Source organism: Lycium ferocissimum, chromosome 2, assembly GCF_029784015.1.
Source record: "Lycium ferocissimum isolate CSIRO_LF1 chromosome 2, AGI_CSIRO_Lferr_CH_V1, whole genome shotgun sequence".
Lineage (NCBI taxonomy): Eukaryota > Viridiplantae > Streptophyta > Magnoliopsida > Solanales > Solanaceae > Lycium > Lycium ferocissimum.
Window position 1 is genome coordinate 61194778 of NC_081343.1, and position 72089 is coordinate 61266866.

Sequence of the window (72089 nt, forward strand, 5' to 3'; positions counted from 1 at the left end):
TTTAGAAATATAATAATTTAATGCTAAAAATTTAAGATGTTGAATCCCTAAAATTTAAATTCTAGATCCGCCTCTGCTCTGATATACTAAAAATAAAGGGCATTAGGTGTACAACACGTCGAAATTTCCAACCGGTTGCAACTTGCGTGCTGAGTGATAAACGTTTCTTAACTCGTCATAATTAAGAGTTCTATGATAAAATCAGACTACTTTTCACAAGTCTAACATGATAGTATGGTGCCTACGGGAATACTTGGTGTTTAACAAATGAACAACTTAGAGCTAGAAGAACATCAACAAATTATTATCCTAATTTAGAATTCATAATTTGTCAGCAAAAGCAAATGTCTAAAAATAGTAAAACATGCTATTTAAAGTTCCCAACCATTCATGAGTCATGACTTATCAGTATAGTATAATACTAGGCCTTCAAGAAGCTAACTCAAGCATGGTTCTAGCCAGACAACCTCAGAATCGAAACATAATACACTAAATTTAACTTATCCGTTTGTTACAGCAGAAATTAACGAAGAAGACATTGTTGTCATTTGAGATTTTTCTTGACGTTTTTGTCAACACTCAGGTTAGTAGACGAATAATTCTGAAAAAACAGAACCTTTTAAAATCAATATCGACATTAATGTCAATATTGATGGCAATGTCAATGCCTGTGACATACCCACTTGTTTCAAAAAAAAAAAAAAAATGTCAATGCCTGTGGCTAATTCAGAGCTCTAAAACACAATTGAAGCGGTAAGCGGAAGTGGGCTGTTAATGGACTTCGGATTAATTTTACTGGGCCTGAATAAGTGTTTGTAAATTATTTTGACTTTAATTTGGGGTGGTAATCTTTAATTTTTGGCCCTTCAAATTTGTGGTCTTTAAGTTTTGGCCTTCGCCTAATACCCCGAGGTGAACACCAGCAAAAAAAAAAAATCGCAAGGCAGAATTTGCAGCGAAATTTTGAAGGACAAAAGTTAAAGACCACCATTTTGAGGGCCAAAAATTAAAGACCACCCCCAGCGAAGGGCAATCCTGCAAATTGCCTTGATTTTGACGGTTCACAACCGAAAGATAATGAAATTAGAGTTATTGACACTTTCTTAAGTACTAGTCTCTATGAACGTACTTTGTACGTTAATAATTGCACGTTAATGTTCAATCGATTAATAACTACACGTAAATATATAGGCAATCAATCAAGTGCATTGTAGATTCATGTTTTTATACTAATAATAATAATAACTACATAATTGTTTCGATTATTTAATGCTTCGCCGTAGGTGCTCCCCGTATTATCAAATTTTCTTTCCTTATTAATTTAGCACCACTATTCTATTTTAACATATTTGTGATGGTTATCTTAATTTATAATCTTTGTAACTTTATGGTTGGTCAGCTCTAATTTAAAAAGCTGTAATTTATTAACTATATGTCGGGGTATGAATCATTTGTTCCCTTAGTAAAATTGATGTTACTATACAACTTATTGTTGCTAACACTATCATACTTCTTGGTCAAACATTTTCTAGCAGTGTTTGATACATGAGCGTGTTTCTAGTTCATCCAAGTCCATCGATGTAGAACTGTCATACTTTACCCAAAGTTTACTTTTGCCCTATAGTCTTGCAAGCTTATTTTTGCCCATGATTAACTATCATTAATTGTCCATTGAAATATTGCACATGTATTTGAGTATTATGTTTTGTCAAAAACATATAAAATATTACGTAATTCTCCCCTTACCCCACCTAAAACCAAGTATATGTGCGTATTTCCATTTTTATTTCTTATATAAAGTGCATTCTATTAATTAGTGTTGCCACTGAGAGTAGTAAGATGACATCGTCTATTCACTTACTAAAATTGTGTCCCCTTATTTTTATCAAGTTTTCATTGAAAACTTGATGAATATCATAGGCTAATCAAGTCACTTAGTGAAACGACGTTGTTGTGGAAAATTTTGTGAACATGCAACTATTTCCATAATTATAAGTCCTAATGCGCACAGTGAGTTAAGTCCTAATAGGATTCAAACTTTTATCCTAAAAGTGTACCGTGAGTTAAGTCCTAATAGCATACAATTTTTAATTCTAATGTGTTATGTCCACTCCTTGTATGTTTTTATCCAAATTAATAGAATAGTTAAGGCTATAAAAGTCGTCCAATATTTAAAGGATATTTTGGTCAACCAACATTTATATTTATGCTTTTAAAATAGTATAGATATAGATTTGCAAAAGTAGCGACACTTTTTCAAGGCGGACATCCATTTGGCCACTAAAACAATCAGATATTGACGGCTTAACAAACTCAAACAAATAATGTGATAGATAAATTTCCATTACCAGCACAAGAATGACAAATGTAAAGGGATTTTTGACTGCTTTTATCGGTTCAACTTCAACAAGATTCAGAGTAAAATTCATGGATACCTTCAAAAGGGATTCCCGTCAGACTTCCTTTTTCCAATTGGGTTGGAGGTCCTGGATTCTATAAAAATAACAACTTTTTAACAAATTATATACACAAAACAAAAGAAACAGCTCCTCCCCACCCACTCCCAAATTTTCGTCTTGTTTAGTTCACCTTTTCTTTTGGGTCGTCTTCATTTTTTCTTTTTTAATGGGTGGAGAGGAAGGGGGTAGAAATTTAGTTTGTATCACACACAATTCACAAGTTGTGCGAGATTTTTTTTCGTTTCACATATTAGTGAACTAAAATCTTATATTTTTTGGTCCACAAACTTTGGGTTTACCGATTGGTGAAAAAAAAGAGAAGAAATTTCATAAAACTCGTGTCAATTGTATGAGACACAAAGTATAATTTCTTTCATTTTCGTCCTTTTTGTTGTGTGAGTATCAAGTAGTTTGATCGGAAATATTTATCCACACTCGATGTTTACATCAAACTGTATTAATTTATTACTGATCAATAGTAATAAATAAAAATGACGCTACATATATTTAACTATGATTATATGACTAAACATATGGGAAGACGGATCTAATGCATGCATTTATTTGTTTGATGTGCACTAGAGGCTCGTTTGGTTAGAAAACAAGATATCTCGGGATAACTAATCCCGGGATTGTTATTCCACCCTCAATGTGGGATAAAAATAACACTTAATCCCGGGATTTTATTCCAACCAAACGTGGGATAATGCGACACTAAATTTTTATCGTAGGACTATTTTTTGCTTATCCACCATACCAAACGACCCTAAATATTTCATAGTTCCAATGTGACAAACATACATATATTGGGGAATTACGTAATCAAGTATTTTAGCAAATGAACAATTTCTCCTATTAGTTCCGATTAGCATAGTTTCAATTAATGAGCTTATACCGCTAACCAGGATTAGTATACAAACTTAATTTATAGCTATGAACTGAATGGAACTGAATGAACATGAATAGCTACAAGTAACTGCATATAGAGCTAAATATAGATGAAGCTAAATGCATTTTTGAAACACTTCATTCTATCATCCTTGTCTGGAATCTTTGAAACCGTGCCCCAGCTTTCTCCAGAATTGTTGCTTTTTATTTTACTGGACTCATATAAACCATGTAAGGTGGCCTATCACATTTGGTTACTTTATTTGTCACACAGCACTTCAGAGATCTCCATATTCTTATCCTTTAGAACAAAATCACACAAAATCCTGTTCGATCCTCTATCACGATCAGCCTCACGACGTCATTGGCATATTGTGCTTTTCTCTAGATTCTAACAAAAGGACGATTTCATCTTTATGCTATTATTTATTCATACAATCAGAGGCGAATCTAGGATTTTTGAAATATGGGTTCACTACTTTAAAAAAAAAAAAAAAAAAAAAAAAAAAAAGAAGAAGAAGAAGAAAAAAATGTATTAAGTGGGACTTGATCCTAATCTGTAAATATAACTCAACCTTCAACCAAGTAGACCATTTAAGCTTTTTTAGCATGGATTCGTGAGATAGTATTATCTTAATTTTAGAAAATATATACATAAAAAAGCTTAGTATTACATTTATAAAAAAATAGCGTGTCACGTGCGTCTAATTTTAGCACCTAAAATCACCCCTGCATACAACCCCTCTAAATTTAGCACGTTTTTATTCAAATTTGCTTTAAACTATGTGTGATTCTAATTACTTCCAGTACTTGGCTTTTTATAATTGTTACTATCTCAAATCATAATTGGTCCTAATTACCCCCATGTACTTGCCTTTTCTATAATCCATGTGATATCAAAATGACGTTTGGTTCGTGAGAGTGTAAAATAACAGCCATGTCATATTAATCTGATGTGTGAAAATAATCTAAAATACCATTTCCTTTTATATTTAGTCATTCGAACGGCTATTTCCTTATCTCCTTCCATATATCTTCTCTATTCCTCCATTAAAATATAACTACCAATTTGTCCTTCTAATACCATATTTCTTTTGAGTGGGTAACAATCATAAAAAACCAAGTATAAGGGGGTAATTAGAACCATTATTGTTTGAGGGCATAGCGATCATAAAAAAGCGATAATAAATTAATGCGTTAAGCTTTCCCTTGCATCGCGCGCATAGCGTGAAACTGTGGTTATTGTGTTCGACCCTTTTATCGAAGAGCTGATGGTTAATTTTATAGCTACAAATTAACCAGATGGAGTTCATTAATTTACACGCAGGCAGTTGTTGGACTAATTTTTGCAGCAGATCCTGGCCGGGAAGTTACGCATTTTCCTGCCTAATGGAGATAAAGGAATCCCCTTTATTTTAACAGATTTATTTTTCCCACTTCTTTCTTAAAATATTAAAAAATAACTACTGAGACAAGCTTTCTTGAAAAAATCTCAGGTCCACCAGCATGCATTGTGATAAAATGCCTACTACGAAAGAACGATCTGAAAATGAAACTTTGGCCAGTGATAGATACAACATGATAAGGAATCCAAATATTTGAATCTGAAGGACCACCACTTATATCAGAATATCCATCCGCATTTCCCCAAGTCTCTCTCATCCTATGATTACACTCCCACTATATTTACCTCAATTCCCCGACATAGTACTAATTAACAGTGCGAAAGAATTTGTATACTATTAAATCCCTAAAAGATTATGAGTAATTAACCATTCATAAAAAGTACTGGCACTTATAAGTTTTGAGTAATTAACCATTCATAAAAAGTACTGGCACTTATAAGCTGAAAAAACTAAGGTAGGTTGCCAGCAAAACATGTTAAGTAAAATACAAATGTTAAAAAAAAAAGTTTGTTGGTATATACAAGTAAAATCCGAATTCATTCATTTGGTAAGACTCTCTCAACAAGAGGCTCTAAGATTCGATTTTATGCAGATCAAATCGTCTGGATGGCATGGGAGTACAATACAACGGTGTGTAAATGTGATATTGTAATTTTGGAGATACATAAAGAGTAATTGTGAAACATCAACCGTATTTGCCAGAGGTTAGGAAACAACAGATTTGGCACTTTGATGCTAATACTAGAGAGTGATTATTGACAATAAAAAGTAGGAAAAACATTGACCAACTGAAATCAGAGACTATTGACTATCAAACAGAGAGTAAGCATGAAATTATACTTTGTGAAGCATTAAACTTTTCAAAACATTCTTTTGCCTCATGCAATTAGGACGTGACCTAGTTCCACTAACAAAAAGGCCATGGTCCATTTTGTCAAATATGCTTAATAGATATAGGAGGTACCACAAGCTTGCTAAGATATTACATCGACTTGAAGAATAAACCAAAGAATCCAAGTACAGGCTGAAGAAATACCATCCACATGTTGCCAAAAAAAAGAAAGATATAACGACAAATATAAATACTTTTCCAATAGTATAAAATAATTACTTGATGATTTTTGGACTATATTGTACAATTCGTACATCTTACTCTCCACATAAACGAAGTCAAGATGCTCCTACTCTGACCCAATTCCATTACCTTCAATCTGTATCAATCTAAAGGCCTTTCAGCAATTATTATGTGCTAGAAATATACACGTATATAGAAATAATAACTGGGTAGCTGAGATGTATTCCGCTGGGAGGCAGCTCTATGCCCCTCCTTTCCGAAGCAAGATACGAACTCATTCTTATGTAGAAAATGAAATGGATAATTCGGGTAGTAAAACGATCAGTAACATCTGACCTATATTTGCGGTCTTGCGGATGCTGCTAGTTCTAGTGGTTTATTGATGATAAAGATTTATTAGAAGTTGAAAAAGGCTAGTAGGTTTCCGTACAGATCCTTCAAATGTACTAAGAAATGCAGTTTTGATCTACGCTTATCGTCCTTTTTGATTTCTTACTATATATTATTTCTTGTACCTTGAATATCTTAGCTTATCTTGTAGCCCATTACTATTGCTTTTTCTCGTGACCGCTTTATCGTGTTTTCTTTCGTTAGTTGCATTTTCATATTGCTTTGTTATTTGTCTATTCACCTTTTTCTAAATGCTTTTTTTCACATGGCGTCTTTCTGAAAACAGCCTCCCTATCTTTCGAGACAGGGAAGGTCCGCATACACTTACTTTCCTGACCTCTACATCGTCGATGTCATTAGGTGGGTAATGTTGTTGTTATTGTTGAAAAAGCTTTTGACAAGACAGTGAATCAATGATCTATGTTCAAGTTAGGGCCTAGGGGTGTCTAACTTAATCCATAAAAACATGACCCGTACAATGCGTAGTTTGAGCCCATTTTGATCCATCCAGTTCGGCCAACAAGATTGGGGTTGATATACCGTCCTAATTAACCCAGGGAAATTTTGTCAAAACATTTTAAAGAAGAGAATTTTTTTAATATGATATATATAGCAATAATTTTGGGTACTTAAAAAAATATAAAAGAACAAACGCAGAAGTTACATCTTAGTAAAAATTGGGCAGGTAGGTTATGACCTGCTTTTTGGCCTAACTCATTTTATTTCAACCCGCCCATTTATTCCTCAACTATTTTTATTTGACACTCAATGATTCCATCTATCAGCAACAACCACTGCCATCAGATTGGGGATATTATACCATAAAAATTACATTTGCCAAATGCAGACCCCCCCCCCCCCCCCTGCCCCCCAAGGTTACTGGTTGATTATTCCATACTAATCCATCTTCCCTTTCTACTAACTGCCAGCATTTAACTAACAAAAGGAATTGGACTTAATTATCGAATCTGATCCTGAAACTTGGTAGTTGCAATTTATCCAAGTGGCAGATCTTGAAAGTCAGCGACCACCTTAGCTTCATCTAAAGAAATGGCACATTTTGTATAAACCATGCGCTACATGATTAGCCTCCCTAAAGCTAACATCGTCATTAGCTTGGTGTAGAATCTGTTCAGTGTGTCCTTCACAGTGGTCCTCAGCTTATAGTGATTTAGGATAGAGACATGATTCATGAAGATAAAGTAATACTAGTACTTACTTAAACAGAACATAAAAGTCGATTATTAATGCAAACAAAGCTTAGGCCTTAGCCTATATCACTTTAGGTCAGTATAGGAAAACAAACTCGAGAAGGTTATTAAAGGTGCACTCCTCTGAGAAAATAAATTTATACTGACAAGACAAAAAGACCTATTGTCCGTTCTGTTAAATGGCAAAAACTATTCAAGCAACAGATTTGTAATGCCACGCAAAGATGTTGTTTATTCATATGATGCAATCATGCAACAATAAAAATTTATCTTAGTATGTAAGATCGCGCAATGAGTGTCAACTAGTTTATAGATAATCCTTTTAAATTCAACTATGAAAAATCATGGTTCTAACTTCTTTTATGCAAACCTGGATGCCATACCCTGTTATAGCAAAAGAGTTCTATCCAAGGGAAAGAACAGTCAACCTGATGATTCCTTTTAACAAGTGACAACACAATATTAACAAGAAATTAGATTGATGCATATATGGAAAAATGTAACGCCCCATCATTGACTTAGAATCTCTTGCAGTTTCAGGCAGTAAACTGCATCAGCTAGCCTGCCCAGACCATGAGTCCCTTTTAATCTGGAGTATCTTGTCATGGGAACTGCCAATTAGGAATGTCAATAGAAACAACCCAAGTGTAAAAGAAACTTCAAATTGGTGAATATAATAGTACGGACAGGAATAAATCCTTTTTTTTCACCCCCTTATCACCAATAAACAATCCAATTCGTCGAAAATTACCCGGTTCTATTTTCTTAATCCTCTTCTTCCCTTTATTGATTCCCTAGTTCATGAGTCCTATCAATGTTAAATACTAATATTCCAGTACAAATGTTATAGACCAAGAAAGCAAGAACTATTAACAATGACCGCCAGGCATGTAACTTATTCTTCTCCTTCATCATTTAATTTGTTCTACTTGTGGTTTCTAAAGGGACGAGTCACCCCTTTGATTATTCCATTTGCATAAGTTTTTATATTCCCCAACTGGCAAAGTACCCCACCCATGTTTTCCTCCTATTATAAAGAGCTCCGTCAACAACTTCTCAAAACAAACCTCACTCACTTCAGCAACTACCTTCACTTCCAATTTATTTCACAGTTTTCAGGATTTGCTCAAGTATACTTCAATTTCAGTTAGTCATTTTTATCATCAGCCAAAACAGACTTTCAGTATCAAACAATGGCATCAAACTCACTCACTGCTTGGACCCCAAGAGAAAACAAGAAATTTGAGCAGGCACTTGCTATCTATGATAAGGACACCCCTGATCGCTGGCAAAACATTGCTAATTACGTAGGTGGAAAATCAGTTGAAGAAGTTAAACAACACTATGCTATCCTTATTGAGGATCTCAAGCACATCGAGTCTGGTGGCGTCCCATTTCCAAAATACAAGTCTGGTGGAAAGTCTCGTTGAGCTAATCAACAAGCCAAATGCAGGTAACGATCATGTTATTTCGTAGATTGTGTGTACGTATGCGCGATAAATATTTAATATATGTACATATAATTAGATGGAATTCGCCTCTATCCCCATATATGCATAAACCAATTGGTTTGGTACATTAAAAAATAGCTTTAGGTCATGAATAATCCAAAAATTCTTGTGATCAAACTCCTTATCATTAGTATTAATATATAAAGGTAATTCCTGGCCATGCACATTCCATTCAACTTCTTATCCTGTCATTGAGCCCACATGAGTCTAATCCCCCTAGCTCTCTTGGATAAATAAAATTCCTAAGGTCCAATACTTCTAAATACAGGTGGGAGTTGAGAGACTACCTTTGTCTCCACTTAGATACTCCGTACCCAACCATTATCTAACTCAATATTTTACTCCTTACTATTGAAATCTTTGTCATTCTAAACATAGCATAAAGTTCGTCTTGACATGACATTTTCTCTTTTTTCATAAAGTCATGTAGTGAAGTGTTACTTTAATGAATCAACTGTCAATTCATGAGATGAGTCAAACTTTCAACTTTGAATCTACTATCCTTTTTTTCCAAAGTAATTGATCAAAGTTCCACTTTATGCAGGCATACGAGGTATAATTTATGCCGTATAAATACCACTCAAGTTGAAGACGTATGCGGACAAATTACAGAAAGGAATAATATTACTCTCTGAAGATGTATGCACTATTTTTTTTTTCTTGTAGTGGGATGTGTTACAATGGTATAACCATTAATATCCTTTTAAATTAATAAAAAGCATATTATATTTTATGGACGCTGAATAAAGATACGGTACTGTGCTCTGATTGATGCCAAAACGTCTCATCAAAATACTATAATTGCACAATTTTCATATTCATTTATTAATTAAACGCTGAAATGGACGATTAAGAGGAATTAAAACATCCAAGACATTAGAGGTGGCAATTTGATCCCATATTTAGAAAATTAGCCCATTTTACCCACATGTTAGTGAGTTCGGTCACTCATATTAAGAATTAGGTAAATATGAATACTCAATCTTATCTCTTTAACCTATAAAAATAATATAGGTAAAATATGAAAGATCCATATAACACACTAGATCCGATAACAACTCATTTTGAAAATGAAAAATTTCTTTCTTACTTTCCACCTCAACCCTTACCCCACCACCCACGCCGCCATGCCCCCCACCCCACACTTTTTTTTTATTTCATATATTTTATTTTTCTTGTATTAAAAGCTTATAAAAAAGGAGAATTTTTTTTTTTCTTACCTCCCACGCTAACCCTTACCCCACCACCCACCCCGCATGCCCCCACCCCCAAAAACTTTTTTTATTTCATATACTTTATTTTTCTTTTATAAAAAGCTTATAAAAAAGGAGAATTTTTTTTTCTTACCTCCCACTCCGATCCCTACGCCCACCCCCACCATACCCCCCTCCCCTAAAATTCAATTTCATATATTTTACCTTTATAAAATTTTATAAGAAATGGAAAAAAAATTTTACCCCCAACCCCCACGAACCCCCACCCCACCCCTCTCCAACCCCTCCCCCCCCACCCCAAAAAAAATCAATTTCAAATATTTTACTTTTATAAAAAAATTATAAAAAATGAAAAAAAAAAATCTTACCCCCACGCCACTCCCTCCACGACCCCCACCCCTCACCCATGAAATTTATATGAAAAAATTAATTTAACTTGACAAAAGGAAAAAATTATAAACATACACTTGAAATAATATTACACTTGTATAATATAAGTTAACCCATAACCAACCCAGCCATTTATCACCCAACCCATATTTATCCACATAAAATATGGGCGATTTGAAACCCAACCCATTTTTGTTCAAATCATTTTCAACCAAACCAAATCCAACCAAACCCACCCATTTGCCACCCCTAATTTAAGTACACATACTTGTGATGATACGAAGGCTTAAACTAACATAAAGGTTCAAAACAGAGTACTCCTAATATCATGTTCTACATGAGCTGAAATACGAAGCTTCTTAAACAGTTTGGTCACTGATGGATCTTTTGGGACGACATTCCTATGGTACATGAAATACGAATTCCATGGATTCAATTGAATCCAACAATTATTAAACAAAGTTTAGATACATATGCCAAAAATTATTAACATTCCAAGAAATATTAAATTGTGAACCTGTAATTCAAAAATGCAGAGCTAACTGATAAGAATTTAAAGATTCAACCCAATCAAGTTCAATCTTTGATCCGTCTTCAGTTAAGATTTATTTTGTTCACTTTATTATCAAATTGACACGTCTAACTCCACCGACACTTGCTGGTATTTTTTTCTAAGGATTAATATCAATTTACACTGTACAACAACAGCATACCCAGTGTGAATCCACAAGTGGGATCTCGAGGAAGGGTATAAATGTATCTTCTTAGACAAGAGAGAAAATTGCTTTCCGAAATTATCAATTTACACTGTATGCTCAAATAAATGAAAAAAAAGAAGCACAAAAAGGGGCGGATCCACCCTTTAGGGTGGGGGTGGCATGACACTCCCTAAATTGATAAAAAATTTATATACTTATGTTGTAATTTGCTTAAACTAGATTAAATATTTAATCCTGCCACCCCAGTTGCAAATTAGACAAAGGTGCCATGGCTGGTGTAGACACAAGTTTGAATATATCTTAAACATTTTCCGACTCCTGTTTTTCTTTGTGCTTTTTAGTTCCTTTGTACCAGTCATATCCCTTTTCGGCTCTCTCAATTTTCGATTTATCTTTTTATTATTTATAATTTTTTTCCTTTATTTTATTATTTTATCTGTGATCTCTAGCGAGAACACATAAAATAGAAACTTCAAAATCCCTTAAATTAAGCATTTCTCTTAATCTCAAATCTATGAGTCTCAATAAGAATTTTGGATTGAGATCAAAATTCAATTTTCTTATAATTTCTTTTGTTGGTTACTCCCTCCGTCCATATTTACTTGTCTATATTTGACTTGAGACACTTTTAATAAGCAATAAATAAAATGAGAAATGAATTGGAGTACTTAATAATAGGGTAAAATAGATATAAAATGGTAAATTATGTCTTGGGTTTTCAAACTATACAACTTACAAGTAAAAGTGAACATCTATTTTAGTATAGCAGATAAATAAAAATGGACGGAGGGAGTGTATTATAAAAATTCGTGCTTTTCTATAATTGTTAAATTCAATTTAAATCAATTTACTACTTAAATTGTGATGGAAATTTCGTAAGCATTGCTTAGAAAAAACATGAAATTTATGATTTATTTTTTAGAACTTATAGTTTATCTAATTCTACATTTACTTATGGGGTATAATTTACCTGTTGAAAAGTTTTTCTATAATTTTTCTTATTTTGATTGGTGTAATTTCCTTATTGAAGATGTTATTTTACTTGTGAAAGTTCGTTTTTTAATATACATAAAAGATGTAAGTTCTTTGGTGAAAATGTTAATTTTACTTATATTGTTAATGGGTGTGATTCCTTGTTTAAGATGCTAATTATGTTCGTTTCTTGATTTTAGAGATGTCATTTTCATATTTGCAAATAAAAAGCGACTTATTAAGTTGACCCGAAAACTCAAAAGAGATGGACCCGACCCAAATACACGTTTCTAACAAGATGTACATTGAAGAAAATTACGACACCCGCCACCTTCAAATCATAGATCTGTCGCTGAGCATAAACCTAAGTACATGTAAGGACTTACGCTTAGCTTGTATCTTTAACTTGTCAAAGCAGATTTTGGGCCTTCGAAGAATGATCTAAGTTGCTTAATCGGATATGTTAAAGGGAAAAGGACATATATGGCCGGTTGGCCATAAATAAACCCACCCTCTAGCCCAATTTTTCCCAAACCCAAATTATACTCACTAAACTAATCCCATCCATTAACCAAAACTTAAATAAGATAATTTTCAAATAAAAACCCAAACATAAAAATATTTGAGGTGATTTTTATATATAATATGTGTCATTTGTGTATAAAATATGTATCAGTACCTATCTGTAATGTATAGAAACTGTATAAAATATGAATCATTAAGGTATGTATCATTTTTGTATATAATATGTATCATTTATGTATATAATGTGTATCAAACACAGTCCGCCCGTATAGAATAGAAAATTGTATCATTTTTGTATATAATATGTATCATTTTTTGTATAGAAAGTGTATATATAATTCCAGCATATGTATATAAACTGTATCAATCTTGTATAAAAAGTGTACCATACGTATAAAAAAATGTATTATAGAAACCGTATCATTGTGGTATATAATATGTATCACTCTTGTATATGTTAAAAATAAATATCATATCATTATTGTATAATATGTGTATAATTAACTTATAATTTATGTATAATAAATGTATGATTAATTCTAGCATATGTATATAAAGTGTATATATAATTCTTGTATATAAAGTGTATATATAATTCCAACATATGTATAAATGTTGTAGCAGCCCTCGCCACAAAAAGTCTTTTTTTTTTTTTTTTTTTTTTTAATTCCAGCTGTTGTACAACAAAATCATTCTTGTATATAAATTATATATAATTCCGAGCATATAAAAATTTTTTTGGCATTAATTTGGGCGTATCGACTACTCAAATATATTAGGCCAAATGTTGGTCAAATATGACATTACTTTGGGATATTTATTGAACACAGCTTTAGTGGTGACTTTTCCCTATGTTATATTATTATCAGGGTCATCAAGAAACCTGAGCTAGGCCCAACAGGACTTGACCATTTGGGGTGGACATGACTGCACAGCCCAAGGAAGTAGATCAATGTCCAAAGTGCACCTCCAATGCATGGGTAAAATGAGAATTACCCATGATCAAATTAAGTGAAGCTTTTATCAACCTAACGAAGTCAAGGTTCAAGAATTTTTTGTCCCTACAACATAGAATGAGAACATTCTCTCTCTTTTTTTCTTTAATAATTTTGTTGGCCGTTTGTTATGATGATTTTTTCATGTACCCCTTATTAGTACTCCTTCTGTCCCAATTTATGTAGGGCCGGGCATAAATACCGAAAATTAAAAAATCGGACCGAACCGAATTAATTCGATTTTTTGGTTTGGTTCGGTTCGGTTTCAGTTTACGTTTTCAGAAATTTCGATGTTCGGTTTTTAGAGTTCGGTGTTTCGGTTTAAACCGAAATTTAATACATTACTCAAAAAAATTAAAATAGTCCCGGCCCATTAAGTTTAAGCAAAAAAAAAAAAAAACTGATTTGTAACAAGCCAAAAAAAATAAATTGTAATATCCTTAACAAAGGAAGGTGACTAGGATGTGTCTTTAGGATTAATGTATGTCCTTTATGTGTTTTCTTAATTATTTTCTCGTATGTACATAACACAAAAGTAATCCTATATCATGGTTATGGTTTTATAATCACTTGTGTATCCCTGTTTGTTTGATTTTGATTTCAATTTATCGAGTTTTATGTTTCTCGCTTTTAAGAATATGAATTAGTGTAAATGAAATCGCTTCTAATATCATATAAAAAAACGAATTGAAAAAATCAAAACCGAACCGAACTAGTTTGGTTCGGTATTCGGTGTCCACCTTCAAAAAATCGAAACCGAAATAACCGAATCGAAGTTTGAAAAAACCGAACCGAAGAACCGAACGCCCACCCCTAAATTTATGTGATACACTTTTTTTTTCAATTTGTACCAAAAAAGGATAATACATTTCTATATTAAGAAATAATCTAACTTAAAACTTCCCTTTTTACTCTTAATAAAATGATTTACAGCCACAAATATCTATGACTTATTTTAGACCACAAGTTTCAAAAATCTTCATTTCTTTTTTAAACTCTGTGCTTAGTCAAATTATATCACATAAATTGAGACGGGAGAGTACTAATTATTCGTCGATCTTTATCTCTAGTTAATTACATTACAACTTGATTTTAATAAAACAGTGTGGTAACTACTTCAGGGACATTTCAATCTATGTGAATAGAAATAGCTTCAAATGATTTATTCTCGAGACACTTGGAAAAACAAAAGAAAGACAGTAGAAATTTTTTCAAAAAAATTGCTAGAAATTTTGAGAAGTTGTCCGTTGGTTGAGAGCGAAATCAGCAAAGCTGTAATAAAATTACCCACCAAAACTATTCAACGGCAAAGACTTGGTCTTACCCATTTTTATTACGTGGCAGTAAAATAGTAGACCTCATTTCACATGCATCCACGTTGCTATTTTGCCTCTCTAAAGAACCGCTCTGTCCAACTTCCAACTTTAAACTGTCCCGTATATATATCTTCATGTTTCATCTCACCCTTTCGTAATTCAAAAAATTGATAATAATTCGTAGTTCGAGATTGATCGAGTTGGAAACTAGAAAACATTTTTAACACTAATTAGTAAAAAAAAAAAAAAAAATGGGGAAGAGGACGGCATTGTTTATGGTGATGGTGGTGGGGATGTTAAGTGTGAGTTGGTGTTGGGGAGAGGAAAAAGCGAATGTGGCGAAGGAAGAGATGAGTAACATAGCCCAGCAGGCTAAGCAAAGTGCTTCTGAAGCCATGGATGATGCTAAAGACAAAACCGCTTCTTGGGCTGATTGGGTCGCTGGCAAATTCTCACAGTAAGCAATTCCTATTTACTCCTCTCAATTTGTGTATTAAATATTTCTGACTTTTTTTAAACTACAAATTTAAAAGTTTCCTTTCCTAATTAAATTTCATGTTAACACTCACTCACACATAAATAGGGACGCACTAATACTCACTTTTTACAAATCCTCGACGAGTCTGTGACTCATTGAGGAAGTGGTTCTCTATACATATAGTACTAGTTTATATCTGCTGTGATATTAGTAGGCTCAGAGACTTTTTTTATTTTAAGCAAATTCACTAGACAAGGTGCCTAGGGCTAGTTTTTTATTTATATATAATAAAAGCCAAACTCGAAAGAAAAAGTACAATGTAATGGGAGCTAGTTCTTACCTTACTAATAGCCTGTTTGGCCAAGCTTATTTTTCTGCAAAAGTACTTATTTTTTTTCATAAAGTGCTTATTTTAAAAAAAAGTGAGGTATTTAGCCAAGTTTTTGGGAGAAAATAAGTACTTTTGGGAAGTATCGAAAAAGCTTTCGGAAAGTTTTAAAAAATACAGCTTTTTTCCTAGAAGCACTTTTTTGAAAAGCACTTCTGAGAAAAATATACTTAAACACTTTTTAAAAGCTCAAGAGTGTTTTTTTAATTAATTGACCAAACATAAACTGCTTCTCACAAAAAGTACGTTTCAAAATAAGCTGATTTTAAAAGCTTAGCCAAACATGCTATAATTCTAATCCTATTGAAACCTATACTAATTACGTGCGTGTACAAAATAAGAAGAAGAAATAACTAAATATTCCTCGATTATCATAGGCTTGGAGACTTAAAGTCACGGGGCAATTTGCCAGATTTCCCTTCGCTGGGGTGGTCTTTAATTTTTGTCCCTCAAAATGGTGGTCTTTAACTTTTTTTGGTTTAATTTGGACTTTACAAAGAATTTCAAATTTCTGCTTAAGGTAGAAGTCGCCCTGCGCCTTAAGCGCAGAAATTTGCAATTCTTAAAAAGTATGGGTAGAATTTGCATGGGCATAATTTTGTCTTGAGGCAGAATTTTGCAACTTCTGCCTTGCGAAATTCTGCCTTGTGAACTTTTTTTTTTTTTGAATGGAGCTGGGGTTCGAACCCACAACTTCGGAGTATTAGGCGAAGGGCAAAACTTAAAGACCACTAATTTGAAGGGCAAAAATTAAAGACCACCCCAAATGAAGGGCAATCCGCGCAAAAAAAAGAAGTCACGTAACATTTGGATTTAAACTAGACGACTTTTTAAAAGTTTGTCTCGCTAAACTTGGGTTCAAATAGTAGTACTATCCGTTGTATATTCTCTGGGTACTCTCTAAACATTGTCGATATAGAATTGCTTTTCAACACTTGTAAAAATTTATCCTTGATTTACATAGGTGCAAACAAGTAATGTCTCAATTGTCAACCTTTGAGATGGTAAAATTAATAGGCAATTAAGGGCCTTTTCGTTGTATTACAGATATTTATTTCTTTTCAAAAAAATCTGTTTTTCTAAGAGATCTAAAAATATTGAGACTGAGGGAGTTAATAAACAAATTTTTAAAATTTTAATTTCCCCTTTTTAATCAGACGAGTGTAGGTGTTATACAACTATTCAAAAAACCTGCGAAAGGACAAACTCAAATATTCGAAGCATTTTTTGGTGAAGGTTTGGAAATTTAATCTAAATTGATTAGGCAATGTTTTGTTACTTGTTAAGTACCAGTTTTACCAAGTGGACATTGTAGTAATTTGTTTGTTTCATTATCGGACGCTGCCTTCTGCTCGGATGGCCTATCATGTTTTCATGAAATAATGAACATAATTAGCAACTAGGTGCAATGAAAAATTAATCAATCATTTCAAAATTGGTCGGAGTCGCTCTCTATGTTAATCTAAACAACTATGGGATTACTTACTTCTTATTCACTCTCATTTTCAGGTACCAAGACGATGCAAAAGATGAAGCCCAAAGATTATCAGATAGAGCTAAGGATGCCGCATCAAATGCAAGAGATTCCATTAATTCTGCTTCACATGGTAATCTTTCCTAGACATCAAGTTTTAGTGAAACCGATAGACAACTAGTACATTGAAAGAATAACTAATAATCAGATGTTCTTTGCAGGAACCCAAAGGTATGGCTCTCAAAAGGCGAAGGAGATGGCTGACGTAGCATCTGACAAATTCGGTGATGCTAAAAATTTTGCATCCGAGAAAGCCAATCAAGCAATGGACACAGCCGCAGATACCACTAGTCATGCCAATGAAAGAGGAAAAGATAATGCGTATGACGCTTATGCCTATGCATCGGAGAAAACTGGCAAAGCCGCAAACACTGCTACCGATTTTGCCAAACAAAAGGCTGATGATGCTTATGCATATGCATCTGATAAGGCAGGTCATGCCACAGACACTGCTTCGGACATGGCGGCAAACGCCAAAGAAAGTGCCAAACATAAAGCTTATGATGCCAAACATTTTGCCAAAGAGAAAGCACATGATGCTTATGCTTCCGCTTCTGATAAGGCAGGTCAAGCCACTAATGCTGCTTCGGATATGGCGGCCGATGCAAAAGAAAGAGCCAAACATAAGGCTTATGATGCTTCTGATTTTACCAAAGAGAAGGCGCATGATGCTTATGCCTCCGCATCTGATAAGGCGAGTCAAGCTACTAACATTGCTTCGGACATGGCAGGTGATGCCACAGAAAAAGCTAAACACAAGGCTTATGATGCAAATAATTTTGCCAAAGAGAAAGCTCATGATGCTTATGCCTCCGCATCTGAAAAGGCAGGTCGAGCCACTAACATTGCTTCAGACATGGCCGCCGATGCCAAAGAAAGCGCCAAACATAAAGCTTATGGTGCCAGAGATTTTGCTTTTGAGAAGGCACATGATTCGGTGAATGCTGCTTCCGAGATGGGCAGCGCAGCTAAAGAGAAGGTTAAGGATAAAGCTAACGATGCCTATGCTTATGCCACAGATAAAGCAGGTGATGCCAAGGAAATAGGGAAAAACAAAGCGTATGATGCTTACGGATATGCATCTGACAAGATGAACCAAGCGAAGGACGAGGCTTCTAATATTGCTGGCGATTCAAAAGATACCATGAAGGACAAAGCATCAGATGCCTATGGTTATGCTACTGATAAAGTAAGCGATGCCAAAGAAATCGGGAAAGACAAAGTGTATGACGCTTATGGATTTGTATCTGACAAGTTGAACCGAGCAAGGGATGCGGCTTCAAACCTTGCTGGTAATTCAAAAGACACTATGAAAGATAAAGCCTCGGATGCCTATGACTTTGCCTCTGGTAAAGCAGATCAAACCATAAGAATGGCTACCGATAGAGCCCATGATGCGAGAGAGAAAGCTTATGATGACTACGAGGGGGCCAAATCAAAGGCGCATGAAACCTACAACACTGCCAAGAACACGATGAATGAACAAGCAAAGGATAAATATGAAGCAGCCAAAGAGAAGGCTTCGGCAGCTGCAGGTAACGTTGGAGCAAAAATGAGAAGTGCGAGTGGCAAAGAATTATGAGCAATTAGTAGTATAACAGCCCCTGAATGGAAATCTTGCTTGGAAAGAGGTTCCTCATTGAAATGATTTTCCATCCGGTGAGTGGCTTAGATTTTTACTATTATATTGTTTTTTCCTGTTGTTACGTATTCTTTTTGTAGGGCGGATGAAGTTCTTGATGAACTCAATTCTGTAAGGTCTTAGCTTAATTAATAAAGAGAATGACGACGCTTATTATGCATATTTTGTTTGACAACCAACTTCAGAAACATGCACCAAAAAGATTTTAGTGCGTTTGATCTCATATGTAGACACGTTCATCTAAATGGAAGCATCCACCACCAAAAAATTTGTACGTATCTGTTATTATTATGCTGTAGTAGATATAATGGGAAAAATATGCAAAATTAGAATTTTATATCCGCTACAATTGAATTGTTGCATCCCCTAGCCAATGCCAGTTTAACAAAGCTGCCAAAGTCCTTGTACCAACTGTTAAAAAATTATGTACCACCTTATTAAAAACACTGTTACTATTGTTGACTTAAAGTACTGCACGATAATCCATTATTTCAAATAAAGACTGGTGAATGATAAGACCCGGATACTGTTCCAAAGTCACGTTCATGTTTGATCTGGATGGTTGAATATGAGAGATGAAAGACACTATGCAAACCTCAAAAGGATCCTGACCTTCCTTTTCCTCTCTCCTCTTTTCTCTTCGTTAGATGTTAATTATAGTCCTATTTGCCTTTGTTTTACGACGCTCATCATCAAGAGTCTGTTTGAATACTTCGTGCTTATTTTGGCGGTGGAATTCGATGGCTAATATCTGAATGGGCCATAGACAATCTTTTTTTTTATTAATTTGGGAAGCTTCAAATTCAGAATATGTTTTGATTATACCAAAAATATCATGTGAGGTTCGTTAACTTTCCTCCTCATCAGTACGAGGTGCTTAAAATCTTCTTGTTCATACGATTAAGATTAAAGTACTACATTTGCGTGACACAGTCCAACTTCTACACATCATTGGCTGAGTTTCTATAATTGGCTTTTCAAGTTGGAAAATATAATCTCGGTATAACCTAATAGGACATTAGATTTTGGTTGTAAAACTCCATGTATGTCATTGATGCATTTTTTGTTTCGGAAAATATATAATTGTATTTTAAAAAGGGCGTGAACTAGAAATATGATTGTATCTTACAGTAATCATTCTTTCTAACTTTAATTTAAGATTCATTGATAAAAATGCTAATTTGGAGGATAATATCTTGATATTAGTGTCATTCTTGCATAACAATCACATATAATTATTCATTTAATAATAACATCTGTATTATAATCCTGTTTAACTATTTCGCGTTTTGCTGTATAATTTGACTTGATCTAATAAGTTATTTATCTCTTTATCGTGTTAACTGTTCATATATGTGTAATGTTAATATTAACTAAGGTCGCGGTTTAATAGGTCATATTTCAAGTTGCCATTTTCAGTTTATCACAGCTTGTGTAAACATTCATAGGTTAAAACTCACTTCATTTCAAATTACTAATTGCATTTTAAACGCAGATAAGAGTTGAAAGCATATATAAATTGTTTACTTGGTTTAAAAGTCTAAGTAGGCGTTTGGCCATAGAAACCAAAAAAAAAAAAAATCACTTTTTTTGAAACTTTGGAGTTGGAGTTAGAGTTGTGTTTAGCCATAGGTTTTGCAAACATCATTTTTTTTTTTTTTGGTTGAAATGCACTTGTTTTGGTTGTGAAAAACAAGTTTTTCTTGTTTTTCAAATTCCAAATACAACTTCAAGTTGTATTTGGAATTTTCATGACCAAATACTAATTTTCAAAGAAAGTGAAAAAAAAAAATCGAAAAAAAAGTGAATAATTCTTATGGCCAAACGGGTAAGAATCAATCTGAATTTGCTTATACTGGAATAGACAACTGTAATCCAAAAAATTCACTAAAAGGGAAACAAGGTTTTCAACATGCTTTTAGTTAATGTAATGAACGTACATGCTTGGGTTGTTCGATGAAAGAATGAATTAATACCCACAAAATGGAAAGGAAAAAAAAAAAAAAAAAAAAAAATACCCACTCCTCCGCAATTATTTTCTGGTGTGACGAAGTGCAACTCGCAGTCCAAGAGCAGCTAGCCAACATATCGTGTATAAGCAGTTTGTCTTTTGTCTGATCTTTTTTTTTGGTAAATAAGAGGAATCATATTAGTATGGCTTAATATGCAGCCGCTGGTACTGTTCTTAAGCGGGCGGGTATTAGCCTAACAAAAGTAGTTTCTGGTTTGTCTTAGCTTCTCTTTGGACGCACAACACATAGAAGTATAATTTGCAGAAATAGCAGATAGTACTAAGTTTTACCGACCTCTCTAGAGGCTCCAAATAAGGTTGTTTAAGAGCCTGATTGGATGGGCTTAAAAAAAACAGCTTATAAGCAAAAAAAAAAAAAAAGTTGAGGTAGCCCAACTTATTTTTTTTTGCTTATAAGCTGTTTTCAACTTATAAGCTATTTTAGATAAGCTAATTTTAAATTAAAAAGGCCCAAATTAATTTTTTGGGCTTATTTTAAGCATAAAATAGCTTTAGGTGATCCCGGTAAACTTTAAGCTGACCAGCCAAACACTCAAAAAAAGCTAAAAACAACTTATAAGCAACTGATAAGCCAATCTAAACGGGCTCTTAATTTGCTTACTCTGGAAGAGCATGAACGTTAAATAAGCATATAACAACATCTCACGGATATGTTTTGGTCCTAATGTTTATGGAAAGTTCCTGGGTTATAGGGTTCTATATACCAGTTCACGGTAGGTTGACAAATTAATGTACCAGATCATCTATAAGTAACAAGATTTTAAGCATTTTATTGGTTCTTAATGCTAGTCTTTAATTTCTACATTCTGAGATCATAGTTTTCTAATTAAGCATATTACCACACTAGTATTATCTTTTATTTTCCACAGCTTTAACCGCATACAATCACTATACGATCTTTCCCCAAAATAAAAGACACGGTAGTAATTTTCTCATATGCGTGTCTCACTTATTGCAGCAATTGGCTAATTGTGAAACTGATTAGATGAAGAATCTTGGATATTCTCCTTCCGAGAAACCACGAGTAATCTGAAAGAGAACCAATTCAATTTCTTTGTTTGGTTGTCTCGTTATTCCGTGATAGTAGCTGACTGATATCCCGACAACACAAAAATAGGGAAAAATACAAAAAAAACGGATTGATTAGAAAACCAACTAGCAATTGCCATCTAGTACACTGAAAGGGGAATTTGAAGAGACTTTTATGATGAATTAATTGATACTACGAATTACTAACCACATAATGTAAAGTCCTTCATTATATGCTTAACATTAAATTACTTTGGTAACGGGGAAGAACTAAAAAACAGTCAGCCTCTGAAGATGCTAAGCCTGCTGAAATTATGTAGTCAAAGAATTGATTATTTGCCTAAAACTCCTCTTATCTATCAGATTTATGCACAAAGGAAAAAGGGTCTAATTTAATCTAAAACATGGGATTTTGCAGTCTTGCCTGTTATGTTTGTTTCTTCTTGATTGCTTGTTTGCTGTTGTGCATCCACACTTTGAACACTTGTCTCTTCACCCCCACTTCGGTACAAAATTGCTGCACTTCTTGTTCATCTTGTTTCTGAATTCTCCATCCCAGCTTCTCAGCAAACTCTTGCATTTTATCTTTCTGTTGTTGACTGAATTTCGTTCGAAATCTCTTCTTCGACATCGAATAATTACATGGCTGAATTACCCCTTGTCCACCATGAAACATGTTCAGATCTTCACTAGATGATTCAGCTGGAACTCCCGTGTTCCCTCCGAAGCTCATCATCACTGGTGCCACGTGTCCCCTATGAGAGTACTTATGATGGTGCTGTGGAGACGGAAGAGAAGGCGGAATTTGAGTGTTTATATGGTGGTTGTTGATGTTATATCTATGCACATGACTGGGTGTTTGTGATTCGTCTTCAGTCTCCTTTCGATGAAAGTTGCGGTGACAATCACAAGCTGCACATTTCAGGTATTCCGGTGTCCCTTCTTCTCCACTTGGCATGAATTCTCCGCAACCATCTAAGACATGTCCTCCCATGCTTGCGGCATGATTTTTTAGACATTCTTTGTATCGGACAGTGCTGATAATTCTATCACTTGCTGACGTAGTCGATACTTGTCGAAGTGGATCTGGATCTGAACTTTGAGTAAGATTATTATGCTGATCTAGGGTTTGGTTAGGGCTAAAAATGGTATTTCCATGGATAATTTGCTCATTTGTTCTTTTATCTGCCAGACTTGAAGCTATAGGAGTAGTAGGTAATTTGGTTGCCCCAGGGGATGATGATTCTTGTTGCTGGTTAAGATGAGATGGATTATAACCAATGGGATTGGGCATGCCCATATCCTTTTCTTGACCTCCGTGTTCCATAAATCCTAGTATCTGTCTGGTCTTAAACTTCACCTCTTGTAATAATATGTCCTAAGTTGCAAGAAAAAATATCTTCTAAACCTTTTTAATATTTTTTAGGTAACTCAGAGAGTTATCAAAATTGGGGGACTAATTAATTGAGTGATCTCAGACTTGTCAATTCTCCCTATATAAAAGTGGATTTTTTAGTGCTAACTCCACTGTATGTACTAATTACTATACGTAAGCAAATTAGAGAGGCTGAGAAATGGACAAAGAATTGACCCAAGGACTTTGGTTAGCTGACTAGCTAGTAGGGAGTACCACCATTTAGAGATGGAATAAATCAAGAAAACTGAGATAGCCGGTCAACACGGGGTAAAACTAGATTTTGAAGTCACTGACAATAAACTCATAGAAAGTTGTTGATAAAGTTAAAGGGGTAGAATTTAGAGTAATAGTAGTAATATTACTCTTAAGGAAAGATGCAATCTTAAAGTAATCTAAGAGGGACTAGCCAATAGAAAATAATTAATTAATGAGAAAATATGGATGTTGTGGTGTCTCCTTAGAGGCATCCAACCCCAGAAAGCACACGAGAAGAAGGCATGAGATGGAGTTTGGTAGCTAAAGAAAGAGTAATGAGTAATGACTTGCCATCAGACATTGATGAAAGTAAGACTTACTCCACTAAACAACCGACAAGGTCATGTTCGTCCTCTTCTGCAGCCTGCACATTGGTCCAACAATGTCATTATTTTTGGGCTTAGCTTTTCTTTCAATATATGTCAGTATTTAAAGAAACTGCAAAACGTGGAATATGAGAGGAAAATATAGAGGGAGCTAGATGAATGCAATATTAATGATGGGACATAACTATGGTCCCTGTAAATCTTCCTGTGATCTGTATAAATTCTTCTCCAAAACTTGACTTTAGTTTCAGGAATCTAATCATAAGATAAGTATAATTACAGTAGGCGTAATTACAAGATAAGACAAAATGGTTAATCAAAACCATTAGGCGGGCAGCATTTCACCATTATAAGATTGGAAAGAGAAAGGCATTGGGGGCTTTTTGGTGCTGTAAAAGTGTGGAAAATAAAGTGGGGATATATGGTCCACGGTAAAGCAATTGCAGCAATTTGTTCCCCTTAGTGTGTGTGTCAGATGTTACTCTCTGTGTAAACGACAAGCTGTGCTTGCAAATGCGCTGCAATAACCAACCTTGTTATTAAGAGAATCTTGTAAAGGAGATTTGGCTTTAGTTTTCTGAATGATAGTAGTGTAACAGTGTTCCCTGCGCCTCATTTCCGAAGTTAATCTATGCTGTGACTAAATTACTTTGTTTTAGAGTGTTCACGGTTTGGTTAAAAATCGATCCGAACCGCAAACCGAACCAAACCGATAGTTATTTGGGTTTGGTTTTAAATTTTAAGTAACTGATAATATTTGGTTTGGTTTGATTTAGTTTTATTAAGAAAAAATCGAACCGAACCGACTAAATAATATACACAATTATATATATATATATATATACACACACACACACAAAAACAATAGACTAATTTTTATACATAAATTTAAATATTTTGTTTATTCTTTCATCGAAATTTTCTTTATCTCTATTAGGCTAATGAACTTTACACCAAGCTCATTTCTTAAAAGAAATTCATGTATCCAAACTTATTTATTCGAAGAAACAACTATGAGATTTACCTAAAAGAGAAGGGTGTATTTCTTACAGATTTTATTCACTTGATTAAAGCTCATAGGTCTTAAGACATTTTCTATACAATTCTAGAAAATTATAGCTCTCACAATAAAAGGGTAATAATAGATTATAAGTTGAAAAATGATGAAAAAAGTCTTTCCTAATAATAGGTAAAAAAAATGAAAGAGAGAAATAACATTATGTTTCTTGAAAATCGAAAAATCGAACAAAACCGATGGTTATGTATTATATTTGGTTTGGTTTGGTCTTAATAACTTAAAAAAATCGGTTAAGTTGATTTGGTTTAATTTTAACCAAAAACCTATCCAAACCGGTCCATGAACACCCTCAGTTTTATCTAAATTTTAGCTTTATTTTTTCATATTTAGGAGGCAGATAATTTTCCTGGTTAGGGTGTGTATGAGGTCCATCCAGTTCCCCCATTTGGGGAGAGAATACAAATTTCTTTGCTTGGGAGTTGGGACATTGTGAGTTGTGACAGCCCAAGGTGTGGGTCTCATGTAAAGAAAAGATATCCGTATTTCTACCTCCCTATTTGAATGCTCAGTCAATTTGTTAATAGTATGTAAGCGACGGGAAAAATAGTTTTACGATCCTTTTGTAAGAGATTTTTATTTTTTTATACATAAGAAATCTGAAAAAGTCATTTTCTTTTATTCAAATTGTAAGAGGCCAAGAGATCTTATTTCCTCGTGAGCGACAGTCTTACATTGGTTATTGAAAAGAAAAGAAAGATATATAATATCTAGATACACTTAACGGGGGGGTGAGACCTTTTGAATAATTGTGCAGACTTGGCTCAAAGTAAATAATATCACGATCATTTTTCGGTTGAACATAGACAACACGATGATTTTGGTATCACAAGTGAGAATTGTTAGTGGGTGCGCAAATGCTATCTCAATTTGTAATTAAAAAGAAAAAAGAGCCAAGTATAGTGATACTATTAATAAGTTTATCTTTAGGTTGTTCTAGCCTGATAAGCAAAGTCACACGTATGGAGATGGCGGCGTGATGGTGTCAAACCCGACTTAATCAGTGTCTTTTCTTGCCTACTTGTTGGCGTGCTACTTTACTCGTAGCTTTGGAGACGCATGAACAAAAAATAAGTGGATTCTGGTGGCCTTTAATATTTGATTGATGTTGGTGTGCCACAATTAATCTCCAGCACATGAGGTGATGAGTCATGTGAAACTTAATTATAAGAGGAGATTATTTACGAACAAAGTGGCACATTGGGAACTGAAAATAAAAAAGAAATAAATATAAGATATGGTAATTTACTCTTAATACTGTGAGGCTTTTGAGATTGGTCTAAGATGGATAATATTACATTATAATAAGAGTGTATTTGAGTTAAATCAGTCCAATAAAAACGGAGCTTCAAAAAAAAAATAAAAAAAAATAAACGACAACATACCCAATGAGGAACATATGAAGTATATTGTTCTGGTATTGTTTTACTGTGAGAATCAGAAGGACTGAAACAAAAATGAACATGGTTCATCTAATTTAGCAAACATAATTAAATCTATAAGGTAGCCATTGAGGATAAAAAAGTAACTTTATCATTGAAACTTTCCTCTTTAGAGACTTCAAACGAACATATGGAAACCTCAACTTGTCATTATATTTAGCAACATTAATACATTTCTGGCATTATATAAATGAAACAATCAGTCTAGCTGCTAGTTTGTTAGGAGCTGGAAAGAAGAAAATTTAACTTTTATAATCGTTGCTTTTGATTATCTGTCGGAGATGGATTTGGAAATTGTTCCTGGCATCACTGCATCACTGTCCAACGAAAATTTATAAGAATATATTATTGGAGTTACTGAAAGTAGTAACAATAAAGCGTCCAAGATCAGTGTTTGCACCGTTTTAAGCAATTAAATAATCTTTAGAACATCTAATTTAATGATTGATGATTGAGGTTGCTTATCACGAAAACGGAAAGGGAGACGATTTGTTTAATTAATCTGCAATCTGTATATTATACATACTCACTTTTCTGATTGGTGGAACAAATTCCAAGTAGTTTGTTGTTTAAATCTAATGTCGGATTAGGGTTTCAATTATTAAACTAAGAGATAAGGGCCTTACTAGTCATTAATTTAAATAGTACAACTGGTAGCTTTTAATGGATACACGTGCCAAAACCCTAACCACAATATTGTAAACTTTTATGTGTAATACTATTTTATTTTATGTTACACAGTTTCTTTCCCGTTTCATGGTTATTTTCCCTGGCCTCTTCTATAACTTAGAAGTAGAAGAAAATAATTGTACATTTGTACTACTATAATTAAAGGGATACAACTTATTTTTGTTTCTATCTCACTATTCACTACTAGTAGGGCTGAACACGAAAAACCGAAAAATCGAACCAAACCGATAACCAAACCGAACCGGAAAAAAAAACCGACATTTATTTGGTTTGATTTGGTTTGGTTTTTAAATTTAAAAACCGACTATATTTGGTTTGGTTTTGGTTTCAAGTCTTAAAAAACCGAAAAAAAAATCGAACCAAACCGACTTTATATATTATGTTAAAAATTAAATTTGTATATATATGTGTATGTATTTTAATTTTTTTATGAAAACATTACAATTTATATTATGTTTTTATACTCTTGGGCCATGCTTTTGAATTAAACACTAATTGCTCTACTGTTCTTGGCAATACTACCAATTTGTTTTGTGCTTGCTCTACTGTTCTTGGCAATACTACCCATTGCTAAGAATAAGTATGCTCCTGAGTTTAGATTCAGGAGTGAGTGTTCTTGGCAATACTATTTCACACGAGTTTAAATTTAGATAGTGACTACGATGTATTTTAAAAAACCGACAAAAACCGAAAAAACCGATAAAAACCGAATAGTAAAAACCGATATAGTTTGATTTAATTTGGTTTGACAATTTGAATAACCGACTCAATTGATTTGATTATTTTTTAAATAAAAACCGATCCAAACCGAACCGTGAGCACCCCTAACTACTGGTGTTACCTTGTCATGTTTGGCCTATGGGAATTGGATCTTTTTGCTCTGTTCAGGAGTAAGACTGAACAGGACATGTCGCGTGGTTCCTTCATACTTGCTTTTTGATTTGAAAAAGTCTCTCCATTTATTGGAATGTGAAAATTTTAGTCGTTCCGTCCCAGTTTTACTTTCCTTTTTTGTCTGTTTGAAAAAAGTACATCTTTCTACATTTGATAACTATTTAATTTCAAACATCATACGTGGCATGTTTAAGACTACAATATTTAAAGGGAATTCGCCCGCATTGTACACAGCTTTAATTTTAGATCACATAATTTAAAAGTCTCTTTATTTTTCTTTAATTTTTTCTAATCAAACTAAGACACTTAAATTAGGACGGGAGAGTATGTGATTACTTCTTTATTTCGCAAATTGGTGAATTCACACAATTTCCATCAGTTGAGACACAAAATAATTTTTCAAAAATAAAAAATAAAAAAATTCATATCGAGTCAAATATTACTGCATAATTTTGTTACGGCGGAATTACTGTTTTCTTACCGGCAAATCCATATATAAGACTATTTGTGAGTCTGTTAGAACTCCAGCACTTCATTAGTAGTACGAGAAGATATTGGCTGAAGAGCGAGGTATAGTGGGGGTCCATGTATGGTCCTGCAAGAGCAAAGTAAAGGACAGGCAAAATCTAATGGGGGAAAATGGACTAGTCACATCACCAGCTTGCACGCTTTGCTACTCCCAAAAAACTTAGTCTCCGCAGAAATAATTAGTGGGCTCTGTATTCAGTATTATGGTAAACGCTAAACACGCATAAAAGTTTCACATGCATCCATCAATACCGGCTACTATCACGACTCAAATTTCCTATTTATTCAGCACGTATGTCCCAAATCACGTTGAGAAACTAAACCATGTTTGGTCATGTTAAAAGAAATGGGTATTGAGTCTGACTTGATCTTAAAGTTAGTTCATGAGGTGATAATTGTACAAGATAAGATACAAATAACTAATCCTTCAACAAATGTGGGATACTTCACTACTCCTCACGCTAAGGCTTATGAACGGGAGCATGAACAATATAACATAAGACCCGATACACAATAATAGGGACAAGCATGACTCAAATTCCATGTTAAAAATGAACTTCGAGCCTAGCTCAAAATTAAAAGTTAGCTCATGAATTGAGGATTTCTCAAAATCGACATTCCAGGATCCCTCAACTAATATTCGTTAATTGGCATTCTCATTTTTGAGCCCTCTTATTAGTATGTACTTTAGTCCAACATCATTAATAACGAAAAAGTGTGCATTAATTAATTATCATTATGATAACATAGATCATGATTCGACTGGTTAAGGTTAGAATTAAAAATAAGTGACCGAAGCAAGTGCTTTTTATTAGTTTGATTTAGGCAGACGTTGTCGTTGACAAACAACAAAACTGAAGGAATAGATTACTATTGAAAAAGAGAGGGATTGCGTAACGGTTGTGCTAACAAAACCAAAGGGAAGTCGCATAAGGCAATGCTCATGTTATTTGCATAATTGTTTCGTTAATTTCTTTTAAACTTAACGTGTACTATATCGTTTCACTGTGACATCTACACTCAGAAAAATCATTTATGTGTGCCACAACAAAGGAGTACAGCTATCATAACTAGTCTAAATTTTACACTCTTGACTCTTGAGTGAAGACCGGTATCATCAGTCATAGCATCTTTTTAGATGTAAATCATAGGAGTACTATATTCTCCAGATATAATACAAAGGTCCATTCTGGAAAAGCTCTTAAAGGCTGAAATTAATTTTAATCATCTTTGACATTAAAGCTGGAATGCTATGGTTGGTTAGCGTAAAAGATGAGGAGAAGAGGCTTTAAAGTATATTTTGTCGTATCCTAAGGGAATAAAAGAAGAAGAAAAGTAAAACAAGGAATGATAAGCCATCATGCCCATATATCGTCAAATAACTCAAGGATATGGTGAATAAGTTCTCCCTACTAGATTTCAACGAATGTACTTTGCATCCGGAGTAAAGTTGGTATACGTATCGCATATTAGATTAGTTTTTCCCCACTAATAATCAACACATTCTTGGTCCCCGTAGCTCTAACCAAAGATAAGAGGGTTATTGTAATACGCAAATCTAGAAGCGTGACGGGTGAATATATTTTCACCTAAATATTTACATTCTATCGTCATATTTTCTCAATGATTGCAGTTCAGGAATAAGATCTGTAATACTTTTTCTGTATGGTGGGTAATTACCCATGATAATTGGATATCTGTATCTCCGCCAAAAGCAACAGAATAAATTCCTCTGCATGATAAAGAGGTATCTGCATGCTGATTGCTGAATACCACCGATAGGTTAGCAGCTTTTGAAGATGAGATGACACTGACTGACGCAACCCCATTCTCATTTAGCGGACCATTGCTCATAGGTTCAGCCCAACTATACAGGTTGATGGAAATACACAACCCAAATTGACAAGCCCCAATAGCCCATAAGCCACTAAAATCAGCAAAGAAAGCATACGAGTTGATATGAAACCTTTCTAACGCAAAGTGGCGACAAATCCACTACCTAATTAAGTCCATTTAGCAACATGTCACATAGGCTATATTTGAAAACCCACATTGAGTAAACGCTATGTATCCCAAATACCCAGACAGCACAAGGGACCAAAACGAAGACGAAAAAAGCAGTACATTCTCCGATGAGCAATAGAATTAAGAGAAGGCCAAAAGTAAAAAAAAAAAAAAAAAAATATTAATCATTATTTTACCCTTTTTACCGTGATAATGCAGTTCCCTACAAAAATCATGAGGGTCTGCTATTTACAAGGCCTCTTCAGTACCTTACTTTTTTGTAATAACTCTACTGACGAACCTGAATAACTGAAGCATAATTGCTTCGTTATTACAACATTCAGAATCCCTATCATAAAAGCTCAATACTAACATAAGAAACTATTGGCACCAACAAACTTCAGAAACCTCTTCTCTTTTCGCATGGTTTCCAGCATCAGCACCTCAGTCATTGGCCCCAGATGCAAGCCCTAAGACCAAATTTTAATGACTCAAAGATAAGTATCCTGGTATGTCACCCAAATAAAAACTGAAACACGAATATAAATAAAACGAAACAACCTAATACAAGGAAGAATCTAGGGATAGTGTTAAGAGTAGCATAAAACACAGATGTCAATGCATGATAAGAGCACAACAAAATAACAGTGGAAGGGGGAAAAAAAAAGTGACTCTCGTATGCTGATATGATGGATATAATTGATTACTGTAGCATCTTATGAGAACACCCGGGCAGGTTAGCGCCAAGTGCAAGAGAAGTGGAGTAATTATTTTTAAATCAAGGATGTCTGCTAAAAAAATTCGAGGCTTAAAGAGGATAAAACTTTTTTTTTTTTTTATGACATGGGAACCCACAGCCGCTACCTTTTGGGTGCGCGCGATGACGTAAAACCCACTCCCGTGCAATAACTCGCAAACCACACAGAGAGGTAAACCGCACTAGGCAAGCCCCGTGCGACGAGCTCGACCCGGAAGGCAAATCCCTCGTTGTCGTTGGCGGGGATTTCGAATCTGAGACCTCCATTATGAAAGCCCCATGTTCAACCAACTGAGCCACCCTTGCGGGTTAAGAGGATAAAACTTTTCTCTGATCAAATAACATAAAATCCTGTTTACATCCATTGGGAGTCGGATCACGTGGTAGGTATATAATAGTGACAAATATAAGCTCTCTAGGAGCTAGACAAGTGGTAAGAGCACAACATGTGACGCTTGGTTAAGTGCACATCACGAGCTCGAACACTAGCGCAGTCAAAAACCTGATATTTAAGTGGAGAAGGGAGTAGAAGGTCTGGCCCATCATCGACATCACGGAAAACTTGGAATTGGCATAAGTGAAATTCTTTTGATCATTTTGACATAGATAAATTTGTTGTCAACGCACCAATAGATAGTCACTCCAATAGACAAGCATTTTTACTGCAAGTTCGTAAAAAGGAAGGTCCCCTCAGATTTGCCAACCAACAATGACCAAATAGAATAACTTCACTCGCAATATTGTCCACAGCCCTTTTAGAACTATTGTTGTCTTTAAGATACAAAACCCATTGGTCAAACTCATTGCGCTTCTTCAGAAATTCATTTAATTACGCAGATCACTTTCTATGCCATTACTATTCTCACAAAACAAACCAAAAAATCTGGTTATAGTATAATGGATATTGCAACTAACTTAGAACAAAAAATCTCCATATCTTGCTGCTTCTCTTGGCAAGATGGCAACATTTCTGTTCACGACATTTTAATCTCCTTTATAAAGACTGGACAGCTCTCCCTGATGTTCCATCACATAATCATCTACCAGATTAGTCTAGACCTCGTAAAGACAAAAAATTTGAATTGTACTTTCAGATCTCGAGTAAAAATTGAGGACATGATGAAGGCAGTATTCCTACACTGCCCCCACTCCTCGACCCCAACCCATCGAGTGACAAAGATAAGGGAGAGACGGCATCATTAAGAGTGTGAAGCAGTATCAAGACAGGTAAAGTTAGGATGGTTTTATGGAAAGAAAAATCATGTTGCCTTGCATCTAACATACTTCCCCTATCCTTGTTCATAACCCCTACCTTCAATCAAAATAGACAAGTTATAGCAAGAGTTTTTTCTGATGCAAGGATGATAAATAGAAGAGGGATTATGTATAAAAATGGTATGGACGCAGAACTAATTTACTGGCTAAGAAGTTCAAAAATTGCAAATCAATTTGATACCACAGCTAAATATTCATAAAATATTTGACTAAAAGACAGTAATTTCACTTTTTTTTTTTTTGTGGGGGGGGTGCTTGTGGCGCAGAAAGAACCAATTTTAGTTATCTGCTTATCGCTAAAGTTGATTTTCCCAGTCTATAAATGTAAGGGTTATTAATCTCAAAAGAAATCCTCTCAAAATCTGATGATTCTACATCGTAAACTAATCAAAGATAGGGGGTGTAAATAAGCCAAAACCAACTCTAGGAAAGCGAAGCTCGGCGTGAGGCAACTGGAATGCAGCTTGGACCATTCGAGCTTGAAACTGGGAGAATCGAGTGTGGCCTCCACTGCATTCAAGAAGCTAGAGCTTAGATCAATCAACTTCCCCATGATCCTAATTCATTTTTTATATAAGCACATGATATGGCTTTCCCTGGATAGGAAAAGATACAAACATGTGAGCAATTTAAAAGTTTTTTCTTCATACAATGCATTCTACACTTGAGAGTTTAGGACTTTAGGTAAAGAAAACACCTCAACATACACCTTGTCATTAGAAGTCATATTTTCATATTTGAGTCCATGTAAAACTGTGCCCTACTTTGTTTCAACTAGAAGTCTGTCAACGGCCACCTTCTCTCTCTCTGTCTTTTGCATTCAGCACTTATGCAGCGTACTTCTTGTTCATTCATGGTACGTATTTTACATCTTTTCCTCCTTCAGCTATGCATCTTTTAGCATATGCATACACAAAGCCAAAGCCCAATAAGCATCAGCCTCAGTCAAGCTTCAAAGATTCCGACTTATAAAACCCACACCATCTATTATAGCTTCAGAAATAAATTCACTAGTCCAACGGTCACGAGTTTTAAGTAGCTTGGAACACTCGCACACAATTCCTTAAACCAGAATCGCCAAAAGGAAAGCTTTATTTCTTTGCTCATACAACAATCCGGTAGGTTTCAGTTATATAATTTTCATCATATTGAATGTTTTCAATGCATAAACACCATGCACCCAAGGAAAACAAAACTGCACATCGGCATTTTGCAGCCACATACACATACTGTAGCCAGGCAGGAGAACAAACTGCCTTCTTGATCTTTCATTCCATCTCGACACAATTGTTTAGCTAATGAAGAGGTGGTCTTTTATTATAAGTTGCCCCTCATCTGCATTCAGATTTGAATTTTTTTTTATTTATTTTTTTTTGGATAAGGAGTCGGATTTGAAAGTTTATCAATTTCTAGATATAAACTCAATTTGCATGCTTTATAGTACCTGATACAGGGGAAATTCAGAACCAGTGACTAACTATGACAAAGGTATTCTAAAATCAAGTAAATCTACCACAACATCATAGAAGACTTTCACAAGGTGAATAGCCAATTTAAGCACAGGTTGCAATCTTGAATCACACCCAATTTGGGTGACCCAATACACATCATTCATGCAAAACATCTACATTTACACTGCAATTCTATTACTGTATAATAGACAATAAATAAAGGAAAGAAATAAAAGACAAATACTTACGAATCATATTCATTTATCTAGAATATATCATACAAACATTCAGAAACAAACTGGTTCACATACCCGAGGCTGCCCATGCCATTAATAGGCTCAAGAAGTTGCAATTGATGCTGTTGTTGTGCCTCCTGTTGCGGCTCAATTTGCTGCAAGGGCTGTATACGACCACCCTCCATCACTACTGCTGCAGTAGTTGGTGTCCCCTTTCCCTCAATAAACCGCCACATATACCACGCCCCAACGGACCGGTATGGCTTCCATTTCTCACACAATTGCTCCATTTGCGACGGCCTTGGTAATTCCTCCAACCCATGCAGCATTTTTACTCCTTTCCTAACCCCCAAGTCACTAACAGGCAACACATCAGGTCTATGTAGGGAAAATATCATGAACATATGTACTGACCAAGAACCAATCCCTTTCACCATTGAAAGCATTGTAAACAATGACCTATCATCCATCTTTACAACAGTTTCATCAGACAAAATCCCACTTTTATACTTATTTGCAAGGTCATACAGGTAACTTGCTTTTCTCCCTGATATACCAATCTGCTTAAGCTGTTGAGCAGATAAAGAAAGAACAACATCAGGGCAAACAGCATCTTCACCACCACAAAGAGAAAGAAAACGCGTGTAAATTGAAGTTCCTGCTTTATAAGCTAATTGTTGGTAGAGAATACTCTTACAGAGTGCAAGAAATGGAAGTTGGTGTGACTCAAAAGCTGGAAAAGGAAGAGTATCTATTAAAGAACAAAGAAGTGGGTCAGCTAATCGCAAATGGCGGAGAGCATTCTCAATTTCGCCATTAGCAGATAATGGTTTGACAATTTGGGGCAAAGATTTTGTTGATTGTGAAGAACCCCTTCGACGATTCTTGGTGATTGTAACTACAGATTGCGAGGAATCAGAAGGTTGAAGGGTTTTTTGGTCATTAGTGGAAGAGAGTTTACGGATTTTTTGGGGGCGAATTGGGATTTTTGAAGGGTTAGAGGGATTTGGGGGAATATCAACGGTGGAATCAGAAGTGGGTTGAGATTGAGATAGGGATGGAGTTTGGGTTTGGGTTTTTTGAGTTTGGGTTTGCTCACCCATTGAGAAATTTGAGAGTGTATTTTTTCTTTCTATGGGGAGCTGAGGGAGAGGGGAAATTGGTGGCGATTGAGAGGACAAGGCGTTGCTGTTGACTGTCGAATTGGGGAGCTAAAGGTTTGAAGTCAATGCAGTGATGAGAGCCAACTCTAATTTAAAGCAAAAGTAAAAGGGGTTCCTTCCTATTTGGCTTCTGTAAGATCGTTTTTTCTCGTAGCATCATTTGGTACTTCAGTTCTTGGGGAGTATTTCAAAATGGGGCCCCTGAGATTCCCATATTGCACAATCTTTCTTCATTTAATTTTTATTTTTTTCTTAAGAGCTCCTTAGAAAATAAACAAACAAAAATTTTAGTATAAATTCAACCAAGAACTGAAAATTAGTTGCTGATAAAACATAAGAACTGTTATCTTAAAATCTACTACGATCTCTTTCCTTTTTCTATTGAGTATCAAATCTCACCTAGACCCACATGTGGGATTATATTGAGTTTGTATTGAGCATCAAATCTAAAGGAAAATAAAGCTTAATCCAAGCGCTGGAACTAGCAATGTGACGCACATTGAGCACGACCTAATTTAAAAAATTCTATTATGTAATCACATTCAAATGCATAACACGTAATAAGACCACAACTATTATTGCCGTAATTGTATATATTTCATAAGCATTAATCGGTAATCAATCATATATTTAAGAGATGCGAGGTTCAATTAATTTTGAAGAATAATAATGTCGACGTGCAATTATAAAAGCAGCTCAAAATAAATAAATCAATAACCACTTTTATATCCTTGATATCTGTAGGATGACTATATATATGGAGGAAGAACAAGGGTCACCAAAAGAGAAATGCAAGGAGAAAAAACAGTGAATAAGTATTTAAAATTCATGGTAAAAGGACAAAGGATAGTACTCTCTCCGGATCAAAAAGAGTGTCTACTTAATCGTTTTCAGACACTCGCTTAAAAAAATACTAATTTCTAGAAGAAAAAAAATACTAATTCCTAGAAGAAAAAAATACTAATTCCTAGAGTGTATACATATGCTAGATTTCCATCGGTAGTTCAGAAATGCTAGGTTGATTCTTATTCTTCTTATCTTTATTATATGGCTATTTTGTTGCACTTTCCGCCTTACATACTCGGTACAATATTCATACTGACGTCCTTTCTTGTGGATTTGCGTTCATGCTGCGGTGTAGATAGACGGACGAGGATCTTCCACAATAAAATGTTTTTCCGTGTACTAGTTTGGTTGGTGGGCTCCCTTCTTCCCCGGAGCACCGCCGAGTCTGGATTGTATATGTATTTTGTGTTAAGGCTATGTCGGGGGCCCCGTCCGACCAGGTATTTCGGTCGTATTGCGTGAGGCTTTGCGACGGAGTCAGTGTGTCTATGCACCAATTATGTTTTGTTAGTGGATATGTTGACGTCGCAGGCCCATTATATATATATGTGTGTACGCATGACATTATATTCATAGTTGGCCTTATTTTGCCGTTTAAAACATCGAGGATGCGAGTTATAAGTTGGTTCGCTCGGTTTCCGTAAGATGCCGGGTGCCCGTCACGCTTTACCCAGGGTTGGGGTGTGACAACATGGTATTTAGTGATAGAACAACTAGTAATTGTGCTAAATTTGTGAATATTCACAAGCAAAGGGAGTAAATGTACACACTCCAATTAATTGAATGACAAATATATTTAGTCAGAGGACCAAAATTATAATTTCTCAAATTAAGGGATCATGAGTGTCATTAATCATAGAAAAGAAAGACAAAAAAAAAAAAAAAAAAAAAAAAAAATTGAAACCAAAAATGAAATAAAAAAAGTGCCCTTCCCGCTTCTATTGGGGGTGGAATGCTTCACCGTTATTTTAGAGTGCAGTTGCGAAATGTGCGCCCATAACAACCTTCATGAATCCCCTTCAACATCCTCCTTTGATCTTTCACCTTCTTCATCCCATAGGGAAACAGAAGAAACGGAACAACAATGAGTTTCCGAGATGATACCACCGCTGATGATGGGCTTCGAAAGCCCTTACTTCATACCGGCAGCTGGTATCGTATGAGTTCCCGGCAGTCCAGTATGATGGGCTCTTCCGCCCAAATCCTTCGTGAATCCATCTCTATTTATCTTTGTGTCCTCATTGTTGCATTAGGCCCTATTCAACTTGGCTTTACCGTAATGATTCATCTAATTCTTCACCATCTTGCATTTGCATATACAAATTCTATGATTAATAATTATATTGTGGTTTGCTTTGTAATTTTGTAGTGTGGTTACTCTAATCCTACCCAGTCCGAAATCACCACCGACCTTGGACTTACCATTTCTGAGGTATTTTTGTCTTAGTAATTTTATTTCATTACTATTTTTTATTTTTTTATGTACAAAACCAACAGCAACGGAAGATTTTGTGGGTGTATTTTGTATGGCGAAATTAATCTTTCACTGAGAATGTTTTCTGATGCTTGGTTACCCAGTCAATATGTTTTCTACATAAATATATATTAAACATTAATACTAATAATATTAGCAAATTGGGGAGTGTTTGATTAAACTATTGAGTATTAATGTTACTTGAAGCAAGTAATATGAAGTTAAAATTGAAACTAATTATAAGGAAAATGATTTCCAGTCAGTAAATGAGTGTTCCATGGAAAACACTTTCCTTCCTACCAAACGCACAGTGTATCCAGTGTAGCGAAGAGACAGGTTCTAAACGGGAAAATATAGAATTAGTGACTGATGGAAATGGTATGCCACGAGGGACTTTCCTTAAAAAAGTTCATAGGTGGCAGGTTTTATTTAGTATCTTCTTACTGATGTATTGTTAAACATAGTGTTACTTTTTAATGGACAGTTCTCAGTCTTTGGATCATTAGCAAATGTTGGTGCAATGATTGGCGCAATTGCAAGCGGTCAAATATCAGAATACATTGGACGAAAAGGGGTATAATTTTAAGACACTTTCAACTATTCAGTCTTGTATTCTTAATGCCTATAAAGGAAGTTTGATAAAGGACTTACTCTATGCATAAAGTATGGCTAACTAATGCAAGGTAGTAAGGTGTGCCTATATAGTGCACAACTTTCCTTTGCATTTCTGCAGAAAAAAATGTATTCACACATCAAATCTGTGAGCTACATGTCAGCTAAGGAGCAACTCTACCGTTGCTCCAAAACTCGCCTCAACAGTTTCTTTTTTTCTCTTTCTGGTTCTTTAGTAACTTTTCTCAGTTACCTCACTTCGAAATGCAGACACTAATGATTGCATCAATTCCAAATATTATTGGATGGCTCGCTGTTTCATTTGCCACGGTAAGTGATTAGTTGTTATCTCTTGCACATTCTGGCTGAATTTGCATCTTTTATAGGTAATTAACTTGAACATATGTTTCCTTTTTCAACTTTTAACAGGATGTCTCATTTTTGTATATGGGAAGATTGTTGGAAGGTTTCGGTGTCGGCATTATTTCTTATGTGGTAATCTTGAGTGTCCAACTTCTGTAGTTGTTCTGAAGTTTTGGTTAATAGTTCTGCTTACTGGAGTCTTCTTGCTTGTTATCTGCAGGTGCCAGTATATATAGCAGAGATTTCACCTAAAAACATGAGGGGAGTCCTTGGATCCATTAACCAGGTTGGTTTTGTATTGAGCTTAACAGTCATCCTCTGGGTTTTATGATTTATAGATATAAATGGCTCGTCATAATTTGATCTCTTGGCATTAGCTCTCTGTAACAGTGGGGATAATGCTAGTATATCTGTTGGGATTATTCGTAAGCTGGAGAGTGCTTGCAGTTTTAGGTGAGCAATACGGTCTTCCTTGTTAAAGTTGGCTTAATTGCAAATAGATTCCCTAAGCATTCGGTGATTGACAAATTGATTGTTATCTTATTAACTTTTCTATTCTTAGGACTGTAGAATTAGTTGGAATTTTTTTATCAAGTAAGCACTTGATGACATTCATCTTGCTGAAAAAAGTTTTTCTTCTTTCTAAAATCCCCCCTCCTTTTAGAAATATCTGAAGTTATTCTTCATCTGCAATTTCATTGAAGCAACTCAAAAAGACTGAATAAGCTGATGTTTTTCTGTGTATTAAATAGAATTTCCCTTCTTCTTTTTGGACCGCTATAATATGAAGTCACTTGCATCCTTAATTTGAACATATTTATTAGTAAACCTTTACATTAGTTAACTTTTTCAACTCATAATTCCACTCTGCAGGAATGTTGCCATGCATGATTTTGATACCTGGTCTATTTTTTATACCTGAGTCTCCTCGTTGGTTGGTATGAGTTCCAAACTTATGTTTGTCACGACTAGGCTTTCATTGTTATGTTATACTGATGTCAACGCCGTGTTATTTAGGCTAAAAACGGGCTTAATGAAGATTTTGAAACTTCTTTGCAAGTTCTACGAGGATTTGACACAGATATATCAACAGAAGTGAATGAGATCAAGGTAATATATTGGACGCGTTTAATGATGGTTTCTAAACTATTTTGAACCCTCAAATTGCACAATAGAAACTTCTTGCAATGCAAACTACTATAAATGTCTTCATGATCATTTGTTTCTCCTGTCTTTGTCTCAGAAATCTGTGAAATCGTCAACTAAAAAAGTTACCATTCGGTTTTCTGAGCTTAAGAGACGGCGATATTACTATCCTTTGCTGGTACACATTTGTGTTGGATTCTTTAATTGCTAACTTATATGATTATATCTGCTATCCTTGACTAGACAAGGACTTGAAAGCCCTTACTCTTGTCAAGACTAACTTTATGGGGTGATTTTGTTCAGGTAGGTATTGGACTGCTCGCACTCCAGCAACTCAGTGGAGTTAATGGTGTTTTATTCTATTCCAGTAACATTTTCAAATCTGCTGGTCAGTTCAGTTCCTTGATTATATGTAGAAATGCATAACAGGATCATCAAATGATTTGATACTGGCAGTTACAAGTATCATTGTGCCGTTCTGTTTGTTTTTTACTCTGTTGGTAGAAACAGATAGGAAAGTACGATTCTGGATAGCAGAAATGGGAAAAAGAATTCCATGTTTGCATGAAGAGCACAATGAATCTCTTCCTCTGCATCCTAGATAACACCCTGCAATAGATATGGGGATGAGAAAGACTTCGTTTTGTGGGAGGGGGGAGAGCTCAAAAGACGAATTTTGAAGTTTTGAACCATTAACTTATTCCATCTCAAAAAGAAATTTTAACTTATTAATAAAAGAAGTGTTAAAGCTATCAGTTGTAAAGAAACCCTAAATCAGCTGGTTAATCAGGCCCACCTTTTAAAGTTACTCTTGAAAGCAAAAACAAAAAGTTGACTAAAAACGATAAACAGTTTCTTTTTAAGTTGTTTTGAATTAATTTTTTTAATGTTTGTGAAAATGAAGTTTTGATATTTTTAATTTATGTCCTTTTTAAATTCCTCCCTGTACTTCTTGCTTTTGCTTAAACATATGCCTGGCAATCTGATTGATGGAAACTGATATGGAACTTGACCATCTAGGTCTGCTAGTTCATGAGTGTCCACATTCACATATGCCATGCCTTGTGAATTATTCATTTCATTTTGTTGGTTCCTGAGAAATGATTCCTGTGTTGTGTCCCACAATCCTCATTCAATTATCTCTCAGTAAATAGCTAAAAAACGTGAAGTGCCATCTGTGATGATCTCTCAATCTAAGGTAATATGCCATTATCCAGATTCACGTACACTACTGTTCCGTAAGGTGATATGCCATTATCCAAATCCACATACACCACAGTTCCTTTGGGTGGGTATTTGGAAAAACAACTTTACCAAACACTAGATAGAGACTAGCATAGTCATTTGTAACCCAACCATGTTGTAGCATGATATTCACCTAGAACATAATTTTTCGTTATGTTGTCAGAAAGAGATGATGAATTGGAGAATGAAACAACAAAAAGTCGGGCCCATTTCAGTATGAGGTTTTTGTAGTGGTTAAAAAAAAAAAAAAAAAAAAGGTTTTTTTTTATATTTATTGTCACTACCTCCCCGTGTCAGGATTGGGTAATTTGTGCGCCTGCTGCCTTCCTTGGATGTGGTAGCCGTTTCTCAGGCTCCCTCTCCGGAATCGAACCCTAATTCTCCGTCACCCGTCACCACCATGGTAGGCCACTATCCTACCATCGAAAGTTGATAGGGTGTGCAGTTCCCCTATCAAAAAAAGAAAAAAAAAGACGAGACAATGAACTATGATCTTAATTCTACATTAGGGTGTGCAGTTCCCCACTCTTAGAAGGTATCACGAGCCTGTTCTTTTATTTGCCGAATTAATCCAGGTGTATCAGAATTAGACTGTATGAATAACACCACATAATCATAGAGATGCTATGGAATGTTCAACTGGTTCGACATATGAGTTTAATCTAATTGCACTGCCTTCAATGCGCAGGAATTCATTCCAATAAAGCTGCAACATTTGGTATCGGGGCTATTCAGGTAAGTTCCCTCCCTTTGATCTAATGTTAGTTTATATAGATATAATATTCCGCGTTAATATACATCTTCTATAGGTCATTGTCACTGGTATCTCTGCATCACTGGTGGACAAGGCGGGACGCAGGCTACTCCTGATTGTGAGTCCTTCCAGAAATTTTCACTCGAAGTTTCTATTTTCTGAAAAAGAATACAAATGAATAACTTGCTATACTTTTTTCTTCAGGTATCCTCATCCGTAATGACCGCCAGCAGCTTCCTTGTTGCAATGGCATTCTTCCTGAAGGTCAATTAGTAAAATTTACATTCACAAGAATTGATCAAGCAACTATCTAAATTTAATGAGATTGCTTTCTTGGTGTTGAGACTGACTTTCTTTTATTGTCACTCCACAATTCTTTTCTACTTAATCCAGGAGTTCACGCCAGAAAATTGGCATTCATTCTTTGCAGTATTGTCTCTGGTTGGACTTGTGGTATAGTTCCTGTCTCACCTTCTATTATCCTCACCCTACTATCCCCCCTGCTCTCATCCGTGTTCTGTTGTTGCATTCTGTCATTTCTGAGACCCTTTACCTATTAATTTTCCAGGTTTTGGTGATGGCATTTGGTATAGGATTGGGATCCATCCCTTGGATCATAATGTCTGAGGTATAACAAAGCTAATTTATTGTTCATGAGACCAGATAAGACAGATTTTCCTAAATATAATTAAATATAGAGCATAGACAAAGAACGCCTATCCACACTTTGTAACATGCTCAAAGAACGTAGTTGAGAAATTCTAAGCAAAACTAACAATAAAGATCTCCCTTGTTAAAGGTGATGATGTTAGTGTTAAAGCAAGATCAAGCGTTATTTCAGGTTTTCTTAACCTATGAAGGGCTACTTAACTGCCAGGATAATTGTGTGCCTTTCCTACAAGGTTTTGGTTCAAAATTTCTTCCTAGAAAATATTCTTATTGAACTTGAGAGTTGAGATGTCCTTCAAGCACAGTAGCGTAGGTTTTATGATAGTCTTTCTTCTCTACGATTCAAGAGCCTCACTACTCTAATAAGTACTCCTTTTCCATGGCAATAGGCAGTGTGTTCTGTTTACCTTCTTTTGCGACGTCGAAATTTTTTAATTGGTTGTGCAGATTCTGCCGGTGAGCATCAAAAGTCTAGGTGGAAGTGTTGCAACTCTGGCCAATTGGTTTTCAGCATGGCTTGTTACAATGACAGCAAATTTGCTTTTAACTTGGAGTAAAGGAGGTCTCTCTCTCTCTCTCTCTCTCTCTCCGTCTGTCCCTATCTATCCAAACCATGCTGGGAGCGACTCTAAAGACTGTATATTTGGCAGGAACATTTGCTATCTATGCACTGATATCAGCTTTTACGGTGGTCTTCGTGAGGCTTTGGGTTCCAGAAACCAAAGGGAAAACACTGGAAGAAATTCAGCAGTCCTTCAGATGATACAGAATAAATTTGCAGTAAGACGATTAAATGGAACAAGTGATGCAATTCCAGCCTGACAGAAAACTTGTTTTGTTCCACATTTACCATGTACCACTATATATTGTCTTGTCCAAGAAGTTTTTCTTGTGTCAAGAGACTTCTACTGCATGTGGACCAAAAATATGCAATTTGCAATATATATTTGTATTAAGACAGCAATTTTAAATTCTGAACCCCAAATTACATAGTAACTAATATTACCGAGGAAACACAAAGTTATTTTCCTTTCCATAGACAAAAAAGTTACATGATATTAGATAGTGAACTTTGTGGTACTGTCCTTCACTTCTGGGCTTTTTCTGCATGCAGGGAAGTAAGGAACTGCTTGAGACACTTGTTGTAAACGCAAGGTCGTTCTAGGTGAACCAGATGGCCTGCCTTCTCTATGCCATGAAATGTAGTCTTGTCACCTAGTTGACTGTCATCATGTAATGCAAAACAATCATCAGGTTTATTCAACTTCTCTGTGGCACTTCTACTAAATTATAGATGAAGTAGTTTAATTTAAACACACGGGCCATATATCAAAATGGTGCATTGCTGAACTAATTATTACTATAACTTCTGTGTAAATAAACTGCTGGTGGGAGTTATTGTATACATCTAATGGACCTCATATATGCTTATTTGAGTTTATAATGCAAGAGCATGTCAAGCCTGAACACTTACTCTTTCATGTTCTGAGCAAGCTCCAAATTGAAAATTTGGTCATTCTCACCCCAGAGGAGATGTATTCTCTGCCAAAAAAAGATGGAAAAAATGGCTAGTACTCTCATACATTTCTTAATTCTTTGTCTGAAATATTGAAGAGTAGAATCATGAAATGCCAATTACCTGTGGAAAATTTGGAATGGTTGTTTCTTTGTTGCTCACCACCAATCCTTCTAGCAGTTCCCCTCTTTCCTTTCTGTTGTTGAACATTACCTGACATATTGTCAAGTGAGGGAATAAGATCCTTTGCTCGGGTTAAAAACTTTTTTATATGAATCACGAGGGTGACATCTATGTCGTTTCATAGTATTAATATAAGACAAAAATTCCTCCTCGGGATTATTAATCCTAGTTTCACCAAGTTATGAACTTATTACTCATTTAATTATCTTGAAAGAAACTTGAGAGACATCCAAGAATACGGTTTAAGAAACTTCGAATTTAATGTATGAACGTTTTTTTTTTTTTTTTTTTTTTTTTTTTAAATATCAGCACCTTTTATATCTCGACAAAAAGATAGTTGGTCGTCAAGTGGTTAGGTCTAGTTGGTTGAGCGAACTGTGCAGTGATGTCAAGTATATGAAACATGTTGGTGGATACAATGTGTAATATAGTCAGATAATTATGCACGGCTACGTGGTGCCTTTTCTTAATAAGTGGGCTGGAAAATGTTGACAAATCTATAGTGAGATATCCTGTCAATGCTGCATATCTTCAAGTTGTGGCCTTAAAGGGCAAATCAAAGAAATACATGCGAGAAAGGAGGGGCTGTTACAGCTGAAGCCAGCCCCGCCAAGAAATGCATGTCAAAATTAAATGTATAACACGTTTATCAATATTTCCAATATAAATATGCACTGGTGCGAGGTTTATAATGACGAAAGTCATTTGATAATAGACTCTAAACAATTGACTCCATTAATATTTGATATTAAGGGTTAGCTGATCACCCAAGAAAATAATTTAGTCAAGTTGTTAATGAATCGAATTGGCTTTCAATCTCCTTATTTTCTTGTCTCTTTTTCTTTTCTTCTTTTTATATTCCCTTTATTGGCAAACAAAAGGAAAACGTGTTCCTGAAATAGATTAAAGGCTTATGATCGTGTGTAACGAGTAACGTATATAATGACATCATACATGATGCTTCTTTTGTAGTACCTTTCAAAGAATGAACATTTTGTTTACCATTAGCTGATTCAGGTGAAGATTATCAAAGCCACCCGTAATCAATGGCTAAATAATCTGTATAGCTTGCAAACTAAATACCGTAATTATATCACGAATTTAACTTATAGTATGTATTATTGGCAATATAATTTTTCTTTTTTTGCAATTTCTTTAATTCTCTGTTTTATTTTTTAAATTATTAATCCCACTTTTATGGACCTTTACATGTGATTAAACTCTTAAATTATGGAGTAAATTGCTATGAGTTTTCATGCAGCCATAGAATTAGGAGTCATATCCGAATTTAAGTTCGAAACAAGTAAGAAATACATTATCCAAATAGGTACATAATCAAATATGCAAGAAAAGAAAAGGAAGAGACACAACAATGAATATATCACTACTAAAAAATAGGTATAAGCAACTGATAAATTCCGTAGCTAAATAGAAAAATTCTTTGCTAATCCTATCTGGCGGATTGTGCATATATTTACGAGTAATAAATAGTAAATAAACTAACCTCAAGAAAGTCCCTGTGAAGGCGATCAGGGAACCAAAGCTTCTTATAAGCAGCTACTTTTAAAAGTGCCTTACAACCCTTAACAGAAGTAGGCAACAACAGCTCCGAAGAAGAAGAAAACCCCAAACCACTAAGCGTCGTTGTGCTAATCGAATCAGTCATCGCCAATATAGAACCAGACACAACTAAAGCCTCAACTAGATCAGGAAACATTTCAGCCATCTTAAACGCAACCATCCCACCATAACTAAACCCAACCACAACACATTTTTCTATACCCAATTTCCTTAACCCTTTAGCCAAACACTCAGCTTGAAAACCCGGTGACCTGTCCGGACTATCCGTAACTGACCCGCCAAAGAAAAGCAAGTCAGGTACATAAACGGAGTAGTTTTTAGTTAATGCACCTACTTGGAATTGCCACGTAACTATTCCTTCGCCGGCAAAGCCGTGGACGAGTACGACTACGGGTTTGTTCGGGTCGGGTTTAGTGGTGGATTCGGGTGAAATGGCGCATTGGTTGTTGGAGAAAGGTGTTGTGGTGGTGAGTTTTTTGTTTTTCTTTGGTTTTTGTATGGTTTCAGAAGGGACCCAAAAGTTCATTATAGTGCCAGGTTCTATTTCAATACTATGAGGTTTTATTCCAGCCATTTTCATTAGCCAATATAACAAAGGCCTTTGTGCTTCTACTAAGTTCACCATTTTTCTCTCTTTTTTTTTTTTTTTTTTTTTTTTTTTTTTTTTTTTTTTTTTTTTTTTTTTTTTTTTTTTTTAGAAGATGTTTGTATGGTGGAATTAGGAGAGAGGTGAAGCGGAAAGATGAGAGAAAAGAGGATTTTTAAACTAAGAAATGGAAGGAAGGGTAGGTGTTGGGTTGTTATCTGTTCGTCATTAAAGTGAGAGTTTATATTATACAATTACCAAAGATGATGCATGAAAGGGGTAGTTGGTATACTGTTTCATCTACTTCTAGATTGTTGCTATATTCTATTCTTAGTGTGCACTGTTAGTTCATCCAAAATTTCATTATCTCTGTTCTTAGTGTGCACCTGTGGGATTACACATGTATCTCTGTTAGTTCATCCAAAATTTCATTATTTCTACGTGTGAACTGTACTGGTAAATGACTAAACGAATACTTGTAAACGCCAAACCCCACAAAACCAACAACAGCAACAAACAACACACCCAGTGTAATCCCACAAGTGCATAAGATTTGATTACGAGGTAGGATATACGCAGACTTTGTTCCTATGTGAGGTAGAAAGACTATTTCTGATAGAGCCTAAAAAATCAAAAGAAGAAAGAAATAGAGAAATACTACAAGCAGTCAATCTTTGTAGCGACAAAGGTCGCAACAAATGTCCGTTTAGTTGCCATAAAAAGTTCCTAACCCTCTATTTGGATGGTTGTTTCCCGTGGTTCATTAATGTACAGTATGGTATGGTACAGTATGGTGTTGTATTGTATTGTATTGTACTGTATTAATGAACACAATGTTTGGATAGACTGTATCATTTGTTGTGTTTTAATAACATTTGTATTGTTTGGTTTGACTGTATGGTACTGTATAATAACTTGTAAGTTTACTAAAATGCTCTTAATGCTTAATTAGAAATTAGTTTATGTGTATTAATAAAACTCAGGTAAAGAATAAAATAGGAACTTTAAAAAATAAGTAGGTATTGGGTGGGGGTGGTGGAGGGGGTGGGTGGTATGAGATGGGTGGTTGTGGGATGAGGGGGTGAGTGGTTATGGAGGTGGGGGTGGGTGGTGGTGAGGGGGTAGGTGGGGGTGGGTGGGTGTAGAGGTGGGTGGTTGTGGGATGAGGGTGGGGGTAGTGGGTGGTAGGGTGGGGGTGAGTTGTCGTGGGATGGGGTTGGGTGGTGGTGAGGGGTAGTGGGTGGTGGTTGGGGTGGTGGGGGTGTGTAGCAGAGGAGTGGGGTGGTTGGGGTGGGGGGGCGGTGGGGGTGGGGGTGGGGGGTGGGTGGGTGGGGGTGGGGTGGGGGTGGGGTGGATGGTGGGGTGGGGTGAGTGGTAGGGTGGGGGTGGGGTGGATGGTGGAGGGTGGGGTATAATGGAGAAAGAAAATACGTAACCACGGAAAAACCACCAAATCCGTGGTTACAAAAATTGAGACTTTTGTATAATGGAGAAAGAAAATACGTAACCACGGAAAAACCACCAAATCCGTAGTTACAAAAATTGAGACTTTTCATGGTTACTTATATAACACCATACCACATAATTTTAAGAACAATGAAAACAAACATGGTTTCATAAAAAAACATACATTAATGAACCATGGGAAACCGCCATCCAAACAGGGGGTAAGGCTCTTACCTTTATGGAGACCAAATGAGTCGCGACAATTACAAAAGCCCCTAAAAACCCTTACCTTTCCTGGGCAACCAAATGAGTCGCCACCAAAAACTATACTACTCCCTCCGTTCTAATTTATATGTCACTTTTCATTTTTCGAGAGTCAATTTGACTAAATTTTAAAGTTAAATCGGATTAGATTAACTCAACATTTTAACATTAAAATTTATATATTTGAAAACCGCATGAGAAGTACTATTAGGTTGGAACCTTTCTCATGTCAATTTAGTGAAAAAAAATACATCTTAAAATGTTGGTCAAAGTTCATGCAATTTGAATCTCGGGAACCGAAAAGTGCCACATAAATTGGAACTGAGGAAGTATATATTTCTTGTAAGGAACATTTTTTTTGGGTTTCCACTCGTTGTCCGGTACTTGTATGGAGACCCCGTTATATTTGGATTGGCGTAGGAAAATCGCACATTGGGATAAAGCGTTTCCTATCAAAGTGATTTTGTATCCAAGGTTCGAACTTGAAATCTCTAGTTAAGGCTGAAAGTGTGTTTACCACTTCACTAAAACCCTTGGTTGTAGTGAACGTTGCTTAGTTGTCTAGCTATTGATAAGCATTTAATTATGTTGAATTGTATATTGCAAGTTGAAATAATGCTGTAGCCGCAATTCACGTTTAATGAGACCTAATATGATAATGACAACCATAGGACGCACTTCAAAAACAGCTTTCTGACTTTCATTATCTCATTCAGCAAAGTCTCACAATTCATTCTAGCAAATTTGTCTTGCATTAGATGAGGTTAACAACGTACTTCATGATAAAACTTGAATCAACCTTAGAATTTAACAATTATATTACACCTAATTCTTACCACTTGCATATTTTTTCTTCTTCAAATCTAGCTATGGCGATCAACTCTTGCCCATGGTAATTCTGCTCTTTATAACATCCGACTCAAGTTCACATTTTTCGTTGAACTGGTCGAACGTGATAGTGAATGATTTATCATCAAACCTATTATGTCTAATTAAATATACTTAATCATACAAACCATGGTGCTCGAAGATTACAAATCATACAATACCAATTTGACATAAGAAAATTATTGTTACGGCGCAGTAATCATGGAACTTATGAAATTTCCGGATGTTTTTTGTCCCCATTGTTTAATTTGAGTCAATTTAAAGCTGTACAAGTTGTAGTATATCTTAAAATCTATTTATGTGCATTTAGTTGAATGGGACATGCAGATGTTGGAAGAGATTTGCCTAAAAAAGACTCAAAATATCAAGAGGAACTGAACCTTGTTGCAGAAATTTATTCCATTCACTGTTAAGAGTTAATGCTTATATACTTCAACCAACTTTTTCCACAACCCTACCAATTTATATAATACTTATAATTAATTTCCTATGCTTCTATATATAATCCGTAAAATATATGTAGAAAGATAATTTTCACTTATTTGCGTGGGAAGTAACCTTAAAGCAATTAGCCACCTAACAAGTACTTCCTCTAATAATTTTAGTTTAGTAGTAAAACACATCATTAGATTGATTAAGCAAAATCAAGGAATTTTTTACGTAAACTTGGAGAAATAATTTCAAGGTCATGATTAATTTGGCGATTTCTTGCACGACATTTATCATTTTTAATGGCCTTGATGGGTCACTTTACCTTTTTAACAATTGTTAATTGAATGATGAAAGCAACATTTAATTATTTGTCTTCCCATACAAGGTTGTTTATATTTTTGATCAACTACACTGCCTACTACAGGTCCACATCCCTTTCATTTGTGTAGACTACTTGAGATGAGCCGAAAATTAATTAAGAGGGCGTGACTTTACGAGAAATATGTTTACGCGTTAATTAATGCATGGCGACTTTCTGTCAAGCTCCACTGCATGCACAAATGATGGATAGCGGGTTTATTGACTTATTTTATTTTAGGTGACTCAAAACTTTAATCAAAGGCAAATTTAAGATTTGGAGTTTATCTAATGGTAACCTTAAATTAATAGATAATAATAACTAAGTTTACAGTCAAATATTTATAAATATGTGATGAATTTCCAATTATATATCAAATGTGAGCAAAAGCTAGTGGGTTCCACCCTTAGGTTGTACTTTAGATCATCTATTGACTTTAAGTGTAGGTATCTTATGTCATGACCCAATCAGAGATGACGCAGTCTTCAACCCAAACTCACCTCTCGAACATACATCTCATAATCATTTCTAAGTGACCACAAGGATATCATGGCTTTAAGCGGACCACAAGGATATCTCATGGGGCGTCATACTCAGTAAGGGCACATATTACAAGATAGTGGCACATCTCTCACAGATAATCATCAACAAATATGCCTATAAACACAAGCCAACAAGGTCGCCATAATATAACACAATAATATGAACCGATATCTAAACGGACTTCTAGCATCTCGTACGAGCCTCTATATATAATACAGGAATCCGTGAAGACGGGGCAGGACTCCGCCATGCCCAAGTTTATAGATACACAAGAGTAGTACCACTAATCTGCAGCTCCGAAACAACTAGAGCGCTTTTGAACCTCCGCTGATGAAGCTCCTAAGGGTTTGGTCCGTCTACCTGTCTACCTGCAGGCATGAACGCGACGTCCATGGGGAAGGACGCGCACGAATAATGTACCGAGTATGTAAATAAGATCAACATGTACATAACAATCATGGAAAAACATCCGAGACAACAGTCCGTGAATCCGAATGAATTCGTATGACTGTATATCAATATCGTGAAACATATATATATATATATATATATATATATATATATATATATATATATATATAGGAAGGCCACAACATAGGCCACATCGTCTCCCCCTAAATGTGCCTTATATATATATAAACGCCTACAACGTAGGCCACATCATCACCCCCTGTCAAATGTGCCTTATATACATATATATACATGAACGCCACAACATAGGCCACATCGTCACCCCCTGTCAAATGTGCCTTATATGTATATATAAAGAATGAGAATGAGTGCAATGCATAAGTAAAATGAAATAATAAGACTCGGTAATATCACAAAATAGCTATATACATATGTTATATTCATAGCATGCATGAGAGCCCAAATAAAAGCTACTACTTGGAGTGATGTAAGGTCGGTAACCTCCGATTAATAATATGGAACAATCATCATCGCTATATCTCACCTTGAAAGAACAATTATCATAAGGTGAGATCAACAATAATGAATGAAATCAAGAAAATCATGAAATAAACTCAATAATCTCATAATAGCATCAAGACCATAAGTTTTGAAATCTCTAGGAATGGAATCATCATCATCATCGTTTTCATCATAGAAAACACCTATCTTTAGCATCATAAGAACTTTGAGAATCATAAACTTCTAGCTTTTTGGAAATAAGGACGTTATGGAAAACAAGTATGGTTTCATAAGAAAAGAATCATGCCTTTAGAAAGAAAGGGTTAAGCCTTAACATATCATTTCGGTCGCCTTAACTTTAACTACTTAACGCTTGTCCTCCCAAGCTCGTAAATCTACATTTAAGAGAATTTATACTATTATTAGGCTTATCATCATATGCTTCTCTTAAGCCGTCAAATTAATTCCTTTTAGGATTTGCCGAAATTCGGGCAGCATCTCCCCTGTTTATATCCCTAGCCCGAAATCACAATACCAACAACCAACATAACAACAACAACAACACTAACACCAACAACATCATCATCAATACCAAAATATTCCATAAAACATCCCATACGATGTTTATCAACATACAATAACAATATACACTTCCTTTCTTCCCAATCAAGGAGCATAATCTCATCAACACACCAACAACATTAGATACCATCCATATGCATGGAAATTATCCCAACAACAAGACTACAACATGCTCAAAACAATCCATAAACTCAATAACTACAACACAACACTTTATGACCTTTCCTCCATAACTATTTTCACTTTTAAAACTTGCTAAACCTTCAAATCAACTCAACATAAGAGATAGGATGAATAACATACCTTATACTTGAATAACTTTAGCCACACCAACTTTCTTCAAGACCAAACTCACCACAATATCAAGGAAACAAGAACAATCACTTTTAATGAATTAGTTTGGTGTAATCTTGTTGAATTCTTGACAAGAGGCTATAAGTGTTTAAGAGTAAGTTGTATGGATGTGTCTAGAACTCCCAAGAAGTACAAATGATGAAAAAAGTGGAATAATAGGGTATTTATACCCCTCGAGAGTCGTGTTCCATCGACTTTTCAAGTGGGGCCCACAGGGAGCCATTTGACAGCTTGGAGGCTTATCTTGAAATGCCCATAATTTCCTACTCTGATGTCGTTTTGATAAACGGTTTGTTGTGTTGGAAAATAGACTTCCTGAACTTCAATTTAGGCTTTTGTTTCACTTCAAAACTCCTGATATACTAGGAGATATACCCCTCTAAAGTTGACCCAAAATTTCTGTCCAAAATTCTGCCAACTTTTTTCTAATTTTTCACAAACTTATTTTCTTCAATTTGCTTGATCCCAAAAACTTTAGACACTTTCTTAACACTTGTTAAGAGTATTTTTAACCTTATAAGGGTTTCATGACCTCTCCTAGCTTACGTTAGTTTACTTACAATGCAAATGACGTGAAAATTTTTTGAGCTGTAACATTCTTCCCCCCTTAGAAATATTCGTCCTCGAATGTTGTGGCTTGCGAGCTTACGATTCTATTATCAATTTCTTGAAATGGTTGTCCTCCTTTAGTTCCTGATCTCCATGCTCCTATACTATAGGCTCATTAGTCTTCTTTCATATTCTCCCAGTTCTTTGTCGAACTTATTGATTAGTTCCATATCCTTATGCTCTTATGTATGTACCCAGTGGTCAACTGATATCTAGTTGTCGTCCTGGGACCCCTTGCCATTAAGGTGATCTTAACTCATGATTGCTACAGCTCCCCGCCGATTTGTAAGTACTCTTAATTGTTGTACTCTTTTGCCTTGCTCCTTATCCCTCTGCTAGTAGCCAAACTCTCTTGTTCAGATGTGACACTCTTCCTTGCTTTCTTATCTAGGTTCTAATTTGAGCTATCCCTTTAGTAATCGTCGATCTTATATACATATAATATCATCTTCTTTTAATTTCTTTAGTCGGATTCCTTAACTAGGCCCTCGGGCAATTTCATAGTTCCACCTGTAGTAGCACCGAATGATCTACAATAGAATTTCCTCGCTAATATCTTATTATTCTCGTGATTACCCTATCTCAAATACTTATTCACAACTTCTTTTAATACTAGTTTCCCTCCCAAGTCGTTGTTCTCTCTTATCCGGTGGTTACTTGAGACCGTCTATTTTTTCTTCGACTCCCTCATCATTGACCTTCGCGCCATTTTACTAGCCATTTCATGATCGTTTACTCGTTCTATGTCATACATTTTTGCAATGATATAACCGACGACTTGTAATTTCAAGTAAGTACCTTCTCATTAATTGTTTTCGTTTATCCATAGACATACTGTCTCCCTTTCTTTTGAAGATCATTGAACTTTCTATAATTATTTCCCTTTTAAAACTTTCATCTCTTCTAGTGCTACGATTTTCTTTTTAATAGTCCCGATTGTCCCTTATACTTATCCTTGATCAGCTTGCAGGCCCTTCTTACTCCTTCTATTACTTCTTAGAGTATGGTACTGCATATTTAAATGTAACCAAAATTTCTCCAGAGCGATTCGAACCATAGTCCGGAAACATAATATGTCGCATTGACAAAACTCATTCTCTTTGATTCACTAATCCCTTCATTATCTTGTCATGATTCCGCTCCCATCTTTGTCCCATAATATACTTGTATTAAATCCATTCCCACTTTCTCTTAATAAATCCTTGATATTTCGGTACATCTCGAACTTTGGCTCCTTCAAGCCAGTACCTTTCCCTCTTTTGAATTTAGGAATATTGTCGTTCACCTCTGTTGACACCCAATTTTGTCCCTCGTTTATTCCGATTTAGTTCTGTGGGCTTCTAATTTTATTGATGATCTAAATACTTTTTACTCATTATTATGTTATTACTATTGCTGCTATTATTTGCAGGTAACGCTACTTTATTATAATTAGTATTTTAATATTACCCTCACATTACTACTTATTTATCACTTGTTAATCATAAAGTTAAGCTAGATAATATTTCTTACGCTATTATTACATTATCTATATATTTATAGTTTGTTATTATTAATAAATTTGTAACATGGAATTATATCCTTAATACCATCAATTACTAATTATGTGATTATTACATACACTTCCAAGTCATAAATTCCCATGAGGAAGCATGAGAATTACAATTAATCTCCATATTTCCCAAACAAATGGCCCAATTTTTCGCCAAATTTAATCAACCCAACCAACAACCCAAATCAATTAAGACCAGCCCATTTGAACAAATCACCAACTTACCTAAATCTAAGTCAATCATCCTCCATCAGCCGCACCATTCTCTTTGTTCCCATTCTTTTTTGGACAAAGTCCAACTCTCTTTATCCCTTTTAGAAAATTGCTTCTCCATTTTGATGAAAAAAGCTTGAATTTTCTCTCCTTCCTCTTTAACTCTCTCACCAAAAGCCAAAACCATTAAAGGATATCTGTGCAAAATCACACGAAGACAAAAAAAAACAAAGTAAAACATTCTTGTCCGTGACTTTCATCATTGTAAATTTGCTTGCCCATCTCCCTCACGTGGGATTTGACTAAAATGAAAGAACCTTCCCCTTTCTATTTTTTTCCCATTTGTCTTTCCATGGTGGCAGCCTTGCTGCACCATTTTGATGAAAAAATACGCACCACAAAGTTCGCCATGTGCCCATCTTTTGTTTTGCTCCAACCCGTGACTTTCTTTGGGGATGTTTTTTTTTTTTAATTTCAAAGGGGGGATAGAACTTTTCTTTTTAATAAGAACTGAAAGAAAGGGAGAGAGAGAGAGGGAGGTAGGAAAAAAAAAAAAGAAAAAAAAAAGAGAAGAGAGAGCTAAAAAAAAAAAAGAAAAAAAAAAAGAAAGGGGAACGAGGGAAACTTTTTTTTAAAAAAACATCTTGAAATATCACCATTAAATACAATCTGCTCATTTTTTTTCTAACGGAAAAAAGAGTCTTTAATTCCTAGAGTTGCTCTTTCTACCTCGGTTAAAACTTTAGCTGTGATGGAGCTTTAGGATTCGTTTGCGTCGAGGTTTCGATTTGTTCATAACGAGAGAGTAGATTCGAGGCTATCGACACCCACGTTCACCGCACCCACAAGAGGTAACATCCGATGCTATTTTGATTCTCTCTTTGTTTTCAAAAGAGTTCCACATTTACTTAGCGGAGTCATGACTTAGGTTCATTCTATGTTCGCACTGATACATTTATGTGATATTAAGAGTCATCTTTTTTTTTATTTTTTATGTTCTGGTCATTTATTAAGCTGCAGTTAGAATGTACATCTGATCTTCTTTAAGTATATGACACTGTTTTAGTAAAGTTGTAGTTGGAATGTACATCTGATCTTCCTTAAGTACATGACACTGTTTTGGTAAAATAAATGACTCCATGACTAAGATTACTCTGCTCTAAAAATCACGTTTGCGATGTTTGTTATGTGCACACGACACACTACGTGTTTACTGGTTTGGTTTTGCTTCATATGCTAAAAGTTGTTCAGCTCATTGTAGAAAATAAGTGTATATTCATTCTTGTTATTGTTTGTATTTCTTATGTATGCCAAAATGCACTAATCTCATAAGTCTTAGTCGACATTGTAGTTCCTTGAGGTTCAAACGTGTTTACTAATCCTATGGGTATTGGAAAGAGATTATTTGTGTAGAGGTACTTGAAGTCTACTATTGGTCTAAACGGCGTGTAACATTTATGTATATTCTGTCCATTTTATATTTGCATGATGCTTTTGAAATAATGATCTCACGGAATTAGTTCGGATGCAAAATAAAATAAAATAAAATGTGTGTATTTGACGAATGTTATATTTGCTGTGTCTGGGAAAAACTATATGAAAATATCCTCAAATCTTAACTTTGTAACAGCTTGCGCTAGCAAAATGGTATTACTTTTATTTTCCATGTCTTCTTCTTTCTTATTTGAAGTTAAAAGCAAATTCCTTATGGTTAACTTCTATTCCCTTTGTTTATTTTGCATGAACACCGGAGCCGAAGAGTTTTCACGAGACTCAACGACGCCGCTTATGGAGTCCACGCATCAAAATGTCTATGCTCTTACTTTGCTTGAGAGGAAAATCACGAGATATCTCTACCCTTTGTGCAAGTCAAAAATGGCTTTTTCTTAGCATTTTATATCATTTTGCTTATTCATTAGTGTGTTTAAAACCCCATGTGGCTAATCTTTATTTGTATTTTTTTGTGACCAACCCGTTATGACCATCTTTCGAGACCTAAGTTACAACAATTTACGCCTATTTTCATTTAAGGTTTTGCTTTAGGTATCAAGAGATTATTTCCTACTTTACATAGAACATGATATTTAGATTAAAAAAAAAAAAGAAAGAGGGGAAATTTAGCAGGCAATTAATCAACTACGTGTTCCGTAAATCTTATTCTTTGAGCTGAAGTTTGGTTAATGTTTACGCCAAAAGAAAGTATTTTACAAATCAAATCAGTCTTTCTTCAAATATAAATGTTTTTTTTAGGGCACCCATTTGAGGCTACATTTGATTTAATATAGAGGAAGCTTTTGTGGTCATAAAATCATTTCAATACTATCTGGTTTTATTAAAATGGATTTTCACAATAAAAACATCAATTTGATATCTAACATCTATACATACTTATCTTATATTCAACACATAGTCTAATTAAATATAAGTTCTATTTCGGTTAACCATTGTTGATGGATCTTAAAGGGTGCTTAATACCTTCCCTTTAAGTTAGTAGAACCCTTACCTAGAATCTTGGTTTCGTAGACTTTAAAATAAACAACTTTAGATAATTACCTTAATAACCTTAGGTGCCCTAATTCACCATAAATAATTAGGTGGCGACTCTTAACTTTAATTAACCCCAGAATTACTGGGATGTTGTAAACTATTTTGACCCCGGATAAAATAGGGTGTAACAACCTCTAAATTAAATCTGTTCTTCCCCCTCTTAAAGATGTTCTCATATACCACTAACATTCGAATAGTAATCGTCTTTTTCGTCGACTTTAGTGGTCAAGATTCTATTCCATATAATGCGGAGTTCCTTTCCGCATGGTTTAACTTATTTCCTTTTTGCTAATTGAAGACTTTTGTTTGTTCCCTCTCCTGTACTGATCTTATCTTGTGACCAACCAAATCTAGTTTATCCTTTTAATACCATCGTAAGTCGATACACTATCACATCTATTTTTCACGACTCGTTCTTTCATTTGTCCAACTCATACTGTTCAGTAGTCTTTCTTTACTAAATGGTTGTACCGTAGTTTGGCGTCATAGTTATTCCAATATCTTTTCGATCTTTGTCTCCTTCTTATCTTCCCCTTTCGATACCATAACTTTCTCCTATTTATACATATCCCTCGTACATTCAGCCCATTTCCTTTATGATCGAATTTCAGTACTCCTTATCAAGACTCTTGTCCCATGCTATCGATGTTTTGCCTCTTGGCCAAACTTATCCACCTATTAACCTTTCTCTTGTTCTGGATGGTTACACAACTTCTTTTTACCAATCCATCAGTCTACTTTCCTTACTTTATCCCTTAGGATCTTCCTTGACTTCCTTTACTCACAAAGTGCTCTTCCCCACTTGCCATTCTACAGTTTTGACCTTGGAATTTGTAGAATATTTTATTAGAAGTACGAATCCCTTCTATTTCTAAAATCGACCCTTTGGGGGGGGGGGGGGGGGAGCTTTTCCCGATTTCTAGATGAATGTATCAATATGGTTTCATATTTATCCCTTTCGGATATATCCTAGGAGTCAGAAATCCCTTAACGTCTTCACAAAACCTGATTGTTATACTTCAATCCTATTTATCAAGATCTGTTTCCAGGTCCCTCGCATTCTTCCTTTACCCCATATCTCCATACTCTATCCTTCCTACTTATTTACTTTAGAGATTTATCCGGATGGCTCTTCGCATCTACCGTCGCCTTAACCCCTTTCTTGGAAACCTTACTTGATCCTTATTAGCAACATACTTTCCCTTGCTTGCACTTCTCTTCTTCTCATGACATCATAGTCTCTTTACTCTTATATACACATATTCTTCTTCTCCCTAATATTATTGCATCATAATTGTCCAACTTTAATATTCAGGGAAAACAACATTAATCTTCCTTGTAGCACTTGCTACCTTAACTTCAACACCCAGCTCACTCAATACCTTTAACATTTCGCAAGATCGTTCATACGGGTACGCATACTATCTAATTTGGCCACACATGAATCATCGTTTACATCGCTTATTAGTACCTCACTTATGAAATATCCCAATGTTATTTAAAATTGTCTTGAGTCTGTGACTTTAGTACTTCTCCCCTCTTTTTTCCTAACTAGCCAGTCTCATACCTCGCTATCACTTTAAGATTGTAATCGTAGGGCTCATTTGCTCCTAATTTCCCTTGGCCATTCTGGTTTCTCATATTTTCGTAAGTCTGAATCTGTAAGACTTCTTAGCATATTTTCTAAGTCCTGGTTATGAGCCTCTGGCAATATAGACTTAATGAATAATGTCCACGCAAACACCTACTCTTCTTTCCTTTTAATTCATAAGCCGACATCGCTCTTATTTTTCTGTCGTCAAGTGACCTTCATCACATCTCTCTGAAAAATCTAGGTAAACCTTCTTATAAGGATCACATCCGTTCTTTTTATTGCTGTATGATCCTTTATCACATATCTTAAAAAAAACAAATCCGTCCTTTTTTTTTTTTTTTTGAAATTCTAATGGAAAGTCCAAATAAAATCATGTAATGCATTTCCCTAGGTTGGAACGTCCTTTACTTTCTTGGTGGGATGAATATCATCATTAACTTTGAAACTTTCAATATCGAGAAAATTTCCATAACCACAAGTCAACACACGTGACTTCTTTCCATTCCTAGTCCTGGGGTTGATAATGGTAGAAGAAATATCTTAGTTGCAATTACCCATAAATAGTCCAGTTATCGGTTTCTTTAAAATTTTCAGTTGTCAAATAATAGATGATATCCCATAATAATCACACATAAAACAAGAAATTCAATGAGAAGACCCATATACACCGTAACCGGCTTTGTCCCGATCCCGGGTCTTGGGAGCGTAGTGAAATATCCCTTTCATCGTCCTCCCACCATCTACTTGTCTGACCCTCCTCATCTCCTCCATTATAATCCGAAGGATACAAATATTCTGGTAGCTCCTGGTTGACTGAAGGCCAAGATAGAGGGCTATAATACTCTGTAACACTTACACTCGTAGCCGCTTGCTCCGACATAATGCTCAATCATAGAAGCAACCGGAGGGAGGGACCAAATCCAGTGCGTGCCTTAGGAACCAGCTTGCTCATCGGTGTCTCATTTGAACCCTCGACGGTCCGTCTCATAACTATTCTCCGACGAATCCTCCTCCATAGGGGTCACAAGCTCTGGGGGAATCGTCTCAATATCCTCGAAAGGATCGCCCCATGGAGTAACTAAGACTCCTCCTAATCTGTCCTGGTTCCCGTGGTTTGGAGTCCACCCCGGGGGCCTTCCTTGTACTCCCACTATCAGAAGCCAACCTCTTCCTCTGTATCAATCTGCACTTGTCTAATAAGAAAGAGGGTCAGGAATCATCTTTCCTAGACTTTGGCTCTATCACACAATCTAAGATGAGAAAGAAAGGTCAATGATTCCTAAATGCCCCGCATCCTCATGTTTACAAGTGTGGCGCGCTTCACACCCATAAACAAGACTCTACTGGACACGGCTCGTGGACATACCCTAGGACGAACTTCTCTGATACAACTTTTGTCACGACCTAACCACAGGGCTATGACGGGCACCCGGAGCCAACCCACGGAGAACCTCTGAACATACATCTCATAATCATTTCTAGGTGGACCACAAGGATATCTCATGGGCGTCATACTCTGTAAGGGCACGTGTTACAAGATGGGGGCACATCTCTGTATAATCATCAACAGTTATGCCCATAAACACAAGCCAACAAAGCTGCCATAATATAACACAATAATATGAACTGATATCTAAATAGGACTTTTAGCTACACACATCTGTCTACGAGCCTCTATATATAATACAGGAATCCGTGAAGACGGGGCGGGTGTTACACCTCGTAATTTGGAAGTTGAGTTCCATAGGAGTCAACTGCTTAATTGTGAATACTGGAATGATATGCGCCTATTTTATGGTTATAAGGGTTTACGATTATGTATGAGAAGTATTGGAAGGATTGGAGGCCAAATGGGCGAAAAATGAAAATTGGGAGAACTGGGCAGTATTGCCCTTTGTGTTCGCGAGATGGCCTCGCGTTCGCGGTGGCTATGGAAATTCCAGACCATAGCATTCGCGAGAGGACCTCGCGTTCGCGAAGGTCAATTATTAAGTCGGTTCCACCGACTTTGACCCCCTATAAAAAGGGTAAAACCCTTCTTTTTCACCAGATATTTCCCAAAAAAACTCAGAAAACAGATGAGGGTGTGAGGATATCATAAATTGAGTGATTTTCAAGTGGCGGAATATTAGTTTAGGGTCGGATAGCGCGTGGTTGTGATTTGTAGTATTGTTTTGCGGTGGATTCGGTTTGGATTCTAGGCGAACACTGAAGATATTGTTGTCCTAGTAAGAATAAGGTATGAATCTCTCCCTATTTATATTACTTTAGGTTTATTTACGGAGATAGAGCGATGAAGTGGTCGTATAATAAAGTAGCGATGAAATGGTCGTATAATAAAGTAATTGGTTGAAAAATCGGATGAACATCATATGGGACGTTTTATGGAGTATTTTAGTATTGATGATGATGTTGTGATATGAGTGTTATTGTTGTTATTGTTGGTTGTTAGTATTCTGATGTCGCGCTAGGGATATAAACGGGGAAGTCTTTTGCCCGAATTTCGACAGATTCTAAATAGATTTCATTTGAAGGCTTAAGACAAGTATATAAAGATAAGCCTAACAATGGTATAAATATTCTTGAATGTAGATTGTGAGCTTGGAAGGATAAGCGTAAGTAGTTAAGAAGGCCAAAAGGTATGTTAAGGCTTTCCCTTTCTTTCTTTTTGGCATGATCCTATGATATCAGCGGACAATGAATGCTCGAGCTTTCATATTACTCTACTCTTAGAAGCACGAGGAGTACTTCAGTCTTTGATGTTCCTGTATCCCTCTTATGATTGTCCTTCTGCCCGCCAGGTCTTGAGTTGTGTATCATGATTATGTTAGTAGACATTTATGCATTGCATTCATTTACACATATGCGTATTGACCGTGACCGAGAGGCGTTATATACGCGTATATTATATATATGGGGTATGGGGAAAGGCGAGGCGTTATATACGCATTACTTTGATCGAAGATTTGGTGCACGGTGATAATGGTTATGATGCAGAAAGGAACCATTATGCTATTGCACGAAGGAACCTATATGTTATTATGGATCGGGTTGTACGTTCCGAAGGGGCTTTATATATATATGAATCGGGCCGTACGTTATCGAGGCACTATGAACTACGCGTATAATCATGCGACCGCGGCATTTTCGTAAGTAAAGATATACGGATATGTTCGGATAATCAAACATATAGATGCGTTCACACGGATATGTTCGGTTGTCTTACGGAGATGCATTTCGACCGGTTTCTTACGAGTTTTGATTTTCTTCGTGACTCCTATATGTATGTTACTTTTATGCCTTACATACTCGGTACATTATCCGTCGACTCCCTATTGTTCGGGGGGTGCATTCATGCCGCGGTACGGATAGGCGAGAGCGATCCGGCTCGGTGGGGAGCCTCTTCCGGCTATTGTTGGTGCGCCGCTCGATCACGGTCTGCTATTTGTTTGGTATGTTATGTTTGATGTATATGTACACGGGTATGGCGAGGCCACTAGACCCTTATACGATTTGGTACTTCGGTAGGTAGTCTATAGGCAGATAGATGAGTCTGCAGTTGACTTGATGTAGCCATGTCGGCTCCCGTCCTTTTTGGTACATAACATATATAGCGACGGTGTCGGCTTGCTTGTTATTTTTTGTATATATATATATATATATATATATATATATATGGATGATTATTGATAGTCCTTAAAGTTATCCCGATATGAGTTAGCATGGTTCGGTTATGAGTCTTATGAACCCAGTTCATTTGTCCGATAAAGTATAGCTATGAGTAGGGGTGTTTGGTCGGTGGTGGCCGGGAACTCGTCGTGACTCGGCGGATGGGTCGTGATAGAAGTGGTATCGAGCCGGTTCCGTCCTAGGGTTGTCCACGAACCGTGTCTAGTAGAGTCTTGTTTATAGGTGTGTTGTGCACCCGCTTATAAGCGAGGCTGGGACATTTAGGATGTTGCCGTTCTTTCCATTCTAGATTGTGCGATAGAGTTGTGAGATAAGAAATGCCTTCCTAATGGATTTGTTACGATTTCAACAATGCCTTCAAGAAGGCTACGATCGCCCGGAGAAGGGGCAAGAAGGTGGGCGGTGAGGCCACGCCGCACGCGGCGGGCTACCGATGCTCGAAGCGAGTCTCGAGTGAGAGCCCGTCTCGGACCTCGCGTCTCGCCTCCCGGCTGCCCCCCGGTGCCCCCAATTCCTCGGCCAAATGATACCGAGGGCTAGGATGTGCGGGATCTTTGTCAAGTATTGACTAGATTGGTAGCCACTCGGGCTCGGCGGCCCGAGGAGTTGGCGTCGACCGGGCGAGAAGCGAGGCGGCGGTGCGAGGGTTGGAGACTTTCTCGGTTTAGACCTCGAGAGTTCTCGGTGTTGAAAAAAATATGGACCCTCGAGACTTTATTGATGGTATGCGGAGGACCTTGAGGTTATGCGGCATGAGGTCGAGTCCGTGGAGTTGGCTTCTTATAGGTTACGTGACATCACAGTGGAGTGGTACCCGACATGGGATCTATCTAGGGGAGAGAATACCCCTCCAGTCGTATGGCATGAGTTTTCAGATACTTTTATTCGTCATTATTTACCCCTAGAAGTGCGACGAGCCCGAGCAGACAGATTCTTGCATCTTGAGTAGGGCAATATGAGCGTTCAGGAGTACTGTATACACTTCGATTCATTGGCCCAGTATGCCCCGGCCATGGTGGACGATATAGAGGATAGAGTCCGTTATTTTATGGGCTGGTCTGGGACACATCTGATTGATCAATGCACGACAGCTGCATTACAACTAGGTATGGATATTTCTCACATATAGGCGTATGCGCGCGAATTTGGAGGGACGCATGCGCCGGCGGAGAATGAGGCGATTGAGCGTGATCGAGGCCTTGGTAAGAGGACTAGATCTTTAGAGATGGCTGCTGAGTTTAGGGGAGGACGGAGGCAGAAGCATTCTCGGTATCCCTTTCATTCAGCAGGGAGTGCACCTTCGCAGTTTCCAGGTCAGAAGTTTGATCGGTCTTCTTATTTTGGAGTGGGCCAGAGTTCTAGGGCATCGGGTTCTCGGTATGAACCCGAGTCGGAGCCGAGATAGGGCCACCTTTGCGCGGTGTGCTCGGTGCGGTGGACCACGCAGCAGGCGGTGTCGATTTGGATCGGATGGCTGTTATTCTTATGGCCAGCCGGGCCATAAGATGCGAGAGTGCCCGATAAGGGATGGTGTATGTATTGTTCAGCCTACGGGGTCCATAAATGGTTCTTCTTCATCTGCACGCCCTCCAGGGCAACATTCTCAGACCCCAGCTGAACGAGGTAGAGGAAGAGGTGGAGCATCTAGCTCGAGCGGTCCTCAGAACTGCATTTATGCACTAGCTGGTAGACAGGATCGTGAGTCGTCTCTTGACGTTGTTACAGGTATGATATCTATTTCCTCCTATGATGCATACGCATTGATTTACCCCGGATCTACTTTGTCCTATATTACTCCATTTGTTGCTAGTAAATTCGGGATAGATCCTGAGTCTGTTGAACCTTTTGAGGTGTCTACGCTTGTTGGTGACCCAGTCATAACTAGGCGAGTATATCGGGGTTGTGTAGTTATAGTGTGTAATCGTCATACCATAGCAGATTTGATTGAGTTAGATATGATCGATTTTGGTGTCATTATGGGTATGGATTCGTTAGCTTCTTGCTATGCTAATGTCGATTATAGAACGAAAGTGGTTGGTTCCTAATTTCCGGCGAAGTTTTAGAGTGGAAAAGTAATGCGCCCTCGAGGGGTAGGTTTATTTTACCTTAAGGCAAAGGAAGATGATTCGAAAAGGGTATATTTATCACTTAATTAAGGTCAGGGATGTACAAGTAGAGTCTGACTTTTCGATCTATCCCTTGTGGTTAATGAGTTTCCAAGGTGTTTCCGAGATGAGCTTCCGGGTATCATGGGAGAGGGAGATTGATTTTCTATTGATCTGTGTTAGATACTCGTATCCGATATCCTTATAGAATGACACCGAGGTTTGAAGGAATAAAAGGAGTAATTGAGAGATTTACTCGAGAAGGGCTTTATTAGGCCCAGTACATCGCCGTGGGGAGCACCAATATTATTTGTAAGGAAGAAGGATGGCTCCTTGCGAATGTACATTGATTATAGGACGGAGTTGAATAAAGTGACCATAAAGAATAAGTTTCCACTTCCGAGAATTGATGACATTTGATCGGTACAACGAGTGCAATTATTTCTCGAAAGATAGATTTGAGATGGGGATATCATCAGGTTAGGGTTAAGGAAGAGGACATTCCGAAGACAGCATTCAGGACTAGATATGGGCATTATGAGTTCCGCATTATGTCATTCGAATTGACCAATGCTCCAGCTGTGTTTATAAACTTGATGAATCGTGTATTAGAATACTCTAGATTTGTTTGTGATGTTATTTATAGATGATATTCACGGTTTATTCACCATGAAGCCGAACATGTAGACCACCAGGCGGTGCCCAGGGGTTCTTGAGATAAAGAACTATATGAGAAGTTTTCTAAGTGTGAGTTCTGATTGAACTCGATGGCTTTTCTTGGTCACATTATCTTAGCTGAAGGTATTAAGGTGGATACCCAAAAGATTGAAGCCATGAAGAATTGACCAAGACCTACGACACCAACGGAAGTGCGTAGTTTCTTGGGTCTAGCCGATTACTATAGGAGGTTCGTAGAGGGGTTTTCTTCTCTTTTAGCTCCATCGACCAGGCGACTCGAAGTATTCAGTTTGATGTGGTACTGTGTGGAGTTTTATTACATTGAAGGATAAGGCGGCCTAGGCCGTTCTTGACTCTTCCGAGAAGGACGGGCATTTATGTGATTTATTGGCAAATTACCTCAGAAGTATTAGGCTAGGTACACGTGTATTAATGCGACATGACAAGGTTGTGGCAATAGCCCACATGCGGCTAAAGAAGGCATGAGCATAATTGCAACTCACGATCTTGAGTTCGACAACGTGAGTACGCCTTGAAATATGGAGGCACTACTTATATGGTGTTTTCATGTTGATATTTATACCGATCATAAGAGCCTCCGGTATATCTTTAGGCGAAGGACTGAATTTACGATAGTGTTGGGGATTCTTGAAAGATTATGATGTTGATATTTTGTGCAAATCCTTGGAAAGGCTAACGTTGTTGCAAAATGCTCTCGGTTGTAAATCCATGGGTAGTTTTCATATGTGCGGCGGAGAAAGAGACTTTGTGATGTTAGTCGGCCTGCTTGTGCCAGGAATTCGGTTGATAAACCCTTTACGAATTGATGGAGGAATTTATAGTTCAAAGCAGCGATGTCATCTTTGATAGCTGAAATAAAGGAACGACAATAAGAACACCCTCTTTTAGTACATTATCGAGACACAACTCCTCAGAAAGAAAATACACCCTTTGTGATTACGGAAGATGGAGTACTCAGGTATCGAAATAGGTTATGTGTCCCTAATATTGCAGGTCTCCCGATGTGAAGTTATGGGGAAGCTCGCACTATTCACATATTCATCGCGGGCTTAACAAAAATATGCCATGATCTCGAGAAAGTTTGATTAGTGGAATGGTATGAAAAGCGATATAAACGAGCGGAGCTCGAAGCAATGAAGCGGCTTTTGAAACTTCTGTTGATGAAGCTCTGAGTTCGGGTCCGTCTGCAGTCTACTTTGCGGGCATGAATGCGGCGTCCGTAGAAAGGACGTCGGTACGAATAATGTCTTGAGTGTCGCGACCCGACTACGGGCCGCGATGGTGTCAGGGCTAACCACCGGCATACTCACTTTGCTTATACGCTTATTATTCATACTATGTCTCATATCATATAAAAGCATCATTTAAATACATTAGCTTTTCTAAACGTAAATAGCATTTATACGAAAATAATATATACATGCATATACATACAAGCCATGGACCGTACTTACCTGGCTGCGTATCTACGAGCCTCTATTAGAATACTAGACATCCGGACGGACAGACCCTGTCATACCCAAAACATGAATATACAGATATATACCAAAAGAGAATTTCGTGGCACTTCCGAAAAAATGGAGTGCTCTCAAATCAGCCGTGCTAGCTCCTATGGGGTCACCTCCATTTTGTCTACCTTTGGGCATGAACACGACCGTCCGAAGAAAGGGCACGGAGGCACGAAGATATTGTACCGAGTATGTGAAGCATAATAATAATGAAACATCAATAAACTAAGGAGGCATAAAACAAGCGAGCAATCCTCAGAATCGACCGAATCATAAGATCATGCCATGCCTTACTTACTTTCGTACTCATCATCATATCTCATATACACATAATCGTATATAATCGCCCGACCATATAGGTGCGGTGTAATAATCAATATCATTAGCATCATCATTGGCTTTGCGTCCGGGCATCTCGTTTCGCGTCCCTGTGATATTATCTCATACCGCCCACTAGTGGTGTGTTCGCCGTGCCATTTGGCCATGGTGTGTATAATTCGCCCGCCTGCAGCGATCGCCCGGCTTCATAGGCACGGTGTGATATGATCATATTTTCATAACATGCTCATCATACTATGCTTTTCATAACATGCTTATCATAATGCTTTTCATGACATGCTTATCATAATGCTTTTCATGACATGCTTATCATAATGCTTCATAGTATGCTCATCATCATATGCTTATCATAAGGCATGCATAGGGACTCCTAGATATCATACTCTATCGGGGTGACGTAAGGTCGTGGACCCCCGATGTCACTATGGAACATTCATACGTATACCCTCACCTTGAAGGAACAAGTATGAGGTGAGTGGACATAATGATCAATACCATTTGATTACATATATATAGCATCATTAGTTTAGGAGCATCATGTCAAAGGCTATAGTATTTCTAGACTTTAGCTTACTATCATAGTCATCGTATGTCTTATCTCGTATAGCTATTTATGAATGAGGATCTTTACTTTCTTAGAGATAGGAACATTCATAGTAAACGAGGAAATTCATGTCATATGACTCATGCCTTGGAAAGAAAGGACTAGCCTTACATACCTTTGCCGCTTTACTATTCTATTGCTCGCTTGTGCTCCTTAAATGCACTCGTATACCTTCAATGGAATTCGTATCGACATTAGCTATATAATCGGGAAAACATCTTCTCTAAGCTATAGAAATTTGGGCAGCATCTCCTTTGTTTATACTACTTTCCACCATATTTCATATCAACTCCCAACATTCATAATAATCATCACAATATCGCTAACAACAATCGTCATTCATTCATATGATTCGCATTTCATAATTCACCTCAATTTCCCATAATTATGACTAAAAATCCATCGTTGTATTCTTTCGTATCCAATATTCATTTCATGTTCTATAGGTCATTTATAACACATTTATATCATCAACATATTCATTTCCATGATTCAATTCACTACTAATCACTGATGATAATATTCATCCATTTAATGACCCATTTGTGGTGCTCTTCTACAATCCATGAATCTCAACTTAAAAATACTTCAAATAGCATGTAAGGGTCATGAAACTTACCTTAAACAATAGAGAACAAGCTTGGAGTGGTGATTCACCCTTAGCACCAAAACCCTAGTTCATCTCTCCTTGGATTTCTTGACTTGGATGACTTTTAATGGGTTTCCTTCACTTGATTCTCTTGACTTCTTGTTGTTGATCTTAGATTTCTATGGTTTTATCATGGATGAAATGCTTGGAACACTCTAGAGGCTTCTTGTGTTGTGGAGAGATGAAGGGGAAATGAAAAATGAAGTGGAGAATGGTCCCTTATAGAAAAAACAATTCTCGATGGGAATATACGGACTAACATACGGTCCGTATAAAACATCTTGACCGTATGTTGGACCGTATATTGGTCCCGTACCTCATGCCATTCCGGGTCAAATCTACGGCTGGACATACGGCCGCAGATTTTATACGGCCGGTATGTCGGCCGTATGTTTGCCCGATTCTTCGAGTTTTGTTTCGTCGACTCGTTTGATCTCCGATCCTTATGGAACTTCTTAACACTTGTTCAACACTTCAATATCATTCGAAGGGACGTTATAACTCTTTCTTGGGACATCATTAGGACATCAATAACTCTCTTAACAACTTTCTTTCCTCAAGTCTAATGCCTTTGAAATTCTTAATTAGCATCATCACATACTAGTTCTTACTTGTCCAAACCTCATATACATCGTACCCCTCATTAGTCTATCCACTGTACGCTTAAGGGGAAATTTTCAAGGTGTAACAGTACATATATACACATATAACATAAGTATTAATGTTGCGGAACGTGCAACCCGATCCATAAATGTTAGTGCTATGGAACGTACAGCCCGATCCAAATTCTTCTTATATTAGTGTCGAGGAATGTACGGCCTGATCCATATAAGTTAGTGCTGAGGAACGTACAACTCGATCCATATAAGTTAGTGCCGAGGAACGTACGGCCCGATCCATATAGGTTAGTGCTGAGGAACGTACGTCCCGATCCATATAATGCCGAGGAATGTATGGCCCGATCTATATGTACCATATTCATATACATAAGGTAAATAGTATGCATGAAAGCTACAACTCTATCGGAGTGAAGTAATGTCGGTAACCTTCGATTCATATTATGCAACAGCCATTATCGCTATATCTTACCTCGAAGGAACAACTCATAATGTGAGATCAACAACAATGAATAGAATCGAGAGAATCATGAAATAGCTCAACATTTTCATATCATCGTTGAAATCATAACTTGAGATTTTTAAGCATAGAATCATCGTCATCGTAATCCTCATAAAAACATTCTCATCTTTAACATCATAGGAAGCTTTAAGAATCATAAACTTCTAGCTTTTGAAATCAAGGAGGTTATGAAAACATTTATGGAATCATAACAGAGGAATCATGCCTTTGAAAGAAAGGGATGAGCCTTAACATACCTTTTCGGTCGTCTTAACTTTAACTATTTAACGCTTATCCTCCCAAGCTCGTAAATCTACATTCAAGAGAATTCATATTATCGTTAGGCTTATCATCATATGCTTATTTCAAGTCCTTAAACCAAACTCCTTTAGAATCTGCCAAAATTCGGGCAGCATCTCCCCTGTTTATATGCCTAGCCCAAAATCACAATCCAGTAACCAAGAACAACGATAACAATACCAACATCAATAAAAATATTATCAATACCAATATATGCCATAAAACATCTCACGCGATATTTTTCAACATACAACAACAATATACACTTCCTTTCTTCCCAATCAAGGAGCATAATCTCATCAACACACCGACAACATTAGATACCATATCTACACATGTAAATCAGCCCAACCACATGGCCACAATATGCTCAAAATAGTCCATAAACACAACAGCTATAACACGACATTTTATGACCTTTCCTCCATCACTATTTTCGCTTTTAAGACTTGCTAAACCTTCAAATCAACTCAACATAAGAGATAGGATGAAGAACATACCTTATAGTTGAATAAATTCAGCCACACCAACTTCCTTCAAGACCAAACTTGCCACAACATCAAGTAGAAGCAAGAACAATCACCTTTCATGGACTAGTTTTGTGTAATCTTGTTAAATTCTTGATTTAATGGGCTATAAATGTTTGGGGGTTGTGTTGGGAAGTTTCTAAGACTATTGAGAATGTAAAATGCTAAAAAAAATAGAGTTAATTGGGTATTTATACCCCTCATAAGATGGTTCCACCGACCTTTCCAAGTGGGACTCGCGGAAGCCATTGGCAGCTTGGAGTCTTTATTTTAAAATGGCCATAATTCTTGATCCCGATATCGTATGAGGGCCACGACCTATGGTTGGAAAGCTATTTCAATTATCTACAACTTCAGTTTTGGTGTATTTCCAAATTACAAACTTATAATAGCGTTTTGGCCCCTCCAATTCAGATCATCCGAAAACGTATCCTTAAGTCATCCTTTTGGAGGGCTTATGCCCATTTTTGGCTTAAGGGTCCTTCTTAAGACTTGCTCAAATTCCCATGTACTACTCATATCACTTTTCATAAGTCCTTTATAAAACTCCGAGATGTGAGCCCCACCTTAACTTACGGTTATGAGGGTTATTCATCAAGTAACGTGTTAACTGATTTACTCCATACGGTCTCCAAATGTCATATATACATATTCTTATACTCAGATCATATAATCTTCATCCCTGATCCTTGTATAACTTTGCTCTCCCTTGAGCTCATACTAAGCCGTCTACAGTCTTGGTAACGCGAAATTTTTCGGGGTGTAACATATAATCAACTCCATGACCTGTAGGTCAGGTAAAAACTTCATGACCCGTAGGTCAAGTATAATCAACTCCATAACTCATAGGTCAGGTAACAACTCCATGACCCGTAGGTCAGATATAATCAACTCCAAGACCCGTAGGTCAGGTAACAACTCCATGGCTCATAGGCTAGGCAACAACTCCATAGCTGATAGGACAGGCATATACAAACATATAATGGTAACTTAAAGGAAACATAATAGCCTGTAAACAACATGTATACTAGTTATTCCTTTTGTCATTCTATCATTTTATATAACCCAACTATTCCTGTCACGACCCAGCCCCGTAGGCCTTGACTAGTGCCCGAGCTGGGCACTCGTACACATCTGTCCACTATAATCATACCATAGCAAACATAATAGGAACTTAAACATACAGAAAGGCACGGCGTCGCGTCTACATATATACATATCGTACATAAGCCTGGGAACATTTAAACACAAACACAACTGAACAGTGACTACCCACAACCCACATATATGTCTACAGACCTCTAAGAGTAATAACAAAATCATATAACGGGACAGGGCCCCGCCGTACACCTGAATAAACATACACATATACAACAAAAGAGTCTGTACCAAATATGGGCTCCGGAACAAGGGAGCACTCCAAGACAGCTGATAGGAGTCCTAAGCCGGCGGATCACCAAATCATGTATCTGCACCTGCGGGCATGAAACGCAGCCCCCGAAGAAAAGGGGTCAGTACGAAATATGTACTGAGCATGTAATCGAAAACCATAAGGCTTGTCTTGAACATAAATCATGCATGTCAATAACTTAT

The 72089-nt window shown here is 36.3% G+C and overlaps 6 protein-coding genes across 7 annotated transcripts; 3 read left to right on the top strand and 3 right to left on the bottom strand.

Annotated features, from left to right (window-relative positions):
• Positions 1–8483: 8483 nt before the first annotated feature.
• LOC132048280 (protein RADIALIS-like 5) lies at positions 8484–9673 on the top strand. Its single transcript, XM_059439186.1, has 2 exons — positions 8484–8882; positions 9485–9673. Exon 1 carries the CDS (start codon positions 8623–8625, stop codon positions 8857–8859), a length of 237 nt encoding a protein of 78 aa, XP_059295169.1. The 5' UTR covers positions 8484–8622; the 3' UTR covers positions 8860–8882; positions 9485–9673.
• Positions 9674–15217: 5544 nt separating this feature from the next.
• On the top strand, positions 15218–19273 carry LOC132046546 (embryonic protein DC-8-like). Its single transcript, XM_059437202.1, has 3 exons — positions 15218–15528; positions 17447–17544; positions 17633–19273. Exons 1-3 carry the CDS (start codon positions 15323–15325, stop codon positions 19051–19053), a joined length of 1725 nt encoding a protein of 574 aa, XP_059293185.1. The 5' UTR covers positions 15218–15322; the 3' UTR covers positions 19054–19273.
• Positions 19274–22331: 3058 nt separating this feature from the next.
• Positions 22332–23538, bottom strand: LOC132046547 (zinc-finger homeodomain protein 6-like). Its single transcript, XM_059437203.1, has one exon. The coding sequence runs from the start codon at positions 23499–23501 to the stop codon at positions 22602–22604; it is 900 nt and encodes a 299-aa protein (XP_059293186.1). The 5' UTR covers positions 23502–23538; the 3' UTR covers positions 22332–22601.
• A 7433-nt stretch (positions 23539–30971) lies between these two features.
• Positions 30972–35895, bottom strand: LOC132046548 (alkylbase DNA glycosidase-like protein mag2). Of its 2 annotated transcripts, none has more exons than XM_059437206.1 (2): positions 34600–35885; positions 30972–31275 (listed from the first exon to the last, which is right to left on the bottom strand). In XM_059437206.1, the coding sequence occupies exons 1-2, from the start codon at positions 35625–35627 to the stop codon at positions 31254–31256; spliced, it is 1050 nt and encodes a 349-aa protein (XP_059293189.1). In that variant the 5' UTR covers positions 35628–35885; the 3' UTR covers positions 30972–31253. The 2 variants fall into 2 exon arrangements, with proteins under 2 accessions (XP_059293189.1, XP_059293187.1); XM_059437204.1 differs by lacking the exon at positions 30972–31275 and adding an exon at positions 31953–33731 and having other exon boundaries at positions 34600–35895.
• A 1549-nt stretch (positions 35896–37444) lies between these two features.
• On the top strand, positions 37445–44227 carry LOC132046549 (sugar transporter ERD6-like 6). The gene is made up of 19 exons (XM_059437207.1): positions 37445–37809; positions 37903–37965; positions 38492–38581; positions 38890–38949; positions 39049–39114; positions 39203–39268; positions 39360–39435; positions 39856–39920; positions 40000–40092; positions 40226–40306; positions 40432–40516; positions 42062–42108; positions 42183–42245; positions 42332–42391; positions 42521–42580; positions 42696–42755; positions 43244–43358; positions 43447–43576; positions 43911–44227. Exons 1-18 carry the CDS (start codon positions 37618–37620, stop codon positions 43557–43559), a joined length of 1455 nt encoding a protein of 484 aa, XP_059293190.1. The 5' UTR covers positions 37445–37617; the 3' UTR covers positions 43560–43576; positions 43911–44227.
• On the bottom strand, positions 43736–46873 carry LOC132046550 (uncharacterized). The gene is made up of 4 exons (XM_059437208.1): positions 46000–46873; positions 44436–44525; positions 44271–44338; positions 43736–44019 (listed from the first exon to the last, which is right to left on the bottom strand). The coding sequence occupies exons 1-4, from the start codon at positions 46699–46701 to the stop codon at positions 43884–43886; spliced, it is 996 nt and encodes a 331-aa protein (XP_059293191.1). The 5' UTR covers positions 46702–46873; the 3' UTR covers positions 43736–43883.
• Between the last annotated feature and the right edge of the window lie 25216 nt (positions 46874–72089).

Bases quoted from the DNA above. Each gene is read 5' to 3' on its own strand.
- LOC132048280 (XM_059439186.1), top strand. From the start codon at position 8,623: ATGGCATCAAACTCACTCACTGCTTGGACCCCAAGAGAAAACAAGAAA.
- LOC132046546 (XM_059437202.1), top strand. From the start codon at position 15,323: ATGGGGAAGAGGACGGCATTGTTTATGGTGATGGTGGTGGGGATGTTA. The intron at 15,529-17,446 runs GTAAGCAATTCC...TCTCATTTTCAG, and splicing joins GTCGCTGGCAAATTCTCACA to GTACCAAGACGATGCAAAAG. The intron at 17,545-17,632 runs GTAATCTTTCCT...TGTTCTTTGCAG, and splicing joins CATTAATTCTGCTTCACATG to GAACCCAAAGGTATGGCTCT.
- LOC132046547 (XM_059437203.1), bottom strand. From the start codon at position 23,501: ATGGAACACGGAGGTCAAGAAAAGGATATGGGCATGCCCAATCCCATT.
- LOC132046548 (XM_059437204.1), bottom strand. From the start codon at position 35,627: ATGGGTGAGCAAACCCAAACTCAAAAAACCCAAACCCAAACTCCATCC. The intron at 33,732-34,599 runs GTATGTGAACCA...ATATGCTAAAAG, and splicing joins AATGGCATGGGCAGCCTCGG to ATGCATAGCTGAAGGAGGAA.
- LOC132046549 (XM_059437207.1), top strand. From the start codon at position 37,618: ATGAGTTTCCGAGATGATACCACCGCTGATGATGGGCTTCGAAAGCCC. The intron at 37,810-37,902 runs GTAATGATTCAT...GTAATTTTGTAG, and splicing joins CTATTCAACTTGGCTTTACC to TGTGGTTACTCTAATCCTAC. The intron at 37,966-38,491 runs GTATTTTTGTCT...TTTAATGGACAG, and splicing joins TTGGACTTACCATTTCTGAG to TTCTCAGTCTTTGGATCATT.
- LOC132046550 (XM_059437208.1), bottom strand. From the start codon at position 46,701: ATGGTGAACTTAGTAGAAGCACAAAGGCCTTTGTTATATTGGCTAATG. The intron at 44,526-45,999 runs GTTAGTTTATTT...ACAATATGTCAG, and splicing joins TTCACAGGGACTTTCTTGAG to GTAATGTTCAACAACAGAAA. The intron at 44,339-44,435 runs GTAATTGGCATT...TTTTTTTGGCAG, and splicing joins CCATTCCAAATTTTCCACAG to AGAATACATCTCCTCTGGGG.